Below are 71098 nucleotides of genomic sequence, written 5' to 3'. Positions count from 1 at the left end.
ACTTCATAAGCATAGATCATTAATAACTGAGGTTCAGAATCACTGATCTTGTTGATTTTAAAAGCTTTAGACTCTCTAACTGAGCCTGGATAAATGCCATTTAGCGTCACTGTCATCGAATCAAACTTGAACTGCATCACCAGCCTATCAAAATCCCAAGTTATAGGACCCAGAGTCCTCAAACACTGTACTCCAAGCACCATGTCACAGTTTCCCAAAGCAATAACCATGAAATCAGCTTGAAATGAATGATTTTGAAAGTTCCATTTAAACTTCTCAATTCTTCCTGCAACTCTCAACTGACCTCCATCCGCCACTGTTACTCTAGCCAATCCTGGTGGAGAGACCTTGCAACCCAATTGATTTGCCACGCTGGTGTCCATAAAGTTGTGTGTTGACCTTGAGTCAATCAACACAAATAACGGTTTCTTCCCATATACTCCTTTAACCTTCATGGTAGTGTAATCTGACACTTCAGGTATAGCATTTACTGAAATATGAGCAATATCCCACTCCTCTTGTTGCTCAAGTATTGCTCTTACTTCAGCATCTTCCACATCTTCTTCGTCATTGACATCCATCAAATATAGCTGAGCTTTCTTATGTGTCAGATAGTGAGCTGGTGAGAAATTTTCATCACAAAAATAACATAGCCCTTTAGCTCTTCTGTCACTCATTTCTGCTGGTGTTAAGAACTTCCTAGGTTGCATAATAGGATTCTTTTGCTGTTCCACACCAACATGTACTACTGCTTTCTGATCTCCCTCCTTATACTGAAAAGAACTCTTATTCAGCGACTGTTTCGAACTCACCCATGTAGACTGCTTCTTAGGATGTGCCATCTCATACAACCGCCCCAACACAAAGCATTGTCTAACATTTTGAGGTTGAAACATCCTCACATGCATCTGAGTATCATTTCTCAATCCCGCCAAGTAAGCACTCATCAGATACTGCTCAGATAACTTCACTCTTGATCTAATGAGCTCAAACATCTCATTATACTCCGTTATCCCATCAGTCTCTTGTAATTGTTTCAACTCTGCGATAGGATCATCTAGTACTTCTTCAAATCTTTCAATTAGTACTTCACGATATTTCATCCAATCAACCAAAATATCTTATCCAAACTCAGACTGCATGATCGCTTGATGCCAAGTTGATGCAGAACCATCAAAATGGATCAATGATAATCTCACTTTCAACTCTTGAGGAGTATTATCAATCGCAAAAAATTCTTCCACCTTGAATAACCAATCCCTAATCTTATCACCTCCAAAACGCGGAAAATCAAGACGACCTAATCTCGTCATTCCATTATAGGTTTGATTTGTACCAGAACTGGAATATCGAGGCTGATCAATGATCAGATGGTTGATTTCATGCGTCGATGGTTGTTGAAATCTCTCAAAACTACTGATCGCCTTCTCCGTCTTCTCCGTGATGAACTTAATCGCCTCAAACATAATTGCAACGTTCTTATCAATTTTGTTGTTCTGTTCGGCGATCGTTTCTTCCATCTTCTCTAGCTGCGATCCAATCGCCTCCGTAGTTTCCTTAACCACCGCGTCCTTCAATGATTGTTGAGATCTCGTTTTTGCCATGGATTCCGAGGATGACGAAGCTACTGATACCTTTGATAGAGCTTAACCGTATAAATCCAACGAATAGGAATGGATGTTCGTAAAACAACAATTCCCTCTCACAAGTCGAAGATACCGAAAGTAGAATCAATCTTCAAACTAAAATGAGAAAAGTGTTTACAGAAGTTTATAGAATTTGAGAGAGATTACAAGTTTCTGATCGAGAATGATAAGAAAAGTGTTTGTTACAACTATTAATACGAGTTTGTTAGCTCGTAACAAACTCTTCCTCCAGATTCAATCTCCCACGTCCACGTGTCACCATCTTCTCTTCTTCTTTATTCAAACTCTCCCTCCATTTATTTGATTCTCCACCCTCCATGTGTACATCTACGAACTCCTATATCATGATGTTGCTTGACATGGAGAAAGAAGTAGATGTGGAGGAAACTGTGAATCTCGGATACAAACTCACTTCTCTCTTGGAAGAGAACAAAGACCTAGCAACGGAAGCTAATAGTGATATGGAATTGTAAGAGCTTATTATATACTGAGTGGCCTCAAAGTGCATCAGTGAGATCTGATCCAGAGGTTACCTTTTTATGCAATTTTGTATCCTCAAAACAAACACTTTGACTCTACAAGGCAAAAACGTCTTATGCAATGACTATTTTGATTACATGGATGGTGACGCTCTTTCTGTTTCATACCTCTAGAGTCCGCTCTCTTTGTATCTTGGAGTCTTGAGCATTTGGTAATATTCACAGAGACTGTCTTCTCTGTATCATGGTGGATTAGGACTAAGAAAAACTTGTAGCAATGGCTATGGTTTGGTTTTGTTTGTCTGCTTACCAAAAATGGCCCATTTCCAAACTTCCAAGGAAAAAGGGCCTTGGTCACTCGTGTAGAAAAGGAAGAAATGGTTAAAAATAAAGATCATGTTCACGTGCATCAGCAGCAAGAGCTTCAATACTTGCAACCCAAGTTTAGAAGGCGGGTACATAAAAAGTACTTACAATGGTAGGTCCAGAGGTGTAGTCGATGTCCTCAGAGATATGTTTCTGTTTGGTGGAAGCTGAAGCTAGAGTGTGTGTGCATCTTAGTATCATCAATTACTTGCACATAAAGATGCTTGTTTGAGCGAAACGCCACAGTTGGCATCTTTGTTGTATTGTTATTCCCTTAACCTATGAGGAGAATGTAGAACGTGATGAGAAGAAAAACAAGATTCAGGGATCAAACTCAAAATAGACGAAGATATGGTACCTCCTTACCTATGCAAGATTTGGCGAGCGATTCTGGCTTCGATGTTGGTTTTAGCTTCAACCACCATTGACTGAGACTGAAGATGTAAGCTTAGATTGAGACTGACACAAGTTAGATTCATGTTTATTATGGGCTTCCAACTTAAAACCAATTGGTGATTATTGGATTAGTCCTAACCCTTTATATATTAAATAATGTCCCTTAGAATTTTCGATGTGGGATACATATTCCTAATACCCCTCCTCGAGATGATGGCTCTTATCGGCAAGAAATCTCGAAACTTTATGACATTTATACTCGGTCGAGCGAGTTTAATACGACCTGTATACCCTGGTCAGAAAGGTTAATCACGACCTTTATACCCGGTTGGAAAGATTAATATTAATTAGGAGTTTAAGGTATTTAAGATATGAGCTCTGATACCAAGTTAGATTCATGTTTATTATGGGGTTCCACCTTAAAACTAATTGGTGATTAGTAGATTAGTCTTAACCCTTTATATATTAAATAATGTCCTTTAAAATTTCTGATGTGGGATACATATCCCTAATAAAAGACTCAAGGAAAATGTTACAGTGTTGCAGTCCGTTTCCCGAGAACGCACTGCGGTTAGTTATGAGGTTCACCGACCCACACCCACTTCTCTGGTTCACCGGGGAGTTGTATAAGCAAATTATTTTTTTGTCTTATGCCCTTTTCTTCTTACTGCTTCGTATATATTTTCTTTATTTATATTTTGGAATTTGGACCCTTAACTTCTTAATTTTTTTCAAATTTTTACCATCATTCAGAAAGGTAACTTATAAACCTTGTAATAGTTGATTTTGTCTTCCGTAATTTAGAAATCTATATTAACATCTGAGAAGTGAATTTGCTAACTTGTCATGCTCTCCATTATTTTAGGTTATTCATATTTTATGCACAATTATTTTAATAGATAGAATGAATCATCTATGGTTTAAGATAAATTTCTTAAGACAATCAAAATTACTCATTGTGATAATTTCTGAAAAAAGTTGGTAAAAAATTTAAAAATATTTATACTATTATTTGTGAAGTGATTTTTTTTGCTCTCGTTAAAAGTTAGAACATTTAAAGTCTTTATTACCCTTAATAAATAATTAGATTAGTTTTGTTAATATATAGTTACCCATAAATTATAAACGAATTTCATTAATTTGATAATCATCATTATCTAAAAAGATTATATATTATGTAAGCCAAAAATATTTTACATCCTAATATTTTAAAAATAAATATAAATCCTTTATATAGTTTTATGTATATATAAACGTTTTCAACTTTATTTTATGCAATAAAAGATATTTTATTAAAATAAAAAAAATTATCGTACATAAAAATTAATATTTAATTAATTATTAAATATTTCAAAAACATGAAAATAATTTACTCTAATGGTTTTTGAATTGATAATATATCTACAAGTGTTTGTAAAATTATTAAGCCGGCAAGTGCGAGCAAAACACCTAGTTTCTTCTTTAAAAGAAAATGGTAGGTTCTAAGACTTTTTTATGATTAGTTCTTCTTGTTTGGATAATATGTATCTGTAAATGTCAAAATTTTAAATGTGTTAATAACTATATATTAAATATATATTATTAATTTTAATAAAAAAATTAATCCATTCTGACATTTTTTATTAAAAAAAATTGATATACCTTATCGGCTGATCTGGCCAGCCCCAAAGGAAACACACATAGTGATACAGAGTGGACTGGCTACCACACTACATGACCCGAGTTTAGAATGCTTTTCAATTAATGCTGCGGGATGGACCAATCGTCTGTTACAGTCCACAATGTTAACCGCTTGGACCGAAACTCAAGTCCGTACGGGCCAAGCCATGATAATATTTTAGTTTTTTGTATATTTTCTATTTTATACAAAAACGTTTTTAGAATTCTTTACAAAAATATTTTGGTGTAACATTATTTAGTTTATATTAGTTTGGGGAATTGGATAGCATATACATAAGGAAGACCGAAATTAATTGTATAACCATATTAAGGACTTGGCTATGATATTATGCATAATGTTTAAAAAGTGACAAAAAATACTTTTATCTCTACGCGTGAAAAAGGTTTGATGTCTAGTTCTCTTCTTCAATCAAAAGATTTCTTTCACTTTGACACAAATCTTTGAAGATTGATGAAGCATCAGAGAGGGAGAAAAGAGAGATAGAAATTGAAGAGAGTGACAGTAGATGAGAGAGGCTGAGGTTGTTCGAGAAGCTAATTTAGGGTTCTTGCGGCGACGAGTTTGTGGCGGTGCGAGTAAGGAGCATAAGTTACCGCGCAACGGTAAGTCCGGTTTGGATTGACTAGAATTCTAGGTTGAGAGCCATTTTCGGCGACACTGACACTGTAATTCACTAAACAACGACTTTGATTTTTCAGATCGGTGAAAGAGGTGTACGACGGCTACAGAAGAAGATAACCTAACATCTATTTCAAATTTTACCTTTTGCTGTTATTTTTTATGTATCACCAGAAAAATGAAAGATTTGCATGTTTGTGTGAGTAGTTTATGCAGAGATTGTATATCTAAGTTTCTGGGTTGGAGATAGTGATGTATATTGTAAGCGAACAAAACTATACTATAGTAACGTGTGAGATAGTATAGTAGCGACTGAATTGTGTTGCATGCTTTTAAAGATATGATTGGACTCCAGCACTGTAAGTAAACATTAACACTTTGGTTTATTCATCTGTATTGCTATAAAATTTCTACTATTATGAGTCTATTACATTCCTCGCGTAGGTACCAGTACCCATTGGTACTATATTACTTAGCTTGTCTTAGTACTATGGAATCTTTTATTGTATTCATTTACATATGTTCCGTTTTATACTAGCTGTGTATGTGTATTGTGTAACTCCATCCCACAATGTAACTAGGTCAAGACTCGTCTATGTTGATGTGTGCAGTGACTACATACTTTATATATCTTTCAGGCTGCAATTACTGGGACACGAGATGAGACTGCAACCACCATTCAAAAAAACAACCAGGTGGTACTTTTTTGCCAGTTAATGCCCCTGATAGGGCGCCTGTGGTATCGGTCCTGCTAGCGTCTGACCAGCCTATACGCCCAACCGTATAGACATGTCAGCATCCAATGCGCCTCGAGTTTTCCCTAGTCATGGTGTGGCTGAGTCCAGCATTGTAAGTAGCCATTTAAATGTTGAATGTTGCAAATATGGGTGTAAGACAAGACTACACTATGGACCAGTATCTAATAGTATGGAAAGTTTAATTTCGGACAAGTAACATTTGTTTGCTTAGATGGGGACAATACTATAGTGTTGGTATAGTTTGGAAATGCCAACTTATTCTTATATTTTGTAGGTTGCATCACTGGGGATCAGAGTTGCTGATGCCTCTTGTATCGCAGAAGGCTAGACACGCTCTGTTATGTCACCGCATAAGGCCACTAACGTGGATCCGCCTCCAACAGGCTAGACAATGTCACCCATGTGGTACCAAGCGTTTCTTTCCTTACGCGTACGCTCAATGATGTTGATCTTGATTGTGTCAACTGCGGTTCAATCCCTTTGTATTATTGTGCACCTTTTGTAAGAGGATACACACAAGTTTCTGCTTTAGTGGCATACTTCAGTTTTTCATATGTTAATTCCCACACTGTACCAAATATGCAGGTTTGCTATGTAGAATATGCAACAAATAATTAAGTAGAGAGTGTGTACTTTTGTAGGTGAGATGTGATGTTATGTTGGTAACTATACTATGCATTGTATACATATCATAGTTTGTTTGTCATTAGAATAATTGTTGGTTAGTGTACAAACGTATCCACTATAGTCGCTGTAGAACCTAAAATCTACACTAAGTATTTGATAGTGATCGGGGTTTGATCTAGGGAAGACAAATGATGTAGGCAACGATATATTTAAAACACAACGATGTTAAATAGTTTCCAGTAGGTGAAAATAGACTTTATTGATGAATAAGATCGAATACAATGAATTGAACTAGATCGAGTGATACAAACGAGATCGGTAAAGAAAGAATCTAAAAGTAGGAAGACAACGAGATCGATGTAAGTGTGTAGCTCTCTCAAGGGTTTTCAACGTGTCCTCCTCTGTTTCCACTCCTCTTCCTTTATAGTAAGTCGACTTCGAGATCTCTGTGGTAGCTCCGCGATCTCAGCTTCTTGTTGCACGATCTCCGCGACCTCGGCGACTCCTTCTCGAGCTCGTATTCATGCTACGGGCTCCGGCCCTTTAAGGCCCATGCCTTTGATCGCGGCCCATTATGGTATTGACCAAAATTGGGTCCAACATTTGTCCCCCAGCCTCTTTTGATTTGATCGAAAAGGAAAAATGGCGGTTATCTTTTAACCTGGGTCTTGTCGTTTGGTAACCGATATCACTCGGATTCGGTTTTAATGATCGTTTTCGAAAAAAGTCGTTCGTTGGCGCATTTTTTTAATTATTATTTTAATCGGTAACGGCTACTTTAGCCGCCGCTAGGGCATAGGCTAGGTCATAATTGCTTTTCTTGATAGCGATGATAAGGTGGCTTATATATACGTAGAGGATCTTCTTTTTGCCTCACCTCTGCTTCTTCTTTCTCGTCTCTTTCTCCTTTGCTCTGAATCTTTCTGTTCTTTGAGCTCAAGATGTGTTCGTCTTTTAATTTTCCTCATCCGACTACTACAGCCGATGATCTCGAGAACCTTTATAAGGTGTATGGGGTTGATCGTTCCGTCATCCTTGACTTGGTCGGTACGCATGAGAATCCGAAACCGTGAGAGAAGGCTACTAAGGAGCCTATCTTTCCTTCTTTCACTCCTGCGGTCTTATCTTCCCGATCCCGGAGCCAATACTCTAGGTCCTGGTGGAGCTTGGGTTTTCGCTTACCCAGCTTCTCCCGAACTTTCTTAGGCATCTTGTCGCCTTCTTGGTTAAGGCTAGGGAGGAGGGTGCTTTTGGTCTTAGCGAGTTTCGTCAGCTCATTCTGGTGAAGCAGAATAAGCAGAACCCTGGTACTTTCCTCGTGTCTCCGCGCCCAGGTCGCCACGTCATCGAGGACATCCCTTATCGTGACGAGAAGTGGCGCGAGTAATTTTTTGTTTTCAAGATGGATCGAGCATCTATGGGTAACTTTGACTTCTCCCAGCTTCCCCGGCGTTGGGCCGAGAATATCGGTTAGTTTTCTTTTGCCTATGTGTTGATGATTTTTTTTTTTTTTGGGAGTCGAAGACTAAAAATTTTTCGTTTGATTCAGTTCCTTCTGGAAGCTCTTCAATGTCAGATGAGATCTGTGGTCTGATGAGGGTCCTTCGGAGAGGTCGTTCGAACTGGTCTACTTTTGATCGAACTCGGATTCAAACTGTCTTCGCCTTGCCGGTGAGGACCGACAGGGCTCCTTTGGTTGAGGAGTCTAAAGACGAGGCCGAACATTCCCAGGAGGTCGTAGCGACTCCTTCTGTTCAGACCCAGTCTTCAGATCGGCTAACTAGACAGCTTGTGAGGAGGTCGTCGTTCCGAACTTCTGGGTCTGCATCGAGGGGCCGAGCTTCCGGAAAATCTCCCTTGATATCGATTCATGATTCCGACGACGAAGATGTTTCAGGAGAGAATCGACATCCTGTCTCGTTGAGTCCTGGCTCAGAAGACGAGACCGTGGCAGCGCCTCGCAAGCGACGTAGGTCATTGGAGGGTGCCTTGCCTGGTCCGTCTCATCCTAGGTTTGTTTCTGAGGTAGATGGTTCTTCGTTTACGGCCCAAAGCGACCTAATTTCCCTCGCTGGTCGCATGAGGTCTGTGGGTTGCTCGCTGGTCGCATGAGGTCTGTGGGTTGCCGTCTCCCATCTCTTGCTTCCTCAGTCGAGAGGGAAGCCTACGCCAAGGTGGTTGTGGCAAGCTCTAAGGTTCGTTTCTCGCCTTCATTCTATTTGAAAAGCTGTTTTGTGGTATTTGCTTATTTCGATTTCTTCTTAGGTGATGGAAGCTTTTAATGAATATGTCGTGACGATGGAAGATCATGTCGTGGCTTCTCGGAACGACAAGGAAATCGAGAGCATTGGTTTTGAGATCAAGAGGCTTTCGAAGGAGCTCCAAGCCACCAAGCAAGAAGGGAAGAAGGATGCCAAAAAGATCGAAGATTTGACTGAAGACTGGAGGAGAGTTCATCTGGAGAAAGAGGCTCTCACGTTCCAGATGGTTTCTCAAATGGCAAGAATTACGGCAATCGAGGTCGGGAGAGATCGGGACATTCGCCGCGCTTCTCGTATTGCTCGTCGCCATATCGCGGCTAAGTATCGGGAAGTTCTTGAATCTTTGAAGGATAGGTGGGCGAGCAAGAAGAGGGAAGTATCTGCTGAGATCCAGCTACAAGAGGTGACCGCCAACATCGATCTCCTGACCGAGCTCAAGGATGGGGGGCCTGACTATGGATGCGGAGCTTGCTCGATCAAAAGGGAATGGAAGGAGACTGTGAGGATTTTGTCGCCTCCACCGCCGTGCCGGATTAGTCGATCTCCGAGCTCGATCTTCCTCAAGTCTCAGATGATTCGGTGGATCAAGTCGGGGGGTCGTCTGTCCCCGATGATTCCGTTTCTAGTTAGTTTTTTCTTCTTTTTTTTGTTTAATATCTTTTTGTTTTTGACGATCTTTGATCTTGATATCTTGGATATCTTTTAATGGATAAGCATAATATTTCGGAATATCCCTGTTTCCTTAGCTTTCGAAATTCTTTTTGTTCGGGTTGTTGAGATATGGTGAGGTTCCGGTCTTTATAAAGCTTTGGCTTTGCTCTAGGATTCGTCATAGTATTTCATTTAGGGTACGAACTCGAACTGGTAGTGCCAATGCGGAACGTATTAGATCCGGAGATGTGAGTGATGCGCTCACAGAAGTTCTTCGTGAGGAGACCCGACTTCTGCAGCCTTCAACCAAAGGGGCCAAATATCCTGAGGGTGAAAAATATGTTGCTTGTGTTAAGTCGAGTAGCCCAACGGGTTCGGAGGGGCGTGATCGTCCTTCGAAGAAGGCTAAAACAAATGGTTCGGACCATCGTCTTAGTGTCCCGGGTGAAGCAGCTGTTGCTAAGCCGTTTCATTGGCAGTTCTCGCATTCCAAGGATTGTCCTATTACGGAAGATCCATATAGTGTTGCTCATTTGGTGAGGCACTTCACACCCGCTGGATGTCCGCTTCCCTCTCTGCATAATATGACTGAGCGCGAGGCTTACGTAAAGATGGATGTGGTCCATTCCAAGGTCTTTCTTTTTGAAATTTGATCCTTGTCGAATCTTTGGTTCGTTTTGTCTGTACTGATTTGCCATGTTTCAGGCTATGAAGGTTAACAACGAGTTTGCGGCAACTTTTGAAAAACGCCTGCAGGATGTTCCGCGCTCTGACAAAATTTACGAAATAAAGAAAGTCGTTCGCGAGCTAAAGCTCAGTCTAAAGATGGCTCAAGACTAGAAGCGTGCCAATGCTGCTCAACTGGCTGCCGCTGAAAAGCTGGGGAATCAGGCTGCTTCGCTCGAAGCTCGTCTGCGAGTTGTGAGCAACGAAAGGAAGTCGGCCCTCGAGCAAGTTTCCTTCTTGGAAGCGAAGGTTGAATCTTCTGCCAATAAGTTCTCTGACGACCTTCGCCGCGCGACTTATGATGCCAAAAAGACTATGGCGGATAGCTATCTAGATGTGCTGGTCTCTCTAAAGGAGAAATGGGAAAAGAAGAAGGCTGCAACTGATTGGGAGGCTCGTCTTCGGGAAGTCGTGGCAAATATAGATCTTTTGAAGGAGATCATGAACAACAATCTCCTGGCTTCGGATGAGTTGTTGCGGCTTCGAGCGAAGGAGGTCAAGCTTGGGTCCGAGGTCGATGTGATGGCGACTTCGGATTTCTCCGTTGGCAAGCTCGACTTGCCTCAGATTTCGGAGGATGATGCCAAAGTATTTCTTTGCTAAGGTCCCTTCCACGGCGGACAACGTGGCGAATTGCTCGGGTGATCGCTTTGAGGATGGTGAATTCAGCATCAAAGAGTAGCTTTAGGGACTTTCTTTGCTTTTCCCTCTGCTTTTTGTTGCTTTATTATTTGCTTATTTAATAAAGAAGGGATCGTGGGTCCCGATTTATTTGTTGCCATTTTTATGTTTTATGCGGGGCCGATTTTTTTGGGCCATGTGTCGATTTGTTGTAGATACTTTTATCGACAGTTTCGATGTAACAAAAGATTTTGTTAGCCAGTTTTGTCGCGCTTGTTGGCGGAGTTGGCCGCAACCGAGGACTTGATCAGGGTCCTGGTTTTTGGTCAACTATCGCAGGTATGCGATTTTCTTATATGAAAAGTCTGATGTGTTCGAATTTCTATGAACTGTATTTATTAAGATGTCGGACTCTGTTTCGTTATATATTTGTGAAAAGAAGGCAGTTTTTGATATTGTCGTGTCGTTATTCCTCGGGTGTTGCGATATGCCCACTTTGAGTTCTGTAGGTGGAAGGTGACTGGACTCGTGTCGTGAGTTGCCTACGTACCCTCGTCGAGGGATCAAGTCATAACGTAGTTCGATTATTTTCCCGGGGATAGGGTGTTGTTCGATTGTTCGTGTACGTACGTACGTCTGTCATTAATTTTGGCTGCATGATTAAGGGTGTTGCTTGATGTCCTTAAAGCTCGCGAGGTAGCATGTCTTGGAGCTCTTCTGGCTTCCTCTGATAGTTTCGACTCTTTTCGGGGTTGGAAATTTCAGGCATTGGTGATATGTCGAGGGGACTGCCTTCATGCTGTATAGCCAAGGTCTCCCAAGGATTGCGTTGAATGGGGCTAGACGGTCTATCACGATGAATTCTACGATTTTTCTGATTTTTCCAGCGGTTACCGCGAGCTCAATCGATCCGAGAGAATAGGTGGTCTCTCATGCAAAGCCGATGAGGGGAGTTCGCTCTTGCTTTAGGAGTGCTTTAGTGAATCTCATTATTTTAAACGCATCGTAGAAGAGGACATCGGCCGAGCTTCCGGTGTCGATCATTACTCGGGATAGTTCGCAGCCACCGACGTCGATTCGTATCACGAGAGCGTTGTCGAGTGGTTTATCGAGGTCTGTGGTTTCGTTTTCGTTGAAGGTGATTTCGTGATCGGAACCCGATAGGGGCTCTCTAATTCCTACGTTATTTTCGGCCCTCCGTTGGTATCCTTTGATTGAGTTGACCGAATTGCAGAACTTAGAGCCTCCGTAAATGAAGTCAATCCGTTGTTTGCCCTTGTTGTGGGACGGAAAATTCCACCTCTTAGTCAGTGCTGGTCGCGAGTGTCTTTGTCCCCCAGACAGATTGCGATTGAGAGTCTGCATTCTGACTTTTTTCTGAATTGGTTTCCCCAGCAGCTCGCGAATCTTGGTCATTTTATTCTTTCGCTTGAAGTTGGAGATTTTTACGCAAGGAGGCTTTGCGTTTGGGTTGTACTGAGTGACACGGGGAGGGGGAGTGGCTTCGTCGGAATTTTCCAATGTGCGGATCGCTACCGGGATCTCAAAGCGAATTTTCCCTTCAGTTTGACTCTTAGTTTCGTTGGTTGCGTTGTTACTTGGTCCCCACGAAATCATGTCGACTCTTTTCTTTGGAGCCTGAGGTGGAGAGCTCGGTGATTCCTGTTCGATTTCCCTGCCTCTTTTGTTTGTCGAGACTTTGGATTTTCGGTTGGATTTTGGAGTCACTGGTTCTTCTTCTTCCTCTCTGTTTTCCTCAGTGGTTTTCTTACTTTTGTTTTGACTGCAAAGTGCGGCTCGGCATTCTTCGGTCGCGTGGCCCTTGCGATCATGGAAGGCGCAGTACTTGCTGAGATCGTATGTTGAAGACTTTTGCGGCAAATTATTTATTGCATAAGAGTGCTGTCCTTTGGTGGTTGGTTCTTTAGGAGCAGTAGGATTTTTGGTCACGTTATTCTTGTTCCCGCTATACTGTTCCTTTAACGTTGCGACCTCCTCTTCATGGGTGGCGAAGTAAGAGGCTCGGTGTAGGGCATCGTCCAATGAAACAAGTGTTCGAACAGCCAGTTCTTCTCTAAATTTTGACGAGAACCAGACGCCATTCTTCAATGCCGCTAGGGAGACGACCTCGTTCGGGTGCGAAATCTTGGCCTTGATCTCACGGAACTTGTTTATGTACGCTCTTAGTGGTTCGAAAGGTGCTTGTTTGAGATTCCAAAGATCTGCCTTGGTAACTCTTGTCTCTATGAAGACTGAGTACTGTTTTAGGAACGTAGACACCAACTGGATAAAGTTGTCGACAGAATTTTCTTCTAGTCCAGCGAACCATTCTAGGGCGGCTCCAGTGAGGTTCTCGGCGAAGAAACGGCATTATCCGGACTCTTTTTCGTTGTCGGTGAGGTGTGCTCTTGATATCGCTAGACGGAAGGCTCGCACATGGGCTTTCGGGTTTATGTTCCCGGCGCATTCGGGGAATTTCAGTTTTCCAACGTGATGCAGTCTTACGCTGGCAATTCTGTTTGTAAACGGAGTCCTTCTTGTTTCTTCGATGACCATGTCGATATCTGGGGCAGAGCTCGTCGCCATATGCACGATCGCATGTATCCTTTTGAGCTTGGCATCATTTCTTTCGATGTAATTCTGAAATGCTTCGGTTTCGCTCGGGATCCCATAATTTTCCCTTTGGAGGTTGATGTTGACGTGGCCGTGAAGATCGTGCCTCCAAGCTTGTTCTGTTAGGTTATCGAATCCTGCTTAATGGAGTTCGATTTTCGGGGATCGATGGGTTTGGTGGTGGGATCCGAGTTCTTGGTTCCCCGTGCCTTTCAGTCGATCCGTTCTGGAATTGGATTAGTGTGCTTCGTGGGCGTTGGAGCTCCATATCGATTTCGTCTAATCCACAGTAGCTTAAGCTTCGGTGGGTCATGCCCTGCGGCGGTGGTCGTTGTGAGTTTTCTCCCGCGTAGTGTCCAGATCGAGCGCTTGGGATCTCCGGAGTTCCGAACAGAACGACATTTTGGGGGTTTGATGTACTCCTTAATGGATCGAGGGACGTTTAATTCCTTTCTTGAGCGTTCGTGGCTCGATGATCTGCGAGCTCCTTCTCAGCTTGCTCTAATCGATCAGCGATGGTCTGATTCGCAATCTTTTGACTACGAATTTTATCGATTAGGGTCGAGACCATTCCCCAAATTTTGGTCAGCTCTCCTCGAGTCTGGGCTAGAGGAGTCGGCGAAATTGGTCTAGATTGAGATCGAGTCAGATCGTCGGAGGATTGCCGATCCCCAGGGCGGTTCCAGACTCGTGCTCCGACTCGTTATAGGATCGATGTCTGGTCGATCGAAGGGGAGCGATCTTGATTCGAAGTCCCGATCGGAGGAATTTGTTGCGCCTGGGTCGTTCCGGTCGCACCGCTGGCTCCCGTTGGCCCAGATGGTACTGTTTCTGTCCCTGAGTGGGATCCCGTAGGATCGAGTCGTTGACTCTCGAGGGTGTGGTTCCGATGGCTTGGCTGGGATCCATAGTCGCGCTTAGAAAACTTAGATCGGTTTCTTAGGAAATATGTTTTTTCATTTAACTTCCCCACAGTCGGCACCAAAATGTGGAACCTAAAATCTACACTAAGTATTTGATAGTGATCGGGGTTTGATCTAGTAAAGACAAATGATATAGGCAACGATATCTTTAAAACACAACGATGTTAAATAGTTTCCAGTAGGTGAAAATGGACTTTATTGATGAATAAGATCGAATACAATGAATTGAACTAGATCGAGTGATACAAACGAGATCGGTAAAGAAAGAATCTAAAAGTGGGAAGACAACGAGATCGATGTAAGTGTGTAGCTCTCTCTAGGTTTTCAACGTGTCCTCCTCTGTTTCCACTCCTCTTCCTTTATAGTAAGTCGACTTCGAAATCTCTGTGGTAGCTCCGCGATCTCAGCTTCTTGTTGCACAATCTCCGCGACCTCGGCGACTCCTTCTCGAGCTCGTATTCTTGCTACGGGCTCCGGCCCTTTAAGGCTCATGCCTTTGATCGTGGCCCATTATGGTATTGACCAAAATTGGGTCCAACAGTCGCCTCCACTTGAACCACTTGTTATGCCTTCTCCAACAAAATGTTTTCCAATAGCAACCTCGGCGGACTATACTATATCACATATAGTATACTAAAATTTCCATCCTTATTGTCCTTATATGTCCTGTTAGCATATACATGTCACGTATATAGTACAGTCCAACACTTTCAAACCTTTTATGGTCACCACTGCTATAAGGTTTATCTTATTGAATTGGAGTCCATTTTTGCGCCCTAGAAACATCTAAACATCATATATATTATAGTAGAGTGTTTTCTATCGTGTAATACACTTACAAAAAACGTTGTGTTTCCAGTTACGTGAATATAGTAAGCTAATGGTTACGGTAAAAATTTGCCACTCTCCTTATCTTTACGCGCTCGCGAGTACAAGGCGAAAAAAGTCAAGATTTGGTTCTAATTGTCATATCTCATGACTTCCACTTTACTATGGCTATATTCTTTATTTTGGGGTCTCTTATGAATATTGATCAAATTCACCCTATTAGTTTTGTATTATACCATTGGTTATGTAACATAAATTATATATATGATCTATACTCCTGCTATATAAGGGAAGTCTTCCGTTCTTCGATTAGATTCTTTTAATCTTTTTGTTTGATAGTGCATGTATTAGCATCTTTAGAAAAATCTAGTTTGAAAAATTCTTCTGGTCAGTCACAAAACATTCTGTGATACATCCAAAACCTGTGGGATCTGAATTGAAGCCTTTGAGTGCGAGGCTGTTTGGGCTGGATCTTTGGTGATTTAGGTTCTATTGGGTCTTTTAGAGCAGGGATCTCCATCATAATTCTCCTGGGGTTGAATTTCTTCCTCGTCTTGATATGGTCCATTCTTGGAAAAAAAAAAAATATATATATATATATATATGCATATATTTTAAGTAACCTGGGATATTTCGTGATTATGGAAGAGGCCAGACTAATCCTCAAAGCGAGGTACAGCCAACAGATGGACGTCCTCTCCGGGTACTTAAATGGATCGTAAATAATGGGCCCGTAAGCCACATGTGGAAATAATAATCTTCTTATCTTATGGATTGCCAAGAAGTACAGGCATTTAGTTCATAATCTCCTTACCCCAGAAAACATTTGAGACCCGCCCCAAGGCCCCATAATATCTCTCAAGATTTCACTCTCGTGCTAGGCCCTGCACGTAAATGTTTGCTCTAGATCAATAGTTAATCTAGAGATCAATCACTCCTACTCAAACCAATAGTTTATAGACACATAATAAGCTAGAAAATTATATATATATATATATATATATATATATATATATATATATATATATATATCTTATGTAGTTATGTTGTTTATCTTGTAATCGAAAAGTCGGTATTCCCAAAATTGTACATGAAATTTAAGAAGTTTGTCGATAGATTTGACCTTTAGAGGGGACATGTTAGGTTGCAGAAGTGAGGTCAGCTCTCTAATCATATGTTTGAACATGTTAGGGATGTTGATGAGGATGATGGAGAAGAAGACAAGGCACGTTATAGGAATCATGTTGTCCCACCTTCACTTTAATACAATCACATCGTATCATTCATCGCATTACCTCACTATGTGCGTTATACGGGGCTGTACTATTTTCTTTCATTCTATCTTCTTATTTTATATTTTGGGTTCAATGATTGGATTCTCGTATAAGTGTAAGGGCTGTCATCTAATCTTGATTCTAGTTTTCTGTTTGACTTTTTGTAAATTCTTATATTAAGCACCCATCTAATGAAAAGTTATTGATATAATGTTTGTACATTTTTTGTCACATGTTCTACTATTTTGGGGGTTAAACTCGGTTGTTATGGCTGTCAAAGTAACCAAACATGTAAACGGGATTATACTGAACCAACAAAATCTGTTTAGTTTGGTTTGATTTCCTGTAAAACTGATTTAACCAATAACAAAAAAACCAACCCAAAACTGAAATGCCATACAAGTTATATCAAACATAGACATCTAACATAGTTCTACTTAACAATGAGCTCAAGTCTAATGTCCGAGAAGGACAATTGGATAAGAGTGGAAAACATTAGACTGGGATAACTCTTAACGTAGAGTTATATCAGCTACACATCTTTTAATTAATTACATTATTACCCAGATTATATTTATTTCGTATATTAATCAAACTGGTTGTAATCTCAACGTCCTTAATTATTTTAATCGATTCATGTATGGTTTGGTAAACCGCTAAAACATATGATTAGAAACCGAAATTGTAAACCAATATCAAAAGACTTTATTTTATTTTAAACCAAATGAAAAATCGCACTGTAATTTCGATTAGATCATCACAGGGATTAACAACATCCGAATCAAAACTAATTATCGGATAAAAGTTCACTAAAATCTAACTTAAAGAAAAACAAATAAGCCGCGACCACATAAAGATAAGCAGAAAGAAGAGAGTCATGGCGGGCTAATACAAAGCTATACACGTGAAAAACGAGAGGACAACACTTTCTCATTTTTTCGTTGTAAGAAACTAATTAAGAGAGATTGTTTGAAGAGTTTGACTTGTCAAGAATTGACCACATGACGAGGACATCTTCATATCCACAAGCCATGATGTCACCTTGAAGCTCCTTCACAGTTCGTCTCTCGTGTTCTTCTCTCGCCTTCGCGTTTGCGTGGCGGGTGTGCGGCGTTTGCTGCGGTTGGTTAAAGAACGTCGCCGCTTTCTTGAATGGCGTTGCAATTGTTTTCTTCCATGAAGTCATTTTTTAAAAAGAAAAAAAGAAAGAGAAAAGAAAATGAAACTAGTTTTAACGGTGAATTGCTTCTTCCCTTTCTCGTTTGGAGTTGGATTTGGAGACGACGAGGCTTCTATGTATTTATACACCACATGTGAACACAAAAACAACCTCTTCTTAATTTCTTTTAATAAAGAATTGTAATATAATAAAAATTAGTAAACGGATTTTTTTTTTTTGAACAATATTGGAGAAAGGGAGAGAGAGTGTGGTCAATAGAGGCAAGATCCGCGATAGGAGCATTCCCATGAACCCATCAATTCGATTTCTTATCCTCCCCCACGTGATCTCTCCTTTGTTCACATAACTTACACAGTTTTACCATATTTCTCACCTGTTAAATTCAGTTCAAATTCTATTAAATCAAAATAGTACCAGTTTAACCAGTTAATATTCAATTTACATGGATGAGATTTAGCAATGCAAAAAGTTTTTCGACAACCGGGCCTCGTGGTCTGGTGGTATAGGAACCTCGGCTGAGGTGCCCGCCATCACGAGTTCGAAGCCCGGCCACAGCGGATTTAACATGGTTTCCGTTTGGCCGCCAGGACCCTCCAGTTCCGGTTGGACGCAGTGGGATAGTCGGACTTAGGTCCGGATACCTGGATTATCAAAAAAAAAAAAAAAAAAAAAAAAAAAAGTTTTTCGGCTCATTTGATATCACACTAGTTTTTCGTATAACTAACACATAATTCGGATAAGAATATAAGATAATGCGAAGTGTTTGGATACAACCATTCCCATTTAGTTTTTTTGGACAGTGTATAATCGAGTTGGCTATCGAAATCGTTTTTCATTTGAATACTATCGTTGACAAATAACTAGTTACAAAGATTGTAAATTATAATACATTTTACTGAGCAAAGTAATTTCCAAATTATCAAGAATAACTAAAGTAGTTTAAGTTCAATGGTCACTGGACAGAGTTTTTTTATTTGGTCAAAGGTCTTGGACAAAGTTAATTATTCATTTTCATTGGACTATAAATTACATGATGATAATAAGGCAATGAGTAAGTTTATGTTCTAGCTCATTATCAATCATTGCTCTAAGAAAAGGTGGTATTATATTGTAATAAGATATCAATGTATTCCATACTTTCTATTTGTATTTATAAAATTATTGGGATGGGTTAGATGATTAGATCCTACATGAATCTCAAAGACTTGTCTCACTCTAAACCCCAAGAAACTAAGACTAAAGAAAATTCAAAGTAGATGACTAAAGCATTATAGAATACGAAATGAAATTTGGTTCTTCTAATAGTAATAGCTCAGTAATACAGAAAAATTAGACATATTTCTTATGATGAAAATCGGTTTGACACGTTTATGGTGAAATATAATTGCTATTTCTGACCACAAACTATTAGAAGATATTTTTTCAGCTCCATAGTACTGTAGTAGATATTTTTCAAGCTTTCACTGGTAGATATGACTACGCACATGACAATAATTTGAAAGGTCAAGAATTTGCCTTTTCGGTTCTAGGTACTGACGACAATCACAAAACACTTGCATCAACTTTATATGGGTTCTCACTTTCTACAAATGTGTTTTTACAGTCTCCTTCTTCTTCATCGATCTTTGCGCTACTTCTAGATATTTTTCTTAAGGGTCTCCATCTTCACACAAGTGTAGACACAATGACACATGTACCTGGAAATGTAGTTTACTCAATTCTTCCATTCTGAATAATCCTATGATATCAATGACAACAATGTTATTGACTGTTATGACTTATGAGATGCGGACACCGACGCTAGATATTATTAGTTGATATTTAAATATTTTTCTAGTTTGTTAGCTTAATAAACCGTCTACTAACACAAATATATATGGATTCACCCAAGAGCTTTGGAGATTTTTTGTTTTGTTAATTATTTGTAACTTTAATAACAACATATTGTTTGTAGCTAAGTGAGAAATATTCCAACATCATGTAATCAAGAGAAAGAGCAAAACTCAAAAGTAAGAAAATCAAGCCTATTTGTTTGTTTTGTAATTGTTTCATTTCTAATATCAAAGTAAATCGATGGATGATCTCCAACTGATAATATAATTTTTCTTATATAGCTTTTTGGTAATTCTTAATCGATTACTCATTTTATTTCTATGTTGATTCCTATGTTCGTTTGAAGGGAGATTTCTAATGACCCTGAAAATATTAGGTTTAGAGGTTCACAAAGCTTGCTAATTCTATTATTTGTTTCCCATTAAATAATATCCGAATAATTATTTTGTGAGATATTTTTTTCCCTCGTCTAGATATATCACACACAAAATGTAAGTTAACAGTTAGAAATATATTAGTTAGTTTTTAACCCTCTTCGAAAACGCGGCCGCCTAGGCGTGACTCGGAGCTTGGCCGTGGGGAGGAGGTGCAAATCGGTGACTAAAATCGGTTGGCCGTAGAAGTCCGCATTGTCCGCGTAAATGGGAAACGCGGCCGCGTAGTTTAACTCGGTCATGAACTCGACATTAAAAATTTTGATTATTAACAATTGACAATTGCCCACTAAATCCAAAAAATGGATGCTGAGCCCATAAAAAAACTTAGTTTAATATTTGTTTGGCCCAAAACTAACTCACGTTCATATACATTTGGGGATTTTCTTTTTATGAAACAAACCCTAGAAAAGTTACGACATAAACAAAAGGGGTTTTGATATGAACTCAGACGAAAATTGAGAGCTGGAGACGAAGTGAAGCTGAATCTAGTTGACAACCATCCTCTGTTCGTGAATTCAAGGTAATAATCGTCTTTCTGTTTCTTTTTCGTATATATAATTGACTCAAGATTGAAAACTCATACTTACTGTAGTTCTTGTATACACAAAAACAAAAACTCATAATCAGTTTTGGGGAAGGTTGAGTTCTGAAACTACTCAGTGTTAAAGTTTATTGTGTTTAATTTTTTTTAAGGTTCAAAAGGATGAACAACCCACCAACAGATGCAGCACCTCCTTCTCTGAAGCGAAATTCAAATGATGTGGGATGGGAATTTGGAGTCTTATGTGATCCGAGAAATTCAGACAAAGTCAAATGCAAGTTGTGTGGAAAACAGTTCACTGGTGGTGTTTTCAGGATGAAAGAACACATTGCTCATGTGAAAGGGAATGTCTCACCCTGCCCTGTTTCATCTAAAGCGGATCAAGAGAAGTGTAAGCAGGCAATTCTTGATGCAAAAGAGAAGAAGAATTTGAAAAGGAAACGTGATCAAGCATTGAGGGCAGAGGTGAACATATACAAGGACATCAATACTGAGGAACTGGAAAAAGAGTTGGGAACTCTTAAAAGTCCTCACTTCCAAGGTCCTATTGATAAGTATGCAACCTCCATTAACCCTGAAGCTTCTTTGGCGGCACAAACACGACAACAGAGTATCCATGATGCCATATCTAAGGAGAGGACACATGCAGTCCGTCAATACTGTTCTAGATGGATTTATGAGGCAAATATTGCTTTCAACGCTATTGACAACGACAGTTTCAGGATGTTTTGTGAAGCGTTGGGACAGTTTGGGCCTGGTTGGGTTCCTCCAAGTCAGTATCAGCTTAGAGAGCCATTGTTAAATGAGGAACAACAAAGGACCAAGGAAAAGTTGAAGAGTCTAGAAGAAGAATGGGATAGAGAAGGCTGCTCAGTGATGACAGATGCATGGACTGATATGAAGAGAAGAAGCATAATGAATCTGTGTGTCAACTCAAGGGGAGGTACATGTTTTCTTTCATCAAAAGACACTTCTAAGGATTCTCACACGGGTGAGTACATCTTCAAATACATTGACCAGTGGATTGAAGATATTGGAGCTGAAAAAATAGTGCAAGTGGTCACTGATAATGCTACAAACAACGTGGCAGCTGCGAAGATGCTGAAACAGAAGAGACCAAGGATATCTGGACAGGTTGTGCTGCTCACACTTTAGATTTGATGCTTGAGGCCATTTCCAAACTTCCTGGTATTGCAAAGATAATTGATCAAGCAAAGGCTGTTACTATCTTTGTATATGCTCATCATACAACACTGTCCATGATGAGAACATATACAAAGAAAGGAGATATCGTGAGACCAGGAGCAACAAGATTTGCAACTTGCTTTTTGACTTTGCAAAGCCTATACGAGAAGAAGGCACAACTGATGAGCATGTTCGGCAGCGATGAATGGCATGACTGTAAGCACTCAAAGTGTGTGAAGGGTAAAAGTACGTTTGATACAATTATGAGTCATGGCTTTTGGAGTAGTGTGACGGTTGTGTTGAGGATCTTCAGTCCTTTAGTGAAGGTTCTAAGGCTGGCTGATGGAGAGAAAGTACCTTCTCTTGGATTCATTTATGGTGAGATTGTCGAAGCTAAGAAGTCTATCAAGGAAACTTCAAATCATGTGGAGAAAAACTACCTACCTATCTTTCGGATCATTGATGAGAAAATGAAAGATAGGTTAGATTGTCCTTTGCATGTTGCTGCCTACTTCCTCAATCCTTATTATTTCTACAAAGATCCAGAAATTCTAAGTGATTTTAAGATCATGGATGGATTCATAGCTTGTGCTGAGACTTTCTATCATGGCGACTTTGAGAAACAAGATAAAGTTGTGAATCACGAGATCAATTTTTACAAGAACAAAAGTGGCTCATTTGGCAGACCTTTAGCACTGAAAGGATGTGAGATTAAGAATGACAAATTTGATCCAGGTTTGTATGTTCATATTATTTGTTTTCATTAACTTCAGATATTTATTCATCATATGTGACTGAATTGATCGTAGGGAATTGGTGGTCCACATACGGATGTGGTACACCAACTCTTCAAAAGATGGCTACAAGGATCCTTGCTTTGACGTCAAGCTCTTCCGGATGTGAAAGAAACTGGAGCTGCTTTGAAGGGGTTAGTTTATTAGTTTTTTTTCTCTAAAAATGTGATATTATTGCTGAAATTCATTACTCTTTTATTACAGATTCACACAAAAAAAAGAAACAGGCTGGATGTCAATCGCTTAAATAGCTTAGTCTATGTGCAATTCAACGCAAAGATGTTTAAGAAGCAGAAAAAAATCAGAGAGCAAAATGCTGATGTGATATTCGATGATGGTAATGAAGATACAGTGGAAGAATGGCTTGTAGGCCGTGTAGAAGAGATGGATAGTGATCTTAATTTGCTGCTTGTAACCCAAGCTCCAAGGGTAAGAGATCTATATGATGATGACTTTGAGTCTGAAGATGATGAAGAATATGTTGTGGACATGGAGTTTGAACCGGATATATATCAGCATGTTCCTCTCTTCCATGACTCACAATCTAATTAGTAAGGTTAGTAAGTCATCTTAGATCTCTGGTCATTTTTGTATCTAACATGTTGCTTCTCTTTATACGTATTGGTTGTTGTATGTCTTGTTATTTGCCATCGTTTGATTATATTATTATTGCAGGTGTATGCTACAAGATCTATAACTCCTAACACATCTTTCCAATTCATGGTGATTACTTGATCTGAAGACAAAGGATGAAGACCTGCAATCCTTTGTTGTATTTTTTGTGTTTTCAAGATCAAGACAATCTCTTTTTTTGTTTATCCCATGAATTGAAATTCTTTTTTGTGGTGCTTGAATCAGATGTGTACGAGAGGAAAAACGTATGTTCTTTTGTAATATTTATAAAAGCATGTATTAAAACTTTTATTATAATTTTTGTTCTCTAAACATATTAAAAATATATTAAATTATGTTAAAAACTAGGCTCTGCGTACACCCCGCGTACTCCCCGATTTTTTTGTAACTCGCTAGACCCGGACCGAGCGTCCGATTCACGCTTAGCGTAGTTTCAAACAGAGGTTTTTAATAGCAAAACGACTATAAAATTCTAAAAATAAAAATAGAAAGATGGTGCATACTGAGAGATGAGTAAATGTGTATTGTTCACAGGACCAACGGATTAGAAGTTTGGGCAGAGTAATACGCAGAGTATCCCATGTGATCTCCACCTGTCGTCTCTCTTTCTCAACTTCCAACCTTATTAACTATGTTTTCTCTTTTATTTATTTATTTATTTATTTGGTGTATGCCAATTAAATTCATTTTCTTTCATTATGTCTTGGTTGACATTTCTATACAGTCTATATAACATATCCTAGTTTTCACTTTTCATATGGAACGGCATACAAAAATTCCAGCTTTTAGTTTCATAATATTTTAAATTTTATTGTTATCTTATTGTTTTTTTTTGGACCAATATTGTTATCTTATTGTTACATTTAATGAGACGTGTTCTTAGTCTAGTGGCATAACATAATTTTACATACCAAAATCATCGTAATTTTTAGCTAAGCAATTCTAGCTCGAAACAACCTAAAACACTAACCTTTTGTGGCCATATGGATATGAATCTATGTTTTGATCTCACTTAGATATCCGAATAAATAATTTATCTGTGGGCTGCGTTCCCATAAAAATATTAGTGTAGACTTTCCATAATTGTAAGACACCCAAGTTAATAACAAAAATATTATTTTATGTGTGTAGACTTCTATTCTCTATGAAAATATTTATGTTTTCTATATTCAAATTGCTAAAATATATGTAAATAGATGTTAAAATGTAGAAGATAAAAAGGTGGAATCTATTATATCAATTATATTTACTTATATGATTTAATATTTAAAACTAACAAATAAATAAATGAGGGTGAAATGGATGCTGACCATCCATGACATATGCCCACAATCCTCGTTTACAAATATTTTGAGTCTGCATAATGTATGTTGTTCATGTCCACTGAATGTTATCCACAGTATTTTGTCACAATATATTTTTTGTAACTTTTGTTTTCAAATTAAAAAAGTATATGAGAGTGGAAGTTAAAATATAAAGAATAAAAATATAATTTATTATATCAACATATTTATTTTTATATTTTATATTTTTTAAAAAACAAGCAAAAAATGTGGGATACATTGATAATAATAAGAACAAATAAAAATAAATAAAAATTCACTTCCCCTCCAATTATATCGTCTAAACATAAAAGTAATAATTAATTAATTATATTTATTAATTGGCTATTAACCAGACGATTTCATTATGTTATCTGAACAATGACAATTTCATCTACAATATATCAGCAAACGTGCTCTTTCAGTACATCACTACATTGTGACTTCATGTGTAAAAAACATTAAAAAAAAAGTGACATAAAAATGTCATAAAATGTCTTCCTATCTATATTACACTCGAATTTGTGTGTATACAAAAGGATAAATGACATAAAAAGGATAAATGACATGTTTTGTAATAAAACCCGTCCCATCTTTTGACTTATGTAGTTCTAGGTGATATTAAAATTGGCTTTGGGTTATTCATATGATTTTAGTCGTATACACACAACACAGACATATATGTATACTCTCTGTAAATAATTACCAGAAAAACCAAGAAGATTTCGTTTTGAATATGTGGGGAAAGTTTTTTTTTTTTTTTTGACAAAGTATATGTGGGGAAAGTTTATTTAAAATTAGAGTAAAAGGGATTCAAGGTGTGATAATCCCCTGACAATTATTTTACAAGTGGTTTTTAATTTTTGCTTATATTTCATAATCATATTCATTTTGAAAGAAAATAACGACATGGCTTAATCAAAATGATGAGATGGCTTCCATTTTATTATGACATGTAAACATTTAATGATAAAAAAAATTGATTTTTGGTAAGATTCTTAAAATAAGATAGTTATATAATCTTGGATCCATACCATAAACGTAAATTGTATTTATAATTATTATTAAATTTCTTAAAACTGATATAACTGTAAATAGAAACTTTTATTATTTTTATTTTCATCATAATTCATTATATAATTATTTTTGCAGATAAAATAGGACAACTTTGATTAAACTTTTATGAAGAGTAAAATATTTACGTCATACTTGGATCAAAAGGTATATAGATATGATTAATAGAATTTTTACTCTATTAAACTTATTTGGATTTAAATGTTATACAATAATTGTTGTGTGATGAATATTGATTTATTGCGATAAATTAAATAAATAAATTTTATAGATGTAATAAAATTTTAACAAAAAAAACTCAGAGCTATAGTTTTAAATATGTACATATATATATATAACTAATTTTTTTGTTATTTTAACTTAATTTTACTCACCCATAAATTAAATTGAATATTTTTAAGTCAACGGAAAAATAATAAAAAATAATTATTTTTATTTTTAAAATTTATATTTATATATATAATTATTTTGAAAGATTTATTTATGCATATGGCGCAGAAAAGCAACTAATTAACATTACTTGAAGATCAAGAAATATAGTATTTTGATTATAATTTCAATCAGTGTCCAAGAAAGCTATATGGCTTGGCGTTCAGTACATTTAGCTAATATCTAATCTATTTCATTAGTAACTTCGTATATATAGGTTTTATTAGTAAATCTCTTATCGGAACAAAAAATACTTCCAATTCTCACATATAAATAAATTAGTTTTAAAGTGATCTCTTTTTATTTCTTAAGAAAATAATTTCCCTTAAAATATAAATTACTTAGTTTCATATATTAAAAAGGTATGTAATAACAATAACTATTAAAATAAGAAACTCATTACAATACCCTTTATATATAGACATAGTGCACAAGACCATGTTAATTGTTTTTTTTTTTTTTGCTAACTTTTGGGAGCCATGTTATTGTTTAGACAATTATGAAACTATATGTTTGCTATTTTGAGTTCTATATGTTGAGTGCCCCAATTATATTTTTCATTCTATTGGTGCTCGGCAAGATTTGTATAAAGAACCAGTTATTGGTACTTTTCCTTTACTAGTTTGCATTTCTTACCATCATTTGTATCATTTATTTGTATTTTACCCTTATTTGATATTTTTATAGTTTTCTTATGAAACAAAACAAGAGAAATTTTTTAAATATAACCTACAACTTGATTTACCAATATAACCTAGTGAAGTGTTTTTGTGGTTTGAAAAGGCTTTTTGAGAAAACTTCTCAAGAAGTCTACCGTGAAATTTTTTTCCAAGAAATCTTCTGTGAAAAGACTTTCCAAAAAGTTTTTTGTGAGAAAACTTCATAGAAAATCTTCTCACGTAATTGATCTTAAAAATAATTTATAAATTTTGTAAAAACTGTTTTTATGAGGAAAAATTGAAATTATATAGTTATAAATATTTCTAAATGATGTAAACTTATATTTACTAAAATTGAATTATTTTAACACAAATGAGTTAATATAAGTTGTAAATCATGAATGTTTTGATTTATGGTTTGGTAACATATGTTGTATTATTTGTATTTTAAGGTTAGATTTTAGAATCTTAATTTTTTTTTTTAAAGATTCAGTTAGACATATATGTGTTTTGTTTTGTAGATATTACACTTTACAAATTGGTCATATGTTTAATATGTGTTTGTCGATATTTATTTAGTTATTTGATATTAGGGTTTAGAAGATTTCTTAGAAAGTTTTGTAACATGTAATGCATTAGAAGACATTTTGGGAAGTCTTTTCGAACGACTAGTAAAAGGAGTTAGAAGACTTCTTTATGTGTACTCTTTTAGTTAATAAATTCTTTTGTAAACTTGAAAAGATGTTAATGAATTATTTTTGGTAAATATGTTCATGTCTACAATATTATTTTGCCAAAAATACTCGACATTATTGAAGTTATTGATACAATATACCAAGAAACATTTTAACATTATCAAACACAGAAGACTTATAGGAAGTATTACTTTAACGTTATCAATCACATAAAACTGCTTAAGAAAATTCTTTAAAAATAGTTAGAGAACACATTACATCTTCTCTCAGAAGACTTCTTGGCAGACTTCACGCCAATTGAGCGGGAAATTTAAGCGGAAAACATAAATTTTAAGTGAAAACTGAAATTTAAAAAGTATATATTATGATCTAAGAAGACACATTAAACCAAATGACTTGATATTCTTGAAGTTACTTAACACTTTTGAAAATTAAAAAAAAAAATATCTTAGAGTTACTTAACACTCTTAAAAATAGAAATTTTACAAAAACTAACTTTGAAGACTTCTCCAAAAGACTTCTTAAAAAGTCTCCTCTCATTAACTAGAAACATTAATAAACAATAATGTTTGTAACCTCATAATTATCAACAATTAAATTATGAATTTCATTCAAGAACCTTAATATTGGCTAATACACATAAATTAATAAGAAAATCTTAATAAGTCATTTCAAATTTGGAGAAAATGAAAGTTTAATAAACTTTAATGTAGAAGACTTTTACGTAAGTCTTTTTAGAGAAGACTCCTACGTAAGTATTCTATTTAGGTCATTTTTGCAATTGCAATTTACGTAGAAAGACTTCTTAAGAATGCTACTTTACAGCAGACTTCACAAGAAATTTTTCTTTATAAATATTAGCTTATTTTTGAATTTGATTTTTTTTTCAAAAATACTTAGAAGTCTTTTCTCATAAACAGGTTAGCTTTACAATTGATCAAAGCTATGCAACCAAAGCTCTGCAAATATTTGATTTAAAAAAAAATACTTATATAGATTTTTAACAGTCACATGAAGTCTTCTCACTGTCGTAAAAAGTCTGCGTATGTTACTTGTGCAGTTGACCATATTTAACTTTTTCAGATAAGAATTAGAAGTCTTCCATTCTAATTAATATTAAATATTTTACTATTAATTTCAGTTGTAAAATTAATCCATGCAGATTTCTAGCGACAGTGGGAAGACTTCATGTAACAGTAAAGAAGACTTCCCTTGAGACATCTTTTGATAGAAGATTTTTTGGAAAATCTTCTATTAAAAATCAAATTTCTTACAGACTTCCGTCAATTGCAAAAATAACATATTTATCTGTTTTTTTTTGTTAACAAAGAATAGTTAGAAGACTTTGATAAAAAAAACACAAAAGTCAATTGCAAAACTAATCTATGCATTGAGTCTTCTCGATGGAGAAGAAGTCTTCTTCGCAAAACAGATCTGAAAAATTCAAAAAATCATTTCTAGATCTAGTGAGATTCATTTTTAGCTTCTACAAGCACACACAATTTCTTAATAAAAGTTGCACACTGGTTCTTGTCCAAAAATAATGAACTTGAGTAACTCTAATAAGCTTATAAGTTTTGAAATAAAAAAATTTAGGATTTTGGGATGAAATAAGAGATGAAGTGAAAGGGAAATGGTTTGTGTGTGTAAGAAATAAGAAATATGAAAATGAAAATGTTAATTTTAGGTGCATTTAGAGCTTGGAATTTGTTGTTCATGATGGTTGTGTATTGATGACAATGTTGTAAATAAAAGAGGAAGATGAAGATGATTGAGTAAAACAAACATTTTCGGAAAAATAATAATGATATTTTCGTGAATAATCTGAACTTGTAGAACGAATAAAAATTCTAAAAAATCATTTGACCTTTTTTGAGTCATATTTGCAAAAACTCCATTAAACAAAGATTAAAATTTAGAAATTATTAGTCCTTTAAATTTGAGATTTGACTATGTTTCTTGTTGCTATACAAATTAGCAATGTTATTGTTTTGTTTTTTTTGAAAGAACAATGTTTATTGGACGGTGAATTTGGTTGAACGGACTGTTTTATTTAATCAGTAATATTAGAGACGTTTTAAAAAAAAGGAAAAAGCCGAAAGATAGAAGAAACTAATTAGAAAATAAGAACTGATATTTGTTTGTTTGTTGAGTCTAGGACGAAGTGAAGGTTTGGTCGGTCCAAAAGTTAGGTGGTTTCTACTACCATAACTGCGGCTATCGTCCCAGGGAATCTTTCAATTCGATGCTCATTTTTATCAAAAAAAAAAAAAAATCCTCGACTTTCCACCTTTTCCTATTTTGCATCTCTACTACAAAATTTTGTAGAACATAGGCTATGTTTTCCAAACGGTTAGTACACAATAAATCTACAGTGAACTAACGACTATAAATTCATAAGATATCCGAAGACTGGTTTGTGTTTGCTTTGTGTTTCATTTGACAGGTTTATTCACATATTAAAATGGTGTCAACTAATTAGAAACCACCACAGTTAAAAACCGTATGAGAGATTTTCTCTAATTGAAATAATTAAACCAATCAAACAATCAATTGAGTACCACTTACACAAAGCCGTATGCGAGCTTTTCCCTAATTGAAATAATTAAATAGCCAAACTGAGGTCTTCATTTAAAATTTTTTTTACCATTTTAGTACCGGAGTTTTAGGTAGTATTAGACTCTTTTTAGGTCTATACATGTTTTGGAGCAACATGGAGATTATAGAGCATTTTAGAACATAAGGATGAGGAAATTCGTAGTTGTTCGGGTAGTTAGAAGTCAAAACCAAAATTCAGGAGAAATGCCGATCGACTCAAGCCCAGAAGTCTCACATATATACTACCAGAATGCTCTTGGCCAATTTTATACCTAGTATTTATAGCTTTGCCATTGTTTAGGCAAAACACCACCTTGCACATCTTTACCACACCATATTACTTAGGGCTTTTATTTAGTAGCTTTTGGAAAGAAAATCAAAGACTTTTTCAAAGATATTGTATTGAAACTCCAAATATGTCTTACTTTATCTATTTATGCAATTCATTCAGTTCATCTTTATGTCTTATTTAATTATGTCTGAGTAATCATCATGTTAGATTTAGGGTTTATTAGGGTTTTGATGAGTTAATGATATCATAGAACTGCTAGGATAATTTAAATAGGATCCTTCATAGAATTGATCTAACTGCTTGTGTTCTAAACTAGCTAACTAGAACCGTTAACTTAGGATAATAGACAATCACAAAAGTGAGTTCTTTACCTAATAATAAGTCTGATGAGCTAGGTTTTTAGGTGCATGCGAGAACTGGTTTAACTAATCTAGTGAATATATCGATTAGGACGTCAACGCTTGTCTAAGGAAGTATCAATCGACACTCTATAGTGTTGATCGACACTCACTCCTTGTTCACATGTGAGAGCTGGAACGTAGGACTTAGTCATCTGACTAGACTGAAATCGAGAGCTGGATATTTTACTATTGCATTCGAGTTCTAGGACGGTTAATCACACATCCTTAGCACCTATAACTAATAATTTTTATTGCCAAAAACCCTAAATCTAGCTTTCATCCCATATATCTTACAACAAATTATTTACTTGTTTTCTGCTATTTACTGTTTTAATAATTATTTGCCTAGTTTAATCTTGATTTCTATAGTTTATTGTGTGCATACGCTCTCTGTAGATTCAATTCCTAAGTACTACAATCCGATCTCTTATTTGAGAGAGAAGGTTGATGTAGGATAATTTGAGTGATATCAACTTACATAGTTGATCATAAGTATTTCAAGTTAAAGAGAATTATGAAACAAAAATGTAAGCGATTCCATTTCCATACAATTCTCTAAATAACATGGAGTCATCTTAACTCCAACAATCAAGAGAATTTGATGGCTCTAGCTCTCGGATGCAACTGTCAACCACGTTTACAACCCATTTCTCGACCCCTATACCAGCAGGACATGCTGAACTGAGTTTCACTTGTAAACTTCCTAAAAACACGTGCCTTGTGGAGTTATATTGACTTGTTAAGGGACCACTAAATTCTGTTTGGGTATATAAACCAGTTTTCTTGTTAATTTGCTATATGAAAATTGGGCTTAGCCTACGTTTATAGATTTTATCAACACTCCAATTTTTCCTAGTGTCTTTGTCTCCTGTCAATGTGGCGACACTCTTGATTCTTCAAGAGTTTCTAAGTTGTAAATCTATATAGAGCTGGACAAAAATAACCAGAACCGAAAACAAACCAGAACAGACCCAAAATAAACCGATTTTCTTTGGTTTCAGGTATAAGCCTTAATACTCGATGGTTTGAAACATTAATACCAGTGAAAATCAGTTAAGTTCCGGTTATTATCCAAAAGACCTGAAAATTTGGGTATTATATAAAATTTGGGTATTATAAACATAGTTTTAGTATTTCGTGAATACATGTTTTAATTATTCAGATTTATAAAGATATTAGATTTCGGGTATTTTTAGTTTTCTTACTGGTTTTCAAATATTTTTTTAGGATTTATGATATATTTTTAAAATTTTAGGTACTATTTCAAGTTTTCGGATAGTATTTCGGGTTTTAGGTAAAAATACCCAAACCAATCCATTTTTTCTGGAAATTTCCCAGTTATCAAAATTAAGTATCAAATCAACTCGAAACTTAAATAAAACTAATTGAAACCGAACTGAAACTCTATGAACATCTATACAGGTCCAAATTATTTAACCCGAAAGAAGCAAAACCGATCAGTTCCCTAACCCTATAAAAGTCACCTGTATATTAGACATATACACACAATCAGTGCCCGCTTAAGGCATGTGCAGACAGTGCTTTTGCACTTAGTCACTTAATTTTTGATGGTCCTATTTAAAAATTCACAATAATACAAGCAACAGTTTGGATCTAAAAAAATCTAGGACAAGGGCCCTATGTTGGATGAGACGGGCCTGCACACTTATTACACAAAATGTATACTTCATATTGAGAGCTTTGATTACAGGAGAATAAAAGAGCACATTATCCAAGTTTCTTGAAACTGAGGTTAAGGCTATGTCTACTACAATGCCAGAGGTTGAAGTGTCTACAGGGAAGGCAACAAATGGAAACACTGCAGTAAAGACTGCAATTCAGGTGAAGACTGCAACGACTGCTTCGAGTATAGTTTCTCACTTGAAGACTGCATTTTTACGAAAGTTTCGGCCTGGTTGTCATCACTATGGTATTGTTGGGCACATTAGATGAAGCAAGCTTATGGTATGAGGTGTCATGGTTCAATAGGTTATTCTTGTGAAGTTCAAGAACATGTTCGACTTGACTCTTTCGAGTTTGTTCAATGAGCTAATCATGGAGGATTAGTGCTCAAGAATATGTGGTCTAGGAGATTTGATCACTATGGAGATGGTGGAATGAGATTTAATCCTCAATTTGGAGAATATGGATCTTTATATTAGTTTTTGACCATGATGTGACTCATAGGAGGAGAATGAAGACGTGATTTTCTATCTAGAGTTGATGAATTCACATGCATAGTCAAAAAGGGGGAGATTGAAGATGTATACTATGTATCGGTTCTTGAAGAATTACATGAGAAAGTACATGTGTATATCATAGAGATGGGCTGAGTTGGAGTTTGTGTTTTGTGATGTATGTGGCCTTGTTAAGCTTGGAGAATATGTAATATATATTTATTGGAAAATTTACATTAAATGTAAATGATATTACTTGAAGAGGAAAATGAAAAGAAGTTATTCCTTATGAAAAAAAGAAAAATTACTTAAGTTATCTTTGGAAAAACTTGAGAACCAAGTTTTGGTTATGTATACAAGGAGGACGTGCATGTATGAAGAAAATTATCTCTAAAAATAAGATAACTGAGAGATCTTATTTGGTGCTTGTGTGATCAAGGTTTTGGTGTCACTGCTCTGCGTTAAGTTTTGATGTAGTTGTTGATATATTTCCATAACGTTGGAAGATTAAAGCCTAGACTCATGAAAATTTTAGCTCATGGTTATGCTATTCTGAAAAACCAAAGTGTAGACTATAGGGTAAGTTTTAGTTTAAGATTTGATTATCCTAAAAAAAAATTGTAATAAAAATGGTTATATTTTGAAGAGGTTGTGCATGAGTTACACATTAGCAGATTAGTGTAATTTGTTTACTTGTTCTAATGAATTTAAAAAATATATATATTTATTTTTCGCACGTTACTGTGACCTCATTGAACTTACATAATATATGGTTGTTTAAATAGTTTTATCTTTTTTCACATCTATTTCATATACAATAAGTTTTATAAATGCAACTTTCGTTTGCCATTGCCATTACTTAGCTAAGAGTTCTGTATCTCGTTACACCCACCGTTCACCAAAATATACTACGTTACTTACTATAAAGAGAAAACGAGTGATATGTATTGACCGAAAAATAAAGGAAAACGAGTAATTTATCCCACTAACGGGCCTTAATTTACGGTAGCCCATTAGTTAGGCTCACCTCTCACTCTCGGTCTATTAAAAGACCGGCGAAGGATCCGAAAGTGAGACCTAGTTTGCGCATTTTATCCGTAAATTTGATTTCATCCGTTATTTATTTCGATTCGATCTGAAAAGTTCGATTATCCGTAAAGTTTTGGAGAAAATCAAATAGTAAAACTCAATATCCATTAAAAACGAAGCAAATCACAAAATACTAAAATTTTAAGAATCGCTCCGTTTTGACAACTATATAAATATAAATATGTACTGATTAAATGTAGAGTTTAAATGTGTGAGTTTATATAATTTTTATTTTAACATATGATTTAATAAATTCTATTCACATCATTACTTATAAAAGTATTAAAATTTAAAAAAAGAAAAAAAATTATCATGATATCTATAACTTTTTCTTAAATTTGTCTTTCTTATAACTAATTTTAAGAATTATAAAAATATAGTTTCATCGTTTCTTTTATTTTTTATTTTATATATCATTTAAAATATCTTAAAGAACAAATTTATCTTGATTTTTTCTAGATTAGTTGTATTAACTAAAACGAAATGATATATCTTTAAGTATTCGTAAATATCCGTAAATATATACATATTTTCGGATATTTAGTTTTCCGGATATCCGTATTTTTTTGGAACAAAACAAAACGAAAAATTTGATATCTATAACATTCTAAACAAATCATACATACCTCTAAAAACTTGGATATCCAATCCGTGACAAGTCATAACTCATAACTGTAACTAACATATTCACCAAAATAAGAACAATATTCGTTTGACGTCATTTCCAATGAACTATCTCCCACACGTGTCACTGGTCATCTTCACGCCTTAGGTTTCGAGATCGATGAACTATCTCCCACACGTGTCACTGGTCATCTTACCGTTTCTCTAATCTGCTGCCAGGTTCCTTTCTCCCTCTTCTTCTTGAATTTTGATCATTGACTCTTTTTGTCCACAACTTCTGAGAAATTTCAATATCTTTAAAAGCCTTTCAAGGTGCTAAACGGTGGTGTGTCTGCTTTGATCGCCGAGTCTTTAGCAAGTATGGGAGCTCACATGGCTTCCGGTTTCAAAAGGGTCGCTGGAATTCAACTCTCAATAAACCACGTAAAGAGTGCCGATCTCGGAGACCTTGTCTTGGCCCAAGCATCACCTGTAAGCACAGGCAAAACCATTCAGGTCTGGGAAGTCAAGCTTTGGAAGTCAACACAGAGAACGGAGAAGAAAATCTTAATATCTTCCTCCAGAGTCACACTTCTATGTAACCTTCGTGTCCCAGATCACGCCAAAGATGCATCAGACCGGCTAAAATTGATCTCCAGATTGTAGATTTCAAAGCCTTCTTTTTCTCTCTGTCTATATATATGATTGTGTTTATCTTGCTACTGGCTTCTTATTGTCACTTGTATGTATCATCATCTAAACATTCACTCCTTTTGGGTGAAAATAAGCTAAAAGTGGCAAAACATAGTTAACTGTTATTGTCCCTGATATGGAAAATCTACTGGAATATCAAGTAGTTAGAAATCCCCAAATTTTTGTTACAGCTTGTGTCTCTACTCTGTACACATAGAATGTGCTTACCTGCAACATCACTTCAGACTGTAACAAGTTTTTTTTTTGGTCTAAAGATTGTAACAAGTGGAAGATATAATGTACACATATAATGTACTCAAAGTGTAGTCTTTTATTTTTTGTAACACACAAGTCAAAGTGTAGTCATTTTGGACATTTTTGAGATAAATCAAAACTGGTCCCTAGTTTAGATGTCTATCCTGCTCTTTTTCTTCAACAGCCCAAGGATCATCTCCAGAAATTTCCTAGGAAAAGTTTAACATCTCTTGACTATTCATTGAATAGTAAATGTACAAAAAAGTGGTAAACCATAGAACATATTCTACAATGATGTTTCAGAGAATATAAAAATAATTAAACTCGATTTTTTTAAAACAGCTTTCATATTAATTTTTTTTTAAACTACGATGCAGTTCGAAAAAGAAAAAAAAGAAGAAAACTAAACTAAACGAAAACCGGCTACTTGAAAACCATAGAACAAAATGAAAAAGAGACAAAAGAGCAAAGCCGCCGCCGAATAAGTGCAGAACATGTTCGAACGGGAAACGGTACTGAACGAGAGAATGTTCGGTTTTAAATGTGGGTTTAGCAAAGACGTCTTATTGATGGTCAGAAAAGCGTTTCGTCAGTTACAAGGAAAGGTAATGCGTAAAGGAAAAGCGACCGGAGCTCGAGGAGCTTTGCCGGAAAGATACAGTACGGCGAGATAATGAAGGTAAAAACCCTAATCTAGACGCCCAGTATGTATGAGTATTTTCGGATCCCTTCTACGTTGCATCTCCTCCTCTCTTTTATAGTCGACTTGGTGTTTTCCTGTGACCTAGCTTGCGTCGTCTTCATGGGCTTTTAACTCGCTGGGCCGAAAAGCCCACGTTGCTTCGCGGAGTCATTTAGTCAGACTCATTTAGTCGAAATGCAGCTGACCAAAAGTTCCTTCGCGCCGCGCCGCGCCTAGAGGCCGGCGCCCCGAGCCGCCGCGTCGAACCGTCGTTACGTCCTATTCGGGCCAGGCCGTCTGTTATCCAGACCTTGAGGGATGGTTGAATCCATCCTCTACAGTAAGTCCCCCCAGTTCATCGGTGAGTGACGTTCTGTCGAACTCGATGAATTTGGAGAGTTAATGGTTTGGACGAACAGATGGATCGTCGCGAGAGCACGTTGCTTGGTCGACACATCGCGAGACACCGTCATATACTTCTCATTTTATCAGGCAGTTTAATAGAATCTTGGTCGAACCGGTTTTGTTTGGTTAGATCCGAATTTCATTTCGACCGTTGATTCGATCTGGGTTTGGGCCGGTTATCGCGAGAAGTCGAAACGACGCGTCGATTTCTTCGGGGGCTGGATACTTTTTCTAGGCCCACGTAGGCCCATGTAGATTTAATGATGACGCCTCGGGGAGATGCCTCGCTTCCCCTCTATAAATACTTGTCCACTTTTCGTTCTCTCCATTTTTCTCTGCGTTATCCAGGTACTTTCTCTCTCTTCCTCTCTGCTTCTCTCTCTAGATTGTTGTTGTTGTAGCATAGATAGCGATATGTCGTCTGGTGGGAGGTTATTTCGTAAACAGAAGGGGAAAGAGGTCGAGGCTGCATCCAGTCCAGCGAGGGACCCGAGCGGGGTTGCGTCGAAGAATTCGAACAGGTCCGTCATGAAGCGATGATGGGCACTCGGAATTTAGATCTGTCTCAAAGGATTTTGGTCTCCGAGTCAGCGCGCTCATATCGACAAGAAGTAGGAGGAAATCCAGCTGAGCCACAGGCCTGCGAGAGAGACGGTTCGGGTGGTGCGATGGACGGTTCCCTCGTTAACTACGTGCCGACGTGCTATTACCCTGGAGAAATTTTTGAGGAACTCCCGGCAGTAGCTCCTGAGTTCCTGCGCTCCCAGGATGTGAGTGGCCAAGCCTGGAAGAACGTTATCGAGACGCAATCGACCCATGATAGCGTGAAGAAGCTTTTGAGGGAACGTCGCGGATTGGGGGTGACCTTTCTGATTCCTTCGAGAAGCCAGAGGCCTTGGTCGCCACCGGTTGGGTTCCAGTGCGTCTACGAATCTTATTTTCAAGATGATACGAAGCTCTGGTTCCGATCCCTCGATTAGTTACATCATACGTGAGGCGTGAGGTGCAGCGCTAAGCCAGTTTCTGTATGGCTCATGGCGTATCGCGGTTGCCTTGATGGTTATGGCTTCAGAGATCAATGTCTCTATGAGTGTTCGCGTCTTCGAGGAGTTGACATCCATCAGCTCGTTGGATGACGGCCTTTTGTCGATAAAGATGCGACCAAGCTATAACGTGATAGGGGGACATCCTAATAAGACGTTTGATTGGCAGAGGTCCTATTTCTACGTTAAGTGTAACGACTCTGCCTTCGAGGATCCTCCGGATGAAGACTACCATGTGTTGTGGAACACTCTGCTTGGTAGAATACCCTCGTTAACTCGCGTCATTTCTTCGTATACTAACCGTCTTTTATTCTCATTGTCTTTTTTCTTTACAGCCGATCACCCGACTTCTCGTGAGTATCCAGATGAATTTCTTTCGAGCGCTCGTGCTGTTGCGAGACTCGCTCAAGAACATTGGGGGAATATTTCTTGGGAAAGGGTTCACTGTTCCATCGATCGTATTTCCAGGAGTAAGTCCACTCTTTTCCTTCGATCTTCCGCGAACCTTTGCTTTTGCTTTTGTAAATGAGCTCTCTTCTGGTTTTTTTTTTATATGTCCTTCGCAGAGGACTGGAATTCGAGTTACCTTCCCTCGGCTAACAAGACTAAAAGGAGGATTTTGCTGTTCACCAAGGAAGAGCAGAAGAAGATCAACGAAGCGAGGAAAATGAGGGGCCTTCCTGATCTGAGCGCCATGATGGCGGCACAGCTTGGCCTGCCAAGTGATGAGCCATTGATACCTTCTAGCGAGATGGTGGCTACTGATGCGACCGACGCGTCTTTCCACCGTCGCGACTCCTCGCCCGGCGCTGCCGCCGCTGCCTCGAAGAAGAAGAGCAAGAAGAGGGAAATGATCGTTCTGAAGGAAGCTCTTGCAGATTCGGATAAGTTGAAGAAAACGATGGCGGCCAAGAGCAGACTCCTTCGCCGAAAGAGGGTGGAATGGCAAGCAGAGTATGATAAAATGGCTGAGAAAAGAGATCGAGTGGTCGCTCAGAGAAAGGCTCAGAAGAAGAGCTGACGCAGCTGAGGAGGAGCTTTCCATCGCTCGTTCTACTATCGAAGCTCTGGAGCTACGAAAAGTCGATCTTATGGATGAAATGGGAGTCAAGGCCGCGGAGCATAAGAAAGAATTAGACCGACTCAGGGACTCGCACATCTACGAGGTTACGAAGGAAAGGGTGAAGGTCGAAACCGAGATGATCTCGAAGTCCAACAAACACTTTGGGAATCTCCGCGACTGGTGGGCTCGCTACGTGCCTTTCGACACAGCGCGGCTTCTGCAGAGTCAGGCATTCAGAACTAAGAAATGCCTCGAAGCTTTGAAAGCTAGTGGCCGCGACATCCCTCAAGAGACCATTGACATGTTTGCTGCCCAGGAGGAGCAGTTCGAGAGGGAAGTCACGAAACTAAACCCCGGCGAAATTCCTGAGAGTGACTTGGATCTGTCTCCACTTAGGCTCGACTCACAGTTTGTCGACATGCGAGCCTTCGCAGGCTTCGACCCGCACGGATCCAATGCACATTTGATCGATCTGAGGACCGCCGTTGCCCTTCAGAATCCTACTACTCATCCCGAGGCTTCGATTACTCCATCTCGTTCCTCGGGACATGAGGCCTCAGAGGTAATGTGCTGGCTTCCGTCGCTCAAACTGATGGCGAGGGGACGAATTTGGCGCTGGGTCAGGCTGGGACCGCTGTCTTCGAGATCTCTGATTCCTCAGCTGCTGGCCAAAAGGGCGGTCAGGATGAGGAATCGAGCAGGGGTGAGGGCGTTGAGGAGATTGACAAGGGTCAAAGCGGAGAGGCAGATGCTTCCCAGGCCAACCCTCCTGATGATCCGCTTGGGTTTCATGTGACGACTCCTCTCGTTGAAGACGACGGCGCAGATCATTCGACGAATGTGGACCCTCCAGGGCCGTCTGTTGGCAATGTTGGCGCTGCGCAAGAGCTCGCCAAATATGTTGCGGAGTGACGTTTTTGTCCTTCTCGAACTTTAAACTCTATCTTCCATTTTGTATTTTGACTTGGCCCAGAGTGGCCTTTTGTTTGCTTGAGACTCTACCTGTCTTTTTTTATTCGAAGACTTTACAAATTCTGCTTCATTTATCTTACTTCCTCAGATTCCGAGTTCTCAACCAATCGTAGAATTTCCGTTTTGAGTCTTCGAAGGATCATAAGAAAGTATAGGCTTTGAATTGAGTTTAAGGGACTTGGTAGATATTGACCGAAAGCGGTTATGTAGAGCGCGTGATTTGCGCTGTATCGAGACAATGGCATCATCGTCGTTGGCTCGTATAGATCGTGATTTTAATGGACTTGCGACCGTATGTCGCCTAGTCGTTAGTCGTTAAGTTCTTTCGCTCGTTAGTACCGTTATCCACACGTTGACTAGATATTGGTCTGAGGCGGGCAACTTAAGACCAAGAGAAATTTTTAAATGACGACGGTTCCTAATCTGATCTCAAAGTAATTCCTCAGCATTCGGTCGGCCAAACCTTACTTAGTAAATTATGAAATGGACAGGAGTTATCATTTTGGACATATCGGCTAATGCCGTGATATGACCAGGTTCCCGCGAGTACGTGTTTGATCAGTACATACTCGATAGTGGGGTGCGAGTGCCGGTACGTTCGTTCGAGAGGCCGGGGGAGCTCTTGTGGGCATCGCATGGATGGTGCGACTTCTCGAGGGAGAAGTTCGTATTGTTTTTTTTGTTACAGCTGGACCCGTTAAGGCTGCCTACGTACCCCCTTTGTGGGGAATCAAGCCATTCGTAGTTCTTTGGTTTTCGAGTAAAAGTGGCTGTGAAAGCGCATTTACTCGGGTTTTTTTTTTTTTTTGAGCTGTTGAATTTGACCGTGAGTCATTCACTCGCTTTTTGGTGCCTTGTCTAGTTGTGGAAACGTCGGAGGTGTTTCGAGTTCCAAGCTCGTGGCACTGGTTCGCCGGTTGAGGTTTCGAGATGGTAGACCCCGGGTTTGACTATCTCGGTGATCTTGTAAGGTCCATCCCAATTGGCTCCGAGTTTGCCAGCTTTCCATTCCTTGGTATTCTCGAAAACCTTCCGTAGAACAAGGTTACCTAGTTCGAGAGGCCGAGATTTAACCTTCTTGTTATAGTAGCTCTCGATCTGATTCTGATAGTTCTGAATGCGAAGTTGTGCTTGGTCGCGTTTTTCCTCGATGTCATCTAGGGCGTCGAGAAGCATATCGTGGTTGAGTTCAACATTCTGCGGCATTTTGGAATGGCGCAAGCTCGTCACGTTTACCTCAGCGGGTGTCATAGCTTCTACTCCATAGGACATCGAGAAAGGGGTAGCCTTCGTTGCTCCGCGCGGGGTTGTTCTATGGGACCACATGACTCATGTCTAGTTCATCAGCCCAGCAACCCTTCTTTAAGTCAAGTCGCATCTTGAGTCCGTCGACGATCGTTTTATTAGTTGACTCGGCTTGGCCGTTGCTCTGCGGGTTTTTCGGTGTTGACATGTTTAGACGGATTCTCCATCTGTCGCAGAACTCTCTGAAGTTATGTGAGATAAACTGTGGCCCGTTGTCGGTGATTATCTCGTAGGGGAGCCCGTGCCTGCGGATTATGTTTTTCCAAACGAACTTATGTACCTCCTTATCTGTGATGTTGGCGTAGGCTTCTGCTTCTACCCACTTAGTGAAGTAATCCGTGAGGACCAAGATGAATCTCTTCTGTCGAGAACTCGACATTGGTCCAATAATGTCCATTCCCCATCGCATGAATGGGTATGGTGCAGTCAAGGTATGGAGCAACTCCGTTGGGCTGTAGATGGTTGAAGCGTGTCGTTGGCATTTGTCACATTTACAGACGTAGGACTCACAATCTGCGTTCATGGTTGGCCAGTAGAAATTGAGATTCTTCACTTTTAATGCGAGAGCTCGCCCTCCTGAATGATTGCCCACCGCTCCTTCGTGCGTTTCGGCCATGACGAGTCTTGTTTCGTCGCCGGAAATGCATTTAAGGAGTAACTTTGTCGCGGTCCATCGATGGAGGTCTCCGTTCATGACGACGTAGTGTGCGCTGCGTCGCTTGAGTCGTCTAGCCTCCCACTTCTCGGTAGGCACTTTGCCGTCGGATAGGTAAGCGATGAACTCCTCTTGCCAATCGCTGAGCTGACTTTCCGTTGCGCAAGGTTCTGCTTCATCGGTATGCATTGCGTCGGTGACGGATGCTACGATGGTCAACTGCTCGGTTATTTGGCTGATGCTTGGCTTCTCAATCCTGTGTATTGAGATCGTTCTCTTTACTTGGTCGTGCAGTTTGCTTCCAAGAGCTTCGAGGGCGTCCGCGCATATGTTTTCTTCGCGAGGAACCTTCGTGATTTCGAAGAACTCGAAATCCCTTGTGAGATTCTTGACGAGCTTTAAGTAAGCATCCATCCTATCATTCCTGACGTCGTAATCACCAAGATATTGGGTTACCACGAGTTGGGAGTCGCAATATACGATGATTCGCTTAGCTTTGACTGCTTTAGCGAGACGAAGCCCCGCAATGAGAGACTCGTATTCGGCTTCGTTGTTTGATGCTGCGAAGCCAAAGCTGAACGATTGTCGAATTAGCTCCCCCGTGGGAGACTGCAGTTGGACACCTGCCCCCGAACCTTTGTTAGTAGACGAACCATCTACGTACAATATCCAGTTCTTGCTTGGTAAGATTTGTTCTTGTTCGAGTTATGGCGTTAACTCGATAAGAAAGTTAGCAAGAACCTGCGACTTAGCTGCAGTACGGTTCTTGTATACAATGTCGTGCTCGCTGAGTTCCATAGCCCACTTGGTCAATCTTCCTGGCTGGTTTGTGTTTTGCATCACCGTTCTGAGGGGCTGGTTGGAGAGTATTTCGATCGTGTGTGATTGAAAGTAGGGCCTGAGTTTTCTCGCCGAGGTAACGACGGCGAGAGCCATCTTCTCCAAGGTTGGGTACCGCGTTTCTGGTTCGGTCATGCGTTTGCTGATGTAGAAAATGGGCTTCTGCTCTCATGGATCTTCGCGGATGAGAACGCTACTGACTGCTGAGGAAGTGACGGCGATATACAAGGACAGGGTATCACCGGACTTTTGGTTTGACAGAACCGGAGGCGTCGTGAGATAGTGCTTCAATTGATTGAATTGAACGCTTCTTCGCATCTTTCGTCCCAGATGAATCTTTTATTTCTGCGTAAGAGTTCATAGAAAGTGAGGAACTTATCAGTTGATCGCGAGATAAATCTGTTGAGGGCCGCGATTCTCCCTGTCAAGCGTTGGACTTCTCGGCTGTTCCTTGGGCTCGGGAGGTCGAGGATCGCCGTTTTTTGCTTGGGGTTCGCTTCGATGCCTCGTTGGGTAACAATGTAGTCCAGGAATTCGCCTGAGGTGACTCCGAAGGTGCACTTTGCCGGGTCGAGTTTCATCCCAAACTCGTTCAACGTTCTGAAGCAGTCTCTCAAATGGTCGAGGTGGTTTTCGGCGTGGAGTGACTTGACCAGCATGTCGTCGATGTAAACCTCCATAGTGTCGCCGAGTTTACCTGCGAACATTCGATTAACCAAACGTTGGTAAGTTGCACCTGCAATAAGTCCCCCTGTCCGTTATGAAGGCTGTCTTCTCGCGGTTGTCTGGATGCATTAGGATTTGATTGTACTCTGAGAAGGCGTCCATGAAGGTTAACAGTTCGTTACCGGCTGTCGACTCTACCAAACGATCGATGTGAGGAAGCGGGTAGTTGTCCTTGGGACAAGCTTTGTTAAGATCAGTGAAGTCGACACAGATGCGCCACTTCCCATTTTTCTTCTTTACTACCACCGGATTCACCAACTATTCTGGATATCGGACCTCGGCAATGAAGCCTGCCTCGAGCAGTCTGTCGACTTCTTCATTCACAGCTTTAGACCGCTCAGGTCCGAGCTTTCGTCTTTTCTGCCGAATAAGTTTGAACGGAGGGTCGACGTTAAACTCGTGGGACGCTACGGTGGGGTCTATCCCCTTCATATCCGAAGTTGTCCATGCAAAAGTCGAAGTGTTTGCTCTGAGGAAGGAGATGACCTGTGATTGCATTTCGTCGGAGAGGAAGGCTCCAACGCGTATGACTTTCGTCGGATCGGCTTCATCGATGTGGACCTCCCAGACTTCTTCCTTCTGGGGATTGATCTTATGAATTGGTTTGGCGACTGAGTTGACGAGAGGAACCGACTGTTGTAATTTGACTACGGTGATAAGCAGCAACCTCGCAGCTCGTTGGTCTCCACGGATCGTCTGTGTTGTTCCGTATTTCCCGGGAAACTTTACACACTGGTGATAAGTAGAGGGAATGGCCTTCATGGAGTGTAACCAAGGGGTGCCGAGGATAGCGTTGTAAGGCGCCTTAGCCCGGATAACAGAGAACTTAACGGTTTGGGTTACGTCCCCTGCGTAAACCGGGATACGTATTGTCCCGATCATCTGTTCCAAGGAACCGTTGAACCCCGTGAGAGTGCGTGAAGAAGGCTTCATATCGCGTAGGTCGATCCCCATCTTGTCAAGCGTATCTCGAAAGATAAGATCGACTGAGCTGCCGGTGTCGACGAAAACTTTCGTGACCTGGCATTCGCCAATTCCAATATCAATGAGGAGAGGATCATTATGCGGCATGCTGATGCCGCGAGTATCCGCTGCTGAGAAGGAGATCTGATGGTCAGCTTCGACTTGTGTAGGCCACTTCTGAGCGGTGACGGCTTGTCATCTGTAATCTTTTACTGCTCTTACCGAGTCCCCGCTAGGAGGTAAGCCACCCATTATCACGTTGAGGTGCGGGGTGCCCGTAGCCTTCATCAACTCCAGTTGCGCCTGTCGCTTCGCTTCGAGGCACGGTCATAAATTGCGTTTTTTGTACTGACTAAGCTTCACGCGTAGGTCTTCAGCTTTAGAATTGATCTGCTCTCGTAAGTCTGTAGGTTGAGGTTGGAGGCTTGGAGAAACTACGGTGTGGGCAGTCTTTCTCGCTTTGGACTCATTGAGGGTCGACCTGAGATCCATTTCGCTTACTAAAACCTTCACGACCTTCCGCTTTAGCAAGGCGCGTAGATCCTTGGAGTCCGTTTTTCTCCCCAACTTTTCACGCAAATCTTGTGCTATCGACGGAATTTCATCATCCGAGGAGTCGTCATGTCGAGAGAGAAGAACTTCTACTCGCCGCCGGTTTTTAGGTGGTTCTTCATCAGTTGACTCTCCCTCGAGATTGAGGTTGTTCACTGGGGCTCTCTCGGGGCTAGCTCACTTTTCTTTCTGATGAGCCATAGCTTGAGACTTCTGAGATTTCTTATCTTTGTTTTTGCCCCAGCTCTTATTGTTCCTCGGCCTCTGCGGAGGAGGTTTTATCTCAATTTTTCCATTTTCGATCGACTTGAGGAAATGTTCGTAAAGGGCTTTGCAATCCTTCGTGTCGTGTGAATTTACCTCGTGATACGTACACCACTTGCTCGGTTCCGCAGCGTTTGAGCTTGTTGGTTTGGGAGAACTGGATTTCAGTTGTGCGGTGTCTCGGTCCCAATGATTCCATCCTTTCTCTCGCACGAGAACCGCAGAACCTGAGGGCTCCTCTTCGTTCACTACGTTCATATAACCCCTCTTCTGGTTGGGTTTTCTGCCCGTAGAATGGTTACGCGGCTCCTGACGGGTGTCGTTCGTCCGGGCGGGCGTTTGTTTTCCCGCCGCCTTTGCTCTGGTGTCTTCCTCCACACGGATGAAGTTGTTGGATCGAGCGATAGCGTCCGGCACGGATCTCGTCGGGTGCCGATAAAGGTCGGCTCGAAATGGAAATTTGATATGGAGGGTGTTCATCAATGATTCCACAGCTATGTGGTCTGGTACATCGACTTTCGAGACAACGGATTTAAACTTCTCCATGAAATCTCGGAGGCTTTGCCCATTGGCGTGATTGAAGTTCCAGAGATCCGTAGCGGTGGCTTCTTGGCGAGTAAACATGATATAGTTCTTGAGGAAAGCCGTCGAGAGGTCGTGAAAACTGTTGACGGAGTTTTCCTGAAGGCCGGTGAACCAGTTGAGAGCGATTCCTTCTAGGGTTTCGACGAAAAGCTGGCAAAAGCCAGCGTTCTTTTCTTCGTCATAGAGATTCGCGCGCCGTATTGCAATGTTGAAGGACGTGACATGGGCAGAAGGGTCGGAAACGCCGTCGAAGGTCAGAAGACGGAGCTTGTCCATCTTTCGGAGTCGGACCCCCGTTATTTTTTCTGTAAACGGCATCCGGAGAGATTCTGCGAGGATACGCTCGATCTGAGGAGCGGACGTAGTCACGTTGTGGATATTAGAGTTTATATCGAGCACTCACTGGTTTAACGCGGCGAGCTCGTTTATGGTCTGCGCGTCGAGGCCTCCAAGGGTTTGAGCCGTATCCCCGTCGTTGACATCTTGATCTTCAGCGTGCGCCGGCTTCGCGCCGGTTGCTTTCTCTGTGTTAAACAGATGTCTTCGGTACTACGCCGTTGAGGCTTCCACGTTCGCAGCGAGAGGAGCTAAGATTTTTGCAAAGCGCCATGATTTGGTCAGTCGTCCCCTTCTGGGCTGCGTCCTGTTGTGCAAGGCGCACCATGATGATCTCTATGGAGGAGGGTGGTAACGGCGCCGGTGTTGCAGGAAAAGTTGCAGGCGTCGTTTCGGGAGCCTCACGCTCTTCTACAGAGGAAGAGCCGTCGTTGCTCGTCGCCATCTTGTCAACGTTACTTTGTTAACGGTTCCACGGAGGGCGCCAACTGTTTGAACGGGAAACGGTACTGAACGAGAGAACGTTCGGTTTTAAATGTGGGTTTAGCAAAGACGTCTTATTGATGGTCGGAAAAGCGTTTCGTCGGTTACAAGGAAAGGGAATGCGTAAAGAAAAAGCGACCGGAGCTCGAGGAGCTTTGCCGGAAAGATACAGTACGGCGAGATTACGAAGGTAAAAACCCTAATCTAGCCGCCTAGTATTTATGAGTATTTTCGGATCCCTTCTACGTTGCATCCCCTCCTCTTTTTTATAGTCGACTTGGTGTTTTCCTGTGACCTAGCTTACATCGTCTTCATGGGCTTTTAACTCGCTGGGCCGAAAGGCCCACGTTCCTTCGCGGAGTCATTTAGTCAGACTCATTTAGTCGAAATGCAGCCGACCGAAAGTTCCCTCGTGCCGCGCCGAGAGGTCGGCACCCCGAGCCACCGCGTCGAACCGTCGTTACGTCCTATTCGGACAGGGCCGTCTGTTCTCCAGGCCTTGAGAAATGGTCGAATCCATCCTCTACAGAACATCATCAAAGCGGAACGCCAAAGACACCAACCAAATGAAGGAGCAAACTTCCAGCAGAGAGTAACATCGAGAAAAGCTCAATCAAGCGAGAAACCCCATCTAACTGAACAGAACGACCAACCGGATTGAAGAAACATGAAAAGTAAAAGCGAAGCGTAGGGAGGAGAGTAGCCATCGCCTTAAGCCTCACCACACAACCCACTCACCTCCACCTCCACCAGTCTTAAACCCCGAGCTCAGCCCACCGTCTTTAGAGCAGGCATGCAAGCCCGAGCTCAGCTCAGCCCACCGTCCTTAGAGAGAACCAGTGGGTCAGATCTGTAGCAGAACCCTCCACCTCGTCAAGCCTTCTCACCAAGGAAGCCAAAACCACCACTCGCTTGACCGGAGTCCCCGAACCGCCGTGTCATGATGAGAGAACTAAGAAAGGCTTGGGGTATCTCATCCTAGATCCAACCCCACAGATCCGTGACAAGAAGCCATAGCCAAACCCAAAGACAACTGCGCTAGTCACCATCGCTTGAAATCTAGATCTCTCTGAGTTGTCGACAGGAGAAACAAGTGGACCATGAAGAGAAATTTAGGATACAAAAAGAGAAATAAGAAGAAATGAGCCCTCTCGCGGTATTGGCGGTGAAGAAATTATAATTCACTCTATGTCCAGTTTTCTTCCTTTCATATATACCGCGTCTCTTTTATATGATATTTTCATTGTGCCCTTAAACGCAACCGAGAAAACCTACAAGGAAAAAAAATTACTAGCAATTACATTCTAAAATTACTTGTGTCGCTTCGACAATCACACACCTTCTCATTTTTAACTTTATCTTGATAACTTTGTAGAAGGTGAATAGTCTCCTTCCCAAATTTTGCCACCGCGTTACCACCGCTTCCATTCCCGGCATTGCTTTCACTAAGAGACCACTCATTCCAAAGGTTCTGCCTGTAGCGGAGGTTACCCTTCTTGGAATCTAAAATAGCCAGAGGAGACGACACGAGTAACAGGCACGACATCGATTTCCGGAAGCCCCTTTCACCTATTGTAAGTTACGATTGACTCTGAAGTAGTTTGTCTTCTATTTGTGTTCTCATGTGAACTATTTCTATAGATTTGAGAAATCTGACAAATCTTTCTATTGCATGTAAGGTTAAATCATTGAAAATGCAGTAGGAGGCTCGATGAACTGTTTCTGTTTGTTCGGTTTTTGAAGTATCTATTTGCCTATTTCTGATTCGTCTTTTTAATCGGATTAAATTGTGTCGCGTTGTGAAATTTACTTGTTAGTTAGTTTGTGCTTTTCGTGTTCCTAATATACTACTTTACAAGTACATAAAATAGTTCTCTGAAAGTAAAAACAAAATAGACTCTGACTTTACTGTTCTATCTCACATAGAATGGACTCTCTTGTTTTGTCTAAACGGAATAGACTTTGGCGGTTGGTGACAGAATAGCTTCTCGGAACATCAATGTAGAAACAACCAACAAAAGATGCAACAATATGACATCTATCAATCATCTATTTCTTCATTGTGACATCGTTTACAATGTGTGGAAGCTAGCACCTTTCTCAACTTGTATTGATTCTATAGGATTGCTAGATTTGACTACTGCTTGGCAAGGACTCTCCAAACTTGTATTCCTCCCACCGACTGGAATTGCTTCAGGACCCCTAGCGCCATGGATTCTCTGGACGGCAAGGAACAATAGAGTCTTCAACAACAAGGTGACAAATCCGAAAGAGATCATTACTAGAGCTACTGCAGCAGCACACAAATGGTTAAGGGAACATGTATCTGAACCCTTTGTTGTAAAGACCCCCCGAGACTGATAACTCCTATGCAAGCGAACTCTATCCTCCTTCAAACGGATGCAGCTTGGCGGGTTGACCTACAACGAGCAGGTCAGGGATGGACTATCATCGACTAGGAGCAGAGGTCCTTCATGTCTCACTGTCTCTATGTTAGCTCAGCTCTGGTGGCAGAAGCGCTACCATTGCGAGAAGCTATGGCACATCGCAGAGCAAAGGGAATCATCCATCTACATTGCCAGGCGGATTCTCAACAGCTGATTAAAGCTCTAACCTCTGAAGACCCTGTCCTAGAGATTTATGGAATTGTCTAAGATATCTTGACTTTAGCTTCTCTTTTACTTCGACTGCTTTTGAATGGCTCCCCCGATCACAAAACAAAGTGGATGATGCCTTGGCAAAACATGCTATGTGTGATGTATCTTTAGTACCCCGACCTTTAGACTTTAGGGTTTGATCTATTTTTAAAAGAAAGTTTGCATTCCAATAGAAAAAAAAAGATATACACTTTTCTCAAAATTAACATATAAACTAAAATTAATTCAGCTAAAGTTATAACACATCATTGGTCACAAAATTTTCGATAAAACTAAAATTAATATAAAAATATCAAAACATCATGTATTTTGAAACATCAAAAACACTTCAAAATATCATCTATTTTGGAAGAAATGGAGTATATTGCAAAAAAAAAAAAAAACTGTTTACAATAGATGTGAGTATAAACTGTATTTACAAGAATCAAGTGAAATGACACTGAATCAATGAAACAAAAATACATGTGCCCCATGTTTTCATCTTAATATCTGTGGAGAGCCTATCCTTGATTGCCAACCAAGTAAAATACATATTTAGGAGTTGCATACTTAAACAAATTTTCAAACCCAACCCAGACACTGAACCAAATAACTTCCCGAGTCACCGGGCTGTTGGGTCAACCGAGGAAGAACCGCGTGTTAATAAATAAATAAATTTTTATTTAATAATATATTAGCTGTTAAAAAATATTAGAGAAATTTGATGTTTTAAAAATATATAGAAAAATACTTAAATTTAGTTTTATTTATTTTTTATTTTTATTTCACACAAAAAATATAAAAAATAATTTAGACTATTTAACATTTTTGTAACAAGTTAGTAATTATGACATATAATAATAAATATCAAAACTTAGAATTCATTTGTATTTAAATTTCTAATTTGAGTAATAAATTAAACTTTAAATCTAATTAGAGTAATAAATTAAACGCAGTAATGATCCAAAGATTGGTTCTCGTTGCACTGCCAGCACTACTATAAATAAGCTTTTGATCCACATCGTGCAGCGACTGAGGCTGAAAGTGGAATTTCCAAATTACAAGCTCCTCGAACTACGACCGTACATTACCATTAAATAAACATTTTTAAAAATACATTCCTAGTTAAATGGCAAAAAAATTTATACTTTTATTTTCTATATATATAATAAATAATTATTTAAATAAAAAAATTAATAATAATAATAAAAAAATTATGTTTTCGAATTATATTTTTTCAAATTCGAACTTTTTTATAAATTTTTTTTGTATTTTTTTTCAATTTTTTTTTTAAAATCGAAAATTATGTTTGAAATTATTTTAAAATTTCTTTTATATTTAAGTATTTATTTATATATTTATTAGAATCCTAAATTTCAACTTTCAAAAACTCTACACCATCCCTTAACTCTAAACCTTAAGTGTAGATTAGTTAATCGTAGAGTTATAAATGTCTTTTATCCGTTATTAAAATTGAGGGTAAAAATGATTAGGGTAAACATGAAAACTGGTAATATGAATGTGGTATTTTTGACAATTTTTCAGTTAACTATTTGAAATGTTAAATATTAATATTACGAGGAATGAAAACAATTTTTTTTGGTAATGATGTTAAGAGAAAACAATATATTAATGATATAGACCAATTAATTGACATCAAAGTTTAAAGTTCATAACATTTATAATCATTTGAATCCAAAATATAATTAATCACTTGATATATAAAACAATTAGTTTGATATGCAATGTCATATAGTAAAACGAAAACACAAACAATATTTCTTTTATTTATTTTACTCAGTGACAAAAAAAAACTATATTCTTTTTATTCAAAATATAATTAAAAATTTCATGAATTTGAAATCAAGCCCTTTCTCAAAAAAAAAAAAAAAAAAAGCTCTGAAATCAAATATTTTGATATGGGTTTATAATTATTTTTCACGTAATTTTGCATGTTACATCTACCATTTAAATGTGTAATCATGTTGGAGTGAGAAGAAAGTGTATTCATGTCTCCATGATATATGGGTGACAAGTCCAATAATTGCACAAAAAATCGACTTTTCCGCGTCGAGTTAAAAGTCAATAAAATCTAACGGGGCCCTTGTTATCTTTAGTCTACTCGGGGCTCTAAAAAGGAAGACGAGTCTCACACGACCCTTTCCATTCTTGTTTGTTTTTACTTTTATATACTAGTCTTTGTTGATCTTGTCAATAAAATGAGAAACTTTTCTAAAAGGGACGACTAACTTGTTACAGAAACGTTTGTGCTTATATGATTTTTTCATTAAATTAAATAAATTTAAACTAGATTTTTTCTCAACTAAATTAGAAGATTCATGTAAAATAGTATACAAAAATATCTCATTCCAATTAATTTGTCTTCTCTTATCAGAAGATACCTTATAATAATATACACAAGAGATCCGAATCCGAATTTCTCATTCCAACGAATTTGTCTTATCTTTGAATTCCAACATATAAACAAAACATTAGCCAACGAATAGTTTGGGTCAAGGTCGTTGGTACATCATCGAAATATTAATTGATTAAAACATCTGAGCTTACATATATATATATATATATATTTGTCTTTGGTAATAATATATTTTCAGATGGATATTTTTTTTTGTCAACTGAGCTTACATATTTTTAATTATTTATTTTCCAATAAGTCCTGGTCCATCTGATCCTTACCCTATTTTCCTATTTTGTTTTTATACTATATACCCTTTTTTAACAATATTATATACCTTTTAAACTTGGTAAGTTTCGAAAAAAAAACTTTGAAAGTATAAAATATTTTTCGAAGAAATCAATTAATTAAATTAGCATAGTGAGAAGCATTCCAACAATTTTTTTTTTATTATTTTGTCAACATCATAATAATAGGAACCAAATAATTAAAGTTGTGACTTTATATATCAGCGATTGTAAAGTGGAGCGATTGTAAAGTGGAGTGGAAATATTTTCTGTTCAATTACTTTATTTTAATCCAATCAAGAAAAAGTAGTTTTTATCTCGTTTACTCCAAATAGAGTAAAAAGAGAATAATATATTTTACTTTCATTCTCAATTTTTTTCTTTTCTTGGTTTTCAACATTTTTCTTAAAATTAGATTATATTAGTTATCAATCAAAGCTTATGGATGGATTAAAAATATATATAAAAAAATAAATTAGTGTATATAAAAATTTAATAATAATTTATCTGTTTTAGGTTATTTGAACTTAGAATTGGATAAAAATACCTAAACCGAAATAAATCCAACCTAAAAAGAATATATCGAATCCGAACATAAATTAGTAAAATATTTGAATGGATTCAAAACTTTGCTAGTTTAAAAAAATATGAATCCCAACCAAACCAAATATTTTAGATACCCAAAATATCTGAATCGTGCTCATAAACTTAAATATTTAATTATTTTAAGATTTGATATTCAAAAAATATTTAAAATACTCAAAAATACTTGGAGTTATACAAAATGCTTGAAAATTGGCAAGAGTGAATTTTAAAAATATTCAAAATACTCAGAACACCAGAAACATCCAAATACCTACGATTGTTCATCCAAATATCTAAACGGAACCAATTTTCATATTATTTTTAGATATTTGGCATATATTATTCAAATTTATGTATTTTATATATTATTTTTATTTTTAATTTATAAGGTATATTAAAAACTTTAAATTATTTCCATAACTTAAATGAATATCTACCCAGACAGAACCTGCAAAGAATCAAAAAATCCTAACTAAAATTTGTAAATATCAGATTTAAATTTCTATTTCCAAAAATTTGAAATCCGAATAAATCCGAAGTGAACTTGAACATGCACGAGAATGCCGACCCAAATTAGGCTGGATATTAATAAAATTTATATATTTTCTAAAAAGTATATTTTCTAAAAAGTATATTTTCTTTATATCATTGTGGTTGAAAAATGAAAACTGAGACACAAAAAATTGTAGAACGGCTACGACGCTTAAGCAACCGCAGCCACGGATCTTGAAAACCAAACCCGAAACGCATTCACTTGAAAACAAAAATACGTCATCACAAAAACCAAAATACATTTATTGCCCGTCAAGAAAAAATAGAAAAGAAGTATTTATTGCATTATATGTTGTTGTCATAAATGAGTATATAATAAACACGTGAAGACCAGAGTTGTATGAATCGAATCTCTCTCTCTATTGTTATCTGGGAAGATGTGGTGGTTTTCTTCTTCTCCTTCTATGTGGCTCTCCAAGCTCTCATGTTCTTCGTCAGCTGTCATAGAATCCACATCTTCTCTTCCGGTAGCAATCCAATGGCTGAGATTTGTTTTCCTCTCTCCATGCCCTCAACGTGTTCTCTTCTCCGCCGTAGATCTTCTATTCATTGTCGTCCTCCTCTTCGTCGCTCTTCAGAAACTCTTTCGCTCTTCTTCTTCCACTGTCAACGGTAACGCCGAGGTTACGAAACCACTTCTCGAAAACCGTGGAAGAATCCAAACGAGAACAACCGCATGGTTCAAAACGACAGTCGTAGCCGTCGTTCTATTGTCGTTTTGCTCCGTCGTGGTTTGTGTTTTGGCGCTCGCGGGGAAGAGACGGACTCAGAGAGAATGGAACCTCATCGACCCGATGTTCTGGATAATCCACGCCGTCACAAACGCCGTCATAGCAGTTCTCGTCCTCCACGAGAAGAGATTCGCAGCGCTGAGCCATCCCTTATCGCTAAGAATCTACTGGTTCTCAAGCTTCGCCGTCACAACACTCTTCGCCGTCTCCGGGATACTCCGTTTCCTCTCCGCCGGTTCCGACGTAGAAGACGTGGCCTCGTTCTTGTCCTTCCCGCTAACCGTCTTTCTCCTCATCGCTTCCGTTAGAGGAACCAACGGCGTAATTGTCACAACGGAAGAGAGTAACGGTAGTCAACATACAAAACAAGACGACGTCGTTTTGGAGAAATCCGATAACGTATCTCTCTACGCATCCGCTTCGGCCTTCTCCAAGATGTTTTGGTTATGGATGAATCCTTTACTCAGCAAAGGCTACAAGTCGCCACTGACGCTAGAACAAGTCCCCACGCTTGCTCCAGAACACAAAGCGGAGAGGCTCGCGCTCGTCTTCGAATCCAACTGGCCGAAACCGTCTGAGAACTCTAACCATCCCGTCCGCACGACACTGATAAGATGTTTCTGGAAAGAGATCCTTTTCACCGCGATCTTAGCGATCGTGCGTCTCTGCGTCATGTACGTTGGTCCCGTTCTCATCCAGAGCTTCGTCGACTTCACCTCAGGCAAGAGATCCTCGCCTTTGCAAGGGTACTACCTAGTCCTCGTCCTCCTGGTCGCCAAGTTCGTCGAGGTCTTGACGACGCATCAGTTTAACTTCAACTCGCAGAAGCTCGGGATGCTTATACGGTCCACTCTCATCACTGCATTGTACAAGAAAGGCTTAAAGCTCACCAGCTCGGCGCGTCAGAGCCACGGCGTCGGCCAAATCGTGAACTACATGGCCGTCGATGCGCAACAGCTCTCTGACATGATGCTTCAGCTCCACGCTATCTGGCTTATGCCCTTACAGGTGACTCTTGCGTTAGTGCTTCTCTACGGAAGCCTAGGCGCGTCTGTTGTGACGGCCATCGTTGGCCTCACTGGTGTGTTTGTATTCATCCTCTTAGGGACAAAGAGAAACAACAGATACCAATTCAGCTTGATGGGAAACAGAGATTCACGTATGAAAGCCACCAACGAGATGCTTAACTATATGCGAGTGATCAAGTTCCAAGCTTGGGAGAATCATTTCAACAAGAGGATCCTCAACTTCAGGGACATGGAGTTTGGTTGGCTCTCTAAGTTTCTCTACTCGATATCCGGAAACATCATTGTCCTCTGGAGCACGCCTGTCCTTATCTCTGCCCTCACGTTCGCCACCGCGCTTTTCTTGGGAGTCAAGCTTGACGCCGGGACCGTGTTCACCACCACGACCATTTTCAAGATCTTGCAAGAACCCATCAGGACGTTTCCTCAGTCTATGATATCTCTCTCGCAGGCGATGATCTCTCTGGGGAGACTTGACTCGTACATGATGAGCAAAGAGCTGTCTAAAGAGGCCGTGGAGAGATCCATTGGTTGTGATGGTCGTGTCGCCGTGGAGGTTAGAGATGGAAGCTTTAGTTGGGATGATGAGGATAATGTACCCGCGCTTAAAGACATCAACTTTAAGGTTAATAAAGGGGAGCTCACGGCGATAGTTGGAACCGTTGGTTCAGGAAAATCTTCTCTGTTAGCTTCGGTTCTTGGCGAAATGCACAGAATCACGGGGCTGGTGAGAGTTTTTGGGAGCACAGGCTATGTAGCGCAGACATCGTGGATACAAAACGGAACGGTTCAAGACAACATCTTGTTTGGTCTTCCGATGGTTAGAGAGAAGTACAACCAAGTTCTCAATGTCTGCTGTCTGGAGAAAGATCTGCAAATGATGGAGTTTGGGGACCAAACTGAGATCGGAGAACGGGGGATTAACCTCAGCGGAGGTCAGAAGCAGCGCATACAGCTCGCACGCGCGGTTTATCAGGATTGCGATGTGTACTTTCTTGATGATGTTTTTAGCGCTGTGGATGCTCATACCGGTTCAGACATATTCAAGGTAAAAAGGAATACATAAGAATCTTGATGTAACTTCGAAATGCAACACAAGTTGATTTTTGTTATTTTTGTTATCTTTTGGGAAATCATGTTAAAATTGGTTCTTGTTATTGTGGTGTTTCTTGTAGAAATGTGTACGAGGAGCTCTGAAAGGCAAGACAGTCTTGCTAGTAACACATCAAGTGGACTTCTTACACAACGTTGATTGCATTTTGGTAACATTCAAGGATTTTATTATATTGAAAACGAGAGTTTTGAACTTGTACTTACGAGATGGAGTTTCAGGTGATGCGAGAAGGGAAGATTGTAGAATCAGGAAGATATGACGAACTAGTCAGCTCCGGTTTGGATTTTGGGGAACTTGTGGCCGCACACGAGACATCAATGGAGCTAGTTGAAGCCGGTGCAGAATCTTCAGCAGCAGCAACAATCATTACATCACCCCGTCCAAGCTCACCAAGAACTTCAATGGATTCTCCTCACTTAAGTGATCTCAACGATGAACACGTCAAGTCGTTTCTCGGCTCTCAGACCGTAGAAGACGGCTCAAAACTCATTCAAGAAGAGCAACGGGAGACCGGGCAGGTTAGCCTGAGAGTTTACAAACAGTATTGCACCGAGGCATATGGCTGGTGGGGCATTGTCTTTGTGGTGTTCTTCTCTCTAACGTGGCAGGGCTCACTGATGGCTAGCGATTACTGGCTCGCATACGAAACATCTGCCAAGAATGCTGTTTCGTTTGACGCCTCTGTTTTCATTCGTGTATACGTCATTATTGCACTCGTTTCCATCGTTTTGGTGAGCGTGAGATCATATTACGTCACCCACTTGGGACTCAAGACCGCTCAGATCTTTTTCCGACAGATTCTTAACAGTATCTTACATGCTCCCATGTCGTTTTTCGACACAACACCATCCGGAAGAATTCTCAGTAGGGTAAGAACACTTTCACATTAATTCTCAGCCTATATACATAAATATTTGATGTTGAATGGTTTGTTTCTTTCGATTCTATGCAGGCATCGACTGATCAAACCAATGTCGATATCTTCATCCCATTCATGCTCGGACTTGTGGCTTCAATGTACACTACTCTGCTGAGCATTTTCATAGTTACTTGTCAGTACGCTTGGCCAACTATATTCTTCGTGATTCCACTTGGATGGCTCAACATCTGGTACCGGAACTATTACCTCACATCTTCCCGTGAACTGACGCGCTTGGACTCGATCACTAAGGCTCCTGTCATCCACCATTTCTCGGAAAGTATAGCCGGAGTGATGACAATCCGGTCATTCAGGAAACATGAGTTGTTTAGGCAAGAGAATGTGAAGCGTGTGAACGCCAATCTTAGGATGGACTTCCACAACAATGGTTCAAACGAATGGCTCGGGTTTCGTCTAGAGCTTATTGGAAGCTGGGTGCTCTGCATCTCGGCTCTGTTTATGGTAATGTTACCAAGCAACGTAATCAAACCAGGTACTGATCGCTAAACCGCCTTATAAGTAGTTGATACAACATGGAATCACTCATATGAATATTCTTGTGGTCTGATGCAGAAAATGTCGGCTTGTCTCTTTCGTACGGGTTGTCTCTGAACTCGGTTCTGTTTTGGGCAATATACATGAGCTGTTTCGTCGAAAACAAGATGGTTTCCGTTGAAAGGATCAAACAGTTCACTGATATTCCAGCTGAAGCCGAGTGGGTGAGCAAAGAAAACCTCCCACCTTCGAACTGGCCCTTCCATGGCAATGTACATCTCGAAGACCTCAAGGTAAGTTAACATCAAACCCACCTTTACTGCTCAGAAATTGTCAACAAGGATCTCATTTGAACTTGTCTTAAACAACAGGTGCGGTACAGGCCAAACACTCCACTTGTGCTCAAAGGAATCACTCTGGACATCAAAGGAGGAGAGAAAGTCGGTGTAGTTGGACGGACAGGAAGCGGGAAATCGACGTTGATCCAAGTGTTGTTCAGGCTTGTAGAACCATCAGGAGGAAGGATAGTCATTGATGGGATTGATATATGCACTCTAGGGCTGCATGATCTCAGGTCAAGATTCGGAATCATTCCACAAGAACCAGTCCTCTTTGAAGGAACCGTGAGGAGCAACATCGACCCAACAGATCAATACTCTGACGAAGAAATCTGGAAGGTGATAATGATAAAAACATATGATCTAGTTCCAATAAAAATCATATACAATAATCTTTCTTTTTTTGTTCCAGAGCCTAGAACGATGCCAACTCAAGGATGTTGTTGCTACAAAGCCTGAGAAGCTCGATTCTTTGGGTGAGTACTTAAGAATATTATACATTTTCATGAGATATAATAACAATCTCGAATGAGCATATATACACTTGATTGTTACAGTGGTTGATAGTGGCGAGAACTGGAGCGTAGGACAAAGACAGCTTCTGTGTTTAGGCAGGGTTATGTTGAAACGAAGCAGACTTCTATTCCTAGACGAAGCAACTGCATCCGTAGATTCACAAACAGATGCCGTGATTCAGAAGATTATCAGAGAAGACTTTGAGTCATGTACTATAATCAGCATAGCTCACAGGATTCCAACGGTGATGGACTGTGATCGAGTCCTGGTCATAGGCGCAGGTAAAGCAAAAGAGTTTGATAGCCCGGCTCGTTTGCTTGAGAAGCAGTCTCTATTTGCGGCGCTGGTGCAAGAATACGCTCTCAGATCTGCTGGAATATGAAAATTTAAAAGGTTGCCTGAATATTTTAAAATCTTTTTTTAACTGACAGAGAAAATGTCGAGATTGTTTATTGTGTAATTGAATTAAACAATTAAAATAAATTTCGAATATCAAATGCTCTTTTTTTTTTGAATTAAACGACATCGTTGACTCGATGGACTCGGTTACACTCTTGATTGACAAAGACAGCAGTACCTGTTCTAGGGTAGTGCGGAGTACTATTTTAGGGCCCTGATTTTTAAGTTCTTTTAAATTAAAGGTTAGTTTTCAAAACCGAAAAAAGACAAAAATAACATTAAATCAAGTTTATGTTTCCAAACTAGCACTTAAGGTTAAAAATCACAAAAATAACACTCACAAATTTATGATTTAGGGTTTAGGGTTTAGAGTTTAGGGTTTAGGGTTTAGATTTTAGGGTTTAAATTTTAGGGTTTAGGGTTTAAAGTTTAGGGTTTAGGGTTTAGAGTTTAGGGTTTAGGGTTTATGGTTTAGGGTTTAGGGTTTAGAGTTTAGGGTTTAGGGTTTAGAGTTGAGAAATGAAGTTTTGGGGATAAGATTTCAAATTTTGAAAAATAGAAAAATTAAAATTTTCAAAGGATAAACTTAGAAATGTGCTATTTTGGTCATTTTAGTTTTTGAATGCTATTTTTGTGATATAAACTTAGAAAAGTGCTATTTTGGAGATTTGTACTTTTCAAAATCATCCATTAATATAGATAAAAAAATATTGTATGGCACATGGTCCACATCCTTTTTAAGCCGGGCCTGAAAGACAGGTATGATGTTTGTATAGGGCCCTAACTTTTGTGGAATCTAGGGTTTGAATGAAGTACTAGGAAAACGATATTCATATGTATTTACATTTTTTAATACACTTAGCTAGAAATCTGCATGTAATTTAATATATATACTAGATTTTGATCCGCGCTTTCAAAGCGCAGATTTATTTTCTTTTTTTTTTTCAATTGACAAATATTTAGCGTCATATTTCATATATTTGTGTTTTATTTTATAAAAGACTTAAACTTTTTATCTTTCTTTATCGTGTTTCATTTTAAATGACTATTTATGTTTAAAAAATTAAACTTTATTTTTTAATAAATTAAGTTGGTATAACTCTGATGAATTAATTTTATTATGTGGTTAATATTTTTAATAAAAATAATTATATACTTTTAATAAAGATTTATTTTCAATGAAAAAATCAATTTTTTTTATGAATGCTTAAATTATATTAAGAAAAGAAAAAAAATTAATTAAGAATGGTTGAAAAAAAAATTATTTGAACTTGGACTCAATGGCCCAAAGGAAAAAAAATGTGAGAATTGGATCTGATTTCTTAATCGGCCCAAATGGCCCAAGAGAGATCTGATGTGGATAGTGGGCTGGATCCGAAAATAATGGCCCAATATAGATGTGTTATTAATATTACTTGATTGCCCTTAATGAAACATGCAATGTTAATAAAGAAATGGCAGGCTAAGTTAAAAAAGACAATAAGATCCTGTTTTAATAGTATAGATATTTTTTTTTCTTTCTTTTCGATAGAAAAACAAATGGATGTCATAAAGTTCTAACGCCCGTAGCCCGTGGCTTCAAATAAAACAGTTCACTTAGTACATATCATGTAACTTATACAAATCAAGTGGAATAATTACAGATCAAAAAAATTATGTGTAACAAAAGCATATCAATCAGACCAAACAGTTTATTATAATTTTAAATGGTAAAAACAGTTCACATCCACCATGTAAACCTTAACTACATTTTATAAACTCAAACTTCTTAGGTTTCAATCATGTTTTTTTAAAAACTTTTTTTATCTTATTTATTCGTAAACTAGTCCTGATCTCAAGGAGATGAATCTTATGTACGAGAGCATCAAGGCCAGTAAACGTTATTACATTCAAAGGTGCTTGAGATAAATAGTATAAAAGTGTTCAGCAGCCTTTGTGTGAAATCCACACGTCCAAGAGGTGCCATAACCTCGAAGATTTATCCCTCGCACCTTCAAGTGATTTCAGGGACAAGACATCCTAACCAAGGCTGCATCACAAGGAAATTAAACCAACGAGCGCCTAAATGCCCTATCCGCCGCTTGGGCACCACATGCTACCGATAATCAAGAACCTTAAACCGCAAGGAAACGAATCTTCCACATGGATATCAACCCAAAAGGTCAAAGAACCACAACAACTCACGTTAACTATGCAACATCTTAAAAAAATGATTTTCTTCAGAACTCGATAATATATATCTCATCAAAGATCCATCGAGTAATGAGTTTGGCTCCCAAGATAGAGCGTGTTCTTGTAGCAATGCAAAAGACCTCCTTTACCTAAAAGATCACCGTCATCCGAGTTTGACATTTGGATAGGCTAAAAGTCATGTAAGGCTTCAACTCCGACACTATTCCGAGTGATCCTCGCCACTTAAGCCGATAGGCGACCTAGGCCAAGCAGTCATATTTTAAAGTTATTATAATATTTAGTTGTATTTTCAAATGAGGTTATAACCAAGTGATTTCCCTAATCTAATCAGACAAGCGCACAAGCAAAGAAAGCCTAATTAACTATTGTATCGTATTAATAACCAAAGATTTGATACATAGTTATTTTAGTGTAATTTTGTCAATCCTATACAATACTAGACTTATATGACTCGAACACCACTGATACCAATCAACCGCCTGTCTTGCATCATCTTGTGCCCTCATTTGGACCTGCCACGAAATGAGGCTAAAGCAACTCGAAGATTGATTAATGAGGCGAATCATTCTGCCTACGTTTTAGTCCATAAATACATGCCTAAAAACTTAATGATCCTAAGTATATTAATAGATAGTTAACTAATGACCTAATCACCTTACACAACGCTCTACCAAATATTATAGGTCCGCTAGGTATGGTTCATCCCAAGGGCCGGCCTTGGAAAATTCTTGCCATTTGTCTGCTGCTTTCCCGTTCTCCAAGCGCTATGCTTAACGATTGAGCCAGTCGCCCATTGCCCAAGCATATCACTATATTTTGGGTTATAGGCATATAACCAGAGGTGGACCTAGGTTACAACTAGGTGGGGCAAGTGCCACGTACAGAAATTTTAATTTTCATTAGTCTTACTGAAAAAACTTAGAAATTTAGATGGTTTAGTCTTCATTGTCCCATGCACCTTTGGTTGAAAATCAACTATAACTACTATAATTTTGCTATTTAATACTTTGCCCCATGTTATTATAGAGGCTAGATCCGCCCCTGCATATAACCGGTTTAAGTATCTACATGAATGCACCAAAAAAATAACACACTCGGCTGAAGCCTCATGTATTCATCACGTAACTCATTCAATCAACCAAGCAAACTTATTTCATCCCTATGACCATAACCATGTGTAGGAGTTTATACCGGTTTATAACTATTTATAAATCAACCTATGAATTTATATGCCTAGAATCTCATGTCAATACTGAAATAAACTTAGATCTTAGAGTTTTAATATACCTGGTTATTATGCAGCGGAAGGATGAATAAACCAAGTCATAGCACTCCAAATATCGTGTTTCTACCGGTATCCACACGCATACAAATTGGATCGATACGGGATGCTAGTGCCGTCAAGATCAGATCTTAAACCTTGACAAACGTTTTGTCACTCTTATATATCTTTTAGGGTTTGCCGTCGTGAGTGGATGATCATATCATCAAAGTATCATTGTCCTATATAGACAATCTTTTTGACCTAATACACGTGACTAACCTTTACGTAATTAGTCCATTAGGCAAAAGCCCACTTAGAAACATTAGTAGTTTCTTTATCTTACGTGCTTAACATATAATTATATATGATGTACTTATATCATATATAACACACATATATATTTATGTTACTTATAAAATCCAAGATATCATTGATCCAATTTGCTTAGGTGTGTGACCCTGTAGGATCATATAAAATTAGTAATGGATTCTCAATCCATATATTATAAGCGGTTTCTAGCAAAACATTATAACCACCTAAATTTATATGATTGTCAATCTCGACACTACGACTTTAACAAGAGTAAGTACAAATGATTTTAGGACATTCCCAACAATCTCCCACTTGTACTAGAATCATCTATTCTCATAATCCTTTTGTCTCTATATCTCGATCTCAGCATAAGGCAAGAACTAGTGTCATCCTTATTAAGCTAGATCACGTTTATCAAACTCTGATTTATATTGATAAAACAAACGACTGACAATCACCTCGTTTGAGCATGGCCATGCATTTTTCAGTATCAAATCTTCGATAGGCCCAAAGATATTTATCTCCCGTTATATGGGAGGGACAAATCCCATCTTGTTCCATCCCTGCTCTTTACAAACTTCATAGAACACCTAATCAATGCCTTTATAATCACCAGCTATGGCTGACGTTTGACAAGGTCAAAGTGAACTAATCCATAAATAAAGAATCATGACGAACTCAGGTCTAAGGACTATACTCTATATTCGTAATGAGAAACTCTCATGACACTCATATAACAATCTTGTAGAGTTCTCATAGCGGGTCAGTCCGATCATGTGTTCTCTAACACATATCCATGTGATTGATTTCAATACCACATATTGAATGACTACATGAAACTTAGTCATCAAACACCTCACAAACTAGCCATTCATGGTTATTAATGTCCCACGTTAACAACCTTGACTAGGGACCTCAACAATTTATAGCATCTTTCACTTATAGAGTTTCATGATCAAGTCACATATTTGATGACCTATAAGAATGATATAAATTATTTTGGGACATTTATTTAATTATCCAATAATCAAATAAATCTGAAATAATTTTATTTGCTTGAATACATAACTAAATGTATGTCAATAAGAACATCATATCATAAACATAAAGCCTCCCACTAAAATCAAGATCACATCTTAAGATACTTAAACCCATGGCTGCAGTATGACTCTCATACTTAGGCCATGGAAGAGGCTTGGTCAATGGATCAACAACATTTGCATCCATTGAGACTATACTATAGTGTTTTGCTTGGAACTCTTCCAACCCACCACTCACCATTGAGACAAAAGATGAAACCAACTCGTGATCGAAAATCACCTTTGTCATTTTTGAAAAATTGGCATCGCTGTAACCACTTACAACAAGCTCATAAATTCCTCCATAGACCAAGAATGTATCCTTAGTATTTCTCAAATACTTGAGGATATTCTTGACTGTTGTCCAGTGACTTTCACCTGGATCAGATTGGTATCGACTCGTCATGCTCAAAGCACATGCAACATCTGGACGAGTACAGATCATGGCATACATGATAGATCCTTTAGCAGAAGCATATGGGATTTTACTCATGCGCTCTCGCTCATCCTGTGTCGAAAGACACTGAGTCTTGCTAAGAGTTATGCCGTGAGACATTGGCAAAAAGCCTTTCTTGGAATCATGCATCTTAAATCTATGTAAGACCTTATCGATATAAGTATCTTGAAATAATCCAATAGTCTTATTTAATCTATCTCTATAGATTCTTATTCCAAGGATATATGTAGCTTTTTCCATGTCTTTCATTAGGAAACAACCTCAAAGTATGTCATCTACATACAACACCAAGGAAAACTGCGCTCCCACTAGTCTTCTTGTAAACGCAAGGTTCTTCTTTATCTCTAATGAAATCAAACTCTTTGATTGCCTCATTAAAACGAAGATTCCAACTCTGAGATGCTTGCTTCAAGCAATATATTGGAGTCAGGGCCCATCATAGCTTCCTCAAAGGACGTAGGTTCATCACTCTCTATTATCAATAGATCATGATGATCCGTCACCCAAACCTCATATCTATCAGGTTCGTGACATGTACTTCGGACCTATGCACTTCAGGTTTCACAGGTGTAGATTCTACGACTCTTCGTAAATCTAATTGATCATCTTCCTAAGATGATGAAACCATCTCATGTGTTTCTCGAACTTCTTCGAGTTGTACTTTACTCCCACTTTTCTTCTTAGAAAGAAATTCTCTCTCAAGAAAAACACCACTATGAGCAACAAACACTTTGTTCTCGGTGGGGTAGTAAAAGTAATAACTTTTGGTTTCTTTAGGACAACCAATGAAGTAGCATTCATCAGATTTAGGTCCAAGCTTATCAGTAAACATACGTTTGACATAAGCATTAGAACCTTAAATTTTCAGAAAAGACAGATTTGGATCCTTTCCAGTCGACATCTCATATGGTGTCTTCTCAACTGATTTTGATGGACATCTATTTAGCGTAAACGCAAATGTTTCTAGAGCGTATCTCCAAAAATATGGTGGAAGATCTGTATGACTCATCATAGACCGAACCATATCCAATAAAGTTCAGATTTCTCCTTTCGGACACACCATTCCACTGTGGTGTTCCTGGAGGAGTTAGTTGTGAAACAATTCCACATTCTCTCAGATGATCATTAAATGCTTAACTCAAATACTCTCCACCTCGATCAGATCGAAGAGTTTTTATTTTCTTGTCAAGCTGATTTTGTACTTCATTCTGAAATTCTTTGAACTTTTCAAAAGATTCAGACTTATGTTTCATTAGATACACATAACCGTATCTACTGAAGTCGTCAGTAAATGTAATGAAGTACTGATAGTTTCCTCTAGCATTTATATTCATTGGGCCGCATACATCAGTATGTACAAGTTCCAATAACTCTTTGGCTCTTTCACTGTGTCCAGTAAAATGAGCCTTAGCCATTTTACCCAATAAATAAGATTCATATTTTTCATATGATTCATAATCAAATGAGCTCAAAAGTCCATCACTATGAAGCTTTTGAATGCGTTTCTTATTTATTTGGCCCAAACGACAATGCCAAAGAAAATTTTGATTCGTGTCGTTAAACTTGAATCTTTTGGTACTGATATTATAGACAGACACGCTTTGGTCTAGAATATAAAGTCCATTCTCTAATGGACCGCTACCATAAAAGATATCATTAAGATCAAAAGAACAACACTTGTTTTTTTTGATCGAAAAATGAAATCCTTCCAAATCCAAACAAGGAATGGAAATAATATTCCTACTTATATCAGGTACATAGTAGCAATTCTTAAGTTCTAAAACCAAGCCTGAAGGTAAAGATAAGTGAAATGTTCCCACGGCTAATGCAGTAACTCTTGCTCCATTTCCCACACGTAGGTCCACTTGTCATTTCTCCAAAATTCTACTGTTGCTTAGGCCATTCATATTCGTACAAATATGAGCACCACAGCCGGTATCCAATACCCATGAAGTAGAACCATAAGTAGTAACATTTACTTCTATAACATAAATACCTCTAGACAATGTTTCAAAAGTCTTTTTCTTTTTCAGATCTTCCAAGTAGGGTTTAAACTCTTGTTTGAGAACAATTCTTGGGTTTCGATACCATTGGAGGAAATTTGATCCATTGAATTTGTCCTTCTTAAGGACATATCGCAATGAAAATGGGTTGTGAGGAGTTAACATTGCTTGAATAGAAGAATAGCGAATATTAATATGATGTTCATGAATTAGAGAAATCTCAACAATTAAGAAAACTCATATTATATTCAAAACAATTTCCTCAAATGAATATAATAATCCAAGATCCATGTTTCACTAAAATTCGAGTGAGCTTTGGCTCATCGCCCGAATGTTTAGCCATTTAGGTAAGTAAAACTTTGCTAATTATATCAAATATAATTCTTGGTAGTCAGACGACATCTTATGTCTTATCCAACCTATGTCTCTAAGCCCAAAACCGTTTTGATAGCCTAGTCAAGTAAACCAGTCTTATATTCTTATGGTAACCGTTACCATCTACCTCACTTATGTAATTGCAGACACCTTGTTTTGGCAAGCTCATCTTACAATGAAACAAGCCTTGATATTTGATAAGATTAGGTAGACATCAATAGTACTTGAAATTAATTGAGGAACAAATTTTAATTCAATTTGAACTTATATTTAAAATTTATATCTAATATAAATATAAATATAACTAATACATATCTTATATGTATTTTAATTGAATTATAAATAATTATATTAATTTAATCTAATTAAAATAATTAATTATTTATATATTTGATTTTAGAATTTAATCTAATTAAAATCTAATCAAACGACCAAACCAATTGGACCAAACCAATTGTATTAAACCAATCAAACCAAACACTTGATTCAATCGGTTTCACATGCAAATTAATTATAGAATCACTTTATGTATTACAATAATACACGATTACCTTATATTATACAATTCACATTGAATGAATATGCATATTATACTATTCAAAAATCAACGACCAAATATTACTATAATATATGTTGACTTTTAAATCAAATATGCAATCACCTTATGAACATATGCATGCGTAACCAATATTACACATATTCAAACTACACTACGAATCACATGCGTATGTAATTATTATTATATGCATGCGGTTAACGTATACGTTGGTATGTGGTAATCGTAATATACAATATCAAAATTAAGATATGGACCTTTCTAAAATACATTTATATCTAATATACCCTTATCTTTATTTTGGAAATTGATGAACATATTCATCAACTTACGATTATCACAGGCTCGGTTGATTAACAATTTAAACAAGATCGAACAAAATTATTTATCTATATCAATATATAAATTAAATAAGATCCAATTTCAGTATTAAATAAGTAGGTTCTGATACCACTGTTGGAATTGATACCGGTTTATAACTATTTATAAATCAACCTATGAATTTATATGCCTAGAATCTCATGTCAATACTGAAATAAACTTAGATCTTAGAGTTTTAATATACCTGGTTATTATGCAGCGGAAGGATGAATAAACCAAGTCATAGCACTCCAAATATCGTGTTTCTACCGGTATCCACACGCATACAAATTGGATCGATACGGGATGCTAGTGCCGTCAAGATCAGATCTTAAACCTTGACAAACGTTTTGTCACTCTTATATATCTTTTAGGGTTTGCCGTCGTGAGTGGATGATCATATCATCAAAGTATCATTGTCCTATATAGACAATCTTTTTGACCTAATACACGTGACTAACCTTTACGTAATTAGTCCATTAGGCAAAAGCCCACTTAGAAACATTAGTAGTTTCTTTATCTTACGTGCTTAACATATAATTATATATGATGTACTTATATCATATATAACACACATATATATTTATGTTACTTATAAAATCCAAGATATCATTGATCCAATTTGCTTAGGTGTGTGACCCTGTAGGATCATATAAAATTAGTAATGGATTCTCAATCCATATATTATAAGCGGTTTCTAGCAAAACATTATAACCACCTAAATTTATATGATTGTCAATCTCGACACTACGACTTTAACAAGAGTAAGTACAAATGATTTTAGGACATTCCCAACACCATGAACCGCGTAGCCATGGGCCTTGGGATCTAACCCACGACATTGCACTAACCTTAGAAAATCAGAGAAATATGAGAAGAGAAATAACAACGCTTCAAGGCACCCTTTCAAGAACCTTTCTAAAAACTACCCAACCACTTCGCCAGACTGCCTCGCTAGACCATCTGACCACTCGCCTTGCCGGGTCACCCACTCGCCTTGCCGGGTCACCCACTCGGCTTCAACCGCAAATTATTTCTCTTGCCAGAACTCTCCCTCCCCCCCTCTCTCTCTCTCTCTCTCTCTCTCTCTCTCTCTCTCTCTCTCTCTCTCTCTCTCTCTCTCTTCTCTCTCTCTATCTCACTCATATATATATAGGACTTTCCCTTTTTGATTTGTCTAACCACAAAATAAGAGAGGCATGGCATATTTATAAGCAAGGGGAAATGGTCGATGGGTGACCATTGGCCAAAGTCAGAAATGGTGCAAGTTGCACTCATGCCCTTTTCACCCATAACCTCCCAAAAAAAACGTCTGAGCTGGCCGAGTTGGTTGGGCTGGTCACCAAACTGGTCAAGTGGGTTACCTAGTTGGCCCGATCTAGACTACTACACTCTAAGCTAACATCAACTACCTAATCTAACTCTAAGATGACTACACTTCTTCTGAGCTACAAGAGACCTTGTTTTGGTTGTATGAGCTACCCATACTCCTGACCTGACATCTCGACCACTCCTATGGATTATGATCGATGTTTTAATATGATCCTTGACTACGCTTGTCCGTGTAGGACGTCCGTCTGGTCCTATGCAGGACTGAGGTTGTTACAAGTCTCATCTTTCTCAGGGGAATCTAATCCCTGCACGATTATATAATTGAGTTCAACATAGCCATGGGACAAGCACACTTTAAGCTGGCCATTCTTCGATCTTCACGAGGATCCACCAAATACTGAATTGTATGCAGATTCTATGTTCTCGTTGTTGCATTGATGAGAGCGTCCACTGCAAGGTCAGGGTAAAGGTTGTGTTGATTACTATTTACTGATCACGGGCGAGTGGTTAGGAACCAAAGATCATTCCATACTGAGATAGAAGATCTTTTTCCTACCCTTTTGATTAGTCTTTTGCTAACCAGAGATCTAGCAAAGACAATACTGCGTCATCCATATGATGGTGAGTCTGATCGAATTAGTTCCAGGTTTAATGCATTCCTTCAGTACCGTCCTTTGAGAACTTTTGAAAGTAAAGTGTTTAGTTTCTCTATTAACCGCCAAAACTCCTTTCCAATCATAGCCATATTAAAATCCGTAAGATCTTACCATTCAAAACCTTAGTTTCTTATCGCTATGTTACCATTCAAAACCTTGGTTTTTTCTTAATAGGATCAGAGTCATCAAAATAAAGTAATGGGTTACCATTTATTGACATGTTAACTTCTTGCTTTACCATTTATTTGAGATTAATTTAGCTATTAAATTACTCATACATATCCTTAATCAACTTGTGCTAATCAAAAGCTATCTTGACTTTATTTTATTTTTTATCATCAATTGAATTTAGAAATTTTGCAATTGTAATCAATATAACATCATCGTGAACCAAATGTAAATGCCACTATCAGAACAATATACTGTTTTTGACCAATTTCATATTAACGCTGCATGCATGCAGAGAAATTACAGGATAGCTCAGTATTAAAAGAAAAACATTAATAAAGGTAAAAATGAGCCGGCCTTGAATTTAAAAAATCTGGCCCCTTAAATTTAATAAAAATTTTTAACTTACAAACATGTTATAAAACCGAAGATCTGTCGATTAATTGCAACTAGATTCTAACCCACGTTTTAACGCGGGATTTTTTTTTATAAAATGGTGTTATAAATTTTTTACAGTTTCTTTAAATTGAAATTTGATTTTAATCTAAAATTCGTGGCTTGTAGTTCAGTTACATATTTGTTGTGTCAGTAAATATTATTTTGTTTTTTATAATAATTTTGTTTTGTATAAGAATATTAGGATGGATTTTTTCCAGTAAATCTTTTTCAAAAACATAATGTAAACATTTCATACTCGAAATATTGAATATTTTAAAACGGCATCTAACCTTATATTCTACCAATAGATTAATTTATATGTACAAAAAATATTCAATGACTTAGTTAAAACAATTCCCTATAGTACCGGTTTTTAATTACCATTCCATACATTAAAATCTTAATAAATAAAAGGTTCGAATTAGTTTACGTAGGAGTGAGAAATGTAAAGATACATAATGAAATGATTTCAAGTATACTATATTGTATTGTGTATTTTATATTTAGAGATAGATATTTTTGTATGTGGAAACTAAATGTCATTTGGTAAGAATATCGGTCATGTTTGTTGATTCCCAAACAATTGGTAAGCAAAATGAATTAGTGTAACATAATTTTCAGATTTATATATTTGATATCCAATCTAGTCTAACATTAACGGGAAAGTGTATATGTCCAAAATTTAAATGACAACCTTTTATCAATAGATATAAGTAGGACTCTAAATAAATAAATTATATTATTTAAATGGATTTTAAACCATAGTTGATTATGTAAAATTATCATTATGTATGCAGTTGGACATCATATTTATTAAACAATATTAAAATTTCTACTTTGCAAAAAAGATAAAACTTTATTTTGAAAATGTTTAGTTGGATATATATGAACTTACTATATTTTCAAAAACGTAAAGTTATATATTTACTATATTTTCAAAAACGCAAATCAGTTACGTTTTTGTCAATAAAATGATAAAATCTTGATCTAAATCTTGATAAAATGAAAATAATTAAATCTTGATCATATTAAACATAAAAAAAATTAAATTTGTTATATAACCTATTATGAGATAGGGTAAATGTTTAATAAATCTTGATCTCTTGTTATTATCGTTTGTTTAGGTTAGATTTACAAAAGATTCTCTGGTTGATAGTAATTCTAACAATATTAAGTTAGTTATCTAAAGTTCATCGTGATTCTAAAGAAAATGTTTCTGTTATTTTTGTTAGCATAATTTTAGGAAATGATTTGGTTATGTTAGATAAATTTGTTAGAGTTTTAAAAACTGTAGGAAGATGAAATAAATTTGTTTTTTAAAAAAATGTTTAGCATAATATTAGAAAAACTATTGTTTGTTCTAGTTAAGATTGTTAAAATCTAAGTTGAAGAAAAAGTTAAACTATTCGTCATTTCATATGGAAATGTTTATAATTCTATTTTATACATCTACTCTATAGAATAAATTAGGATATTTTCTATGAGGTAATGATTCAGGTTTTTGAGTTTTTCTAATATGCATGAATGATAAATGTTATGAATCTGTTTTCATTTCTCTTTGCAGAGAACCAAAATATATCTTTTAATTCATGACGAAGAGAAGTCATGGAGAAGAAGAAACAAATGTCTACAGATCAGATTAATTCTAATGAGGACCTAC

General features: G+C 38.0%; 9 protein-coding genes and 1 long non-coding RNA gene across 10 annotated transcripts in view; 6 read left to right on the top strand and 4 right to left on the bottom strand.

Moving 5' to 3' along the window:
- Positions 1-2119, top strand: part of LOC106349556 (kinase-interacting family protein-like) — a 5950-nt gene extending 3831 nt beyond the window's left edge. Inside the window, exon 3 of the mRNA XM_013789553.2 lies at positions 1992-2119. Coding sequence (XP_013645007.1) covers positions 1992-2119 — 128 coding nt within the window. The remainder of the gene's footprint in view (positions 1-1991) is intronic.
- A 2525-nt stretch (positions 2120-4644) lies between these two features.
- Positions 4645-11345, top strand: LOC125588267. The gene is made up of 3 exons (XR_007324646.1): positions 4645-5170; positions 5267-6035; positions 6219-11345. It is a non-coding gene; the product is annotated as an uncharacterized LOC125588267 (long non-coding RNA).
- A 5816-nt stretch (positions 11346-17161) lies between these two features.
- LOC106359449 lies at positions 17162-17778 on the bottom strand. The gene has a single exon (XM_013799154.3). It carries the CDS (start codon positions 17652-17654, stop codon positions 17424-17426), a length of 231 nt encoding a protein of 76 aa, XP_013654608.2. The 5' UTR covers positions 17655-17778; the 3' UTR covers positions 17162-17423.
- Positions 17715-25071, top strand: LOC106447748. Its single transcript, XM_048760983.1, has one exon. It carries the CDS (start codon positions 20622-20624, stop codon positions 21612-21614), a length of 993 nt encoding a protein of 330 aa, XP_048616940.1. The 5' UTR covers positions 17715-20621; the 3' UTR covers positions 21615-25071.
- On the top strand, positions 21620-22990 carry LOC106355853. Its single transcript, XM_048759563.1, has 3 exons — positions 21620-22379; positions 22454-22572; positions 22643-22990. The coding sequence occupies exons 1-3, from the start codon at positions 21620-21622 to the stop codon at positions 22988-22990; spliced, it is 1227 nt and encodes a 408-aa protein (XP_048615520.1).
- A 7231-nt stretch (positions 25072-32302) lies between the features above and the next one.
- On the top strand, positions 32303-35291 carry LOC106355856 (1,4-dihydroxy-2-naphthoyl-CoA thioesterase 1). Its single transcript, XM_013795732.3, has 3 exons — positions 32303-32471; positions 34508-34650; positions 34735-35291. The coding sequence occupies exons 1-3, from the start codon at positions 32303-32305 to the stop codon at positions 35074-35076; spliced, it is 654 nt and encodes a 217-aa protein (XP_013651186.1). The 3' UTR covers positions 35077-35291.
- A 5544-nt stretch (positions 35292-40835) lies between these two features.
- Positions 40836-42458, bottom strand: LOC106355857. The gene is made up of 2 exons (XM_013795733.1): positions 42245-42458; positions 40836-42139 (listed from the first exon to the last, which is right to left on the bottom strand). The coding sequence occupies exons 1-2, from the start codon at positions 42456-42458 to the stop codon at positions 40836-40838; spliced, it is 1518 nt and encodes a 505-aa protein (XP_013651187.1).
- An 849-nt stretch (positions 42459-43307) lies between these two features.
- LOC106373498 lies at positions 43308-44120 on the bottom strand. The gene has a single exon (XM_022704203.2). It carries the CDS (start codon positions 44118-44120, stop codon positions 43308-43310), a length of 813 nt encoding a protein of 270 aa, XP_022559924.1.
- Positions 44121-44741: 621 nt separating this feature from the next.
- LOC106373496 lies at positions 44742-45689 on the bottom strand. Its single transcript, XM_022704201.2, has one exon. It carries the CDS (start codon positions 45687-45689, stop codon positions 44742-44744), a length of 948 nt encoding a protein of 315 aa, XP_022559922.2.
- A 7334-nt stretch (positions 45690-53023) lies between these two features.
- On the top strand, positions 53024-58366 carry LOC106353812 (ABC transporter C family member 4). The gene is made up of 8 exons (XM_013793615.3): positions 53024-55512; positions 55640-55726; positions 55797-56447; positions 56531-56990; positions 57071-57285; positions 57364-57669; positions 57743-57806; positions 57888-58366. The coding sequence occupies exons 1-8, from the start codon at positions 53086-53088 to the stop codon at positions 58226-58228; spliced, it is 4551 nt and encodes a 1516-aa protein (XP_013649069.2). The 5' UTR covers positions 53024-53085; the 3' UTR covers positions 58229-58366.
- The last annotated feature ends 12732 nt before the right edge of the window (positions 58367-71098 follow it).

This window comes from Brassica napus, chromosome C6, assembly GCF_020379485.1.
Source record: "Brassica napus cultivar Da-Ae chromosome C6, Da-Ae, whole genome shotgun sequence".
NCBI lineage: Eukaryota > Viridiplantae > Streptophyta > Magnoliopsida > Brassicales > Brassicaceae > Brassica > Brassica napus.
The sequence above is the reverse complement of the archived record's forward strand: the minus strand, read 5'-3'. Positions and strand labels throughout refer to the sequence as shown.

Bases quoted from the DNA above. Each gene is read 5' to 3' on its own strand.
- LOC106355856 (XM_013795732.3), top strand. From the start codon at position 32,303: ATGTCTACTACAATGCCAGAGGTTGAAGTGTCTACAGGGAAGGCAACA. The intron at 32,472-34,507 runs GTATTGTTGGGC...CACCAAAATAAG, and splicing joins GCCTGGTTGTCATCACTATG to AACAATATTCGTTTGACGTC. The intron at 34,651-34,734 runs GTTCCTTTCTCC...TATCTTTAAAAG, and splicing joins TTTCTCTAATCTGCTGCCAG to CCTTTCAAGGTGCTAAACGG.
- LOC106359449 (XM_013799154.3), bottom strand. From the start codon at position 17,654: ATGACTTCATGGAAGAAAACAATTGCAACGCCATTCAAGAAAGCGGCG.
- LOC106447748 (XM_048760983.1), top strand. From the start codon at position 20,622: ATGAACAACCCACCAACAGATGCAGCACCTCCTTCTCTGAAGCGAAAT.
- LOC106353812 (XM_013793615.3), top strand. From the start codon at position 53,086: ATGTGGTGGTTTTCTTCTTCTCCTTCTATGTGGCTCTCCAAGCTCTCA. The intron at 55,513-55,639 runs GTAAAAAGGAAT...TGTTTCTTGTAG, and splicing joins CCGGTTCAGACATATTCAAG to AAATGTGTACGAGGAGCTCT. The intron at 56,448-56,530 runs GTAAGAACACTT...GATTCTATGCAG, and splicing joins CCGGAAGAATTCTCAGTAGG to GCATCGACTGATCAAACCAA.
- LOC106355857 (XM_013795733.1), bottom strand. From the start codon at position 42,458: ATGACCGAACCAGAAACGCGGTACCCAACCTTGGAGAAGATGGCTCTC. The intron at 42,140-42,244 runs GTACTGCAGCTA...TATTGTACGTAG, and splicing joins CGACATTGTATACAAGAACC to ATGGTTCGTCTACTAACAAA.
- LOC106355853 (XM_048759563.1), top strand. From the start codon at position 21,620: ATGCTTGAGGCCATTTCCAAACTTCCTGGTATTGCAAAGATAATTGAT. The intron at 22,380-22,453 runs GTTTGTATGTTC...AATTGATCGTAG, and splicing joins GAATGACAAATTTGATCCAG to GGAATTGGTGGTCCACATAC. The intron at 22,573-22,642 runs GTTAGTTTATTA...CTTTTATTACAG, and splicing joins ACTGGAGCTGCTTTGAAGGG to ATTCACACAAAAAAAAGAAA.
- LOC106373498 (XM_022704203.2), bottom strand. From the start codon at position 44,120: ATGCCGCATAATGATCCTCTCCTCATTGATATTGGAATTGGCGAATGC.
- LOC106373496 (XM_022704201.2), bottom strand. From the start codon at position 45,689: ATGGACAAGCTCCGTCTTCTGACCTTCGACGGCGTTTCCGACCCTTCT.